The sequence below is a fragment of the Clytia hemisphaerica genome, unplaced genomic scaffold (genome assembly GCF_902728285.1).
Source record: "Clytia hemisphaerica strain Z4C2 unplaced genomic scaffold, Clytia hemisphaerica genome assembly, whole genome shotgun sequence".
Classification (NCBI taxonomy): Eukaryota; Metazoa; Cnidaria; class Hydrozoa; order Leptothecata; family Clytiidae; genus Clytia; species Clytia hemisphaerica.
This window is the reverse complement of record NW_027104563.1, coordinates 59,723-131,811: the sequence shown is the minus strand read 5'-3', so window position 1 is coordinate 131,811 and position 72,089 is coordinate 59,723. Positions and strand designations below refer to the sequence as shown.

Sequence of the window (72,089 nt, the reverse complement as noted above, 5' to 3'; positions counted from 1 at the left end):
GATTTTCCTTTCTTTTTAAATGATATTTGTGTATGATGTTATTATGCTTGTTTTCTCTTGTGTGATTAGTTTAAAGCAAAAAAGATTCTTTTTTGAGCATATATTCATCCATTAAAGAACCTTGTCTGTGAAATACAATAATGTTTTGCATGTTTCTTTTCCAAAAAAGTTCTGAATTTGCTTTGAGAGAACTTGGAACTTGACATATCTCCCAAGCTAAAGGTTGTCGGCCATGACACCCTTCCCTGTCGACATTGCACTGGGACCTGTTCCTCTTAAATAAAATTCTACGCGGTCTGCGTACAGGCGCGCGACCATATTCTTCAGATTGTATATTTTCGCCCACGTCTTTAGAGCTTCAGCGTACTGGGCCAGAAAATACACAATCTGTTATCAGGTTAGTTACCGGCCACCGAGTTCATAGACTAAAGTCTACTTTTGGCTGAACTTTGCTTTTTGATATTTTTTTATGACGCTGAGTCCAGTGAAGTAGACTAGGAGCATTTGGCGAGGTCGCCATTTTGAAAAAAAATGCTAAAAATCCAAATAACAATAAAACTACTTGGAGTTGAAAGATATAATCAAAAACGAGAAAAAAAAACAGGATTAACAGATTTGCAATCCCTTATTCTCAAATAAAAACATTGCTTCATACTGTTTTTACCTTCCAAAAACAACTTAAATCTGGCGGACTGTTTTACAGTCCGCCTAGGCAAAAGGCTATTACCATATACTACCGGGCCACTTAATCGCGCCATCCAGTCTATAAAAAAAGCTTTAAGTGGACCCCGGGCTACCGAGTTACATATCCGTGAGTGAACCAGCTCTGGAGCGGAAAGGGTAGCGAGGTTATGATATTAAATACCCGGCTATTCCACAAAAGGTAACAATTTATGTAGTCATCATTATGTATATTATTACGTCTTTGATGACTGCAAAACGACTCAAATCTAAAGCTGGTGTAGTTATCTTGAGATATTCTCTTCATTTGGGTATCTCTGATATCAAAACCACACAAAATTAACTCAAATTTTTAAGTTTATAATTATAGGACTATTTTTGAGAAGTTTGAAAATATTTTCCTGTAAAGTCTATCTTTTAATTCTGTATTTAGAACTGCAAATTTTAGATTTTCAGTTCTTCATAATGAATTGAATGATAGATTATACGTGATGATACATATTTTTTATAAGCAACACCATTTTCACTAATCCTAATTTCTGGAAAATATGTCTAGGTGCCCTCACAATTATTATACCTTAAAATGCATTTCGGGGCGAGTGGTACCATAAAGAGCAGCCGCCAGCAGATTTTTTTTAAATATCTGTTCTTTTTTTCCAGGGGAGTAAATTGTATGGATAAATCTAGGAGAGACTTTCCTCAAAACACCCAGGTAAAATCCAGGGATAGCCTTAAAAACATCTGTTCTTAAAATCCAGTAGCACATTTTAAAGAAAAACACATACAATTTTCCAGCGGATAATATGTTGAAAAATTCAAGAGCTAAATTGTGAAAAACACAACCAGATGCCAGATTTTTTTTCATAGCTTTCTTAGCTTCATACTTTTCTTAAAAGGTCTCATTTTCTGGGAGTATTTTACCTTTCTTAAGAATAGCTGTTATATTTTTCCAGGAGCATAATATTTTTAGAGAACAGATAATTTGTTGAAGCAATGCTTTCATCCATCAAAAGAGTGCTTAACCAACCGAAGTTAGAAGCGTTATATCGTAGTTAAAGTAATGAAAATTATTTTTTCAATACTGGCAGTTTCATGTTTTTACAAACAATCCTCAGTTGAAAATAATTTTTTAAAAAACTAGAGTTCCGTTGCTCTTACAAAAAATAACATTGCAGGGTCTTCGTCAAAAATTGACGTCATTTTAGTCCTTGGTGTCGTGAACTTTTAAAGTGAACTTCAAGCTTCTCCGCGAGACAAAGTGAGCATTTCAGCGACGAACGTTAAAACGAAAAAACCTATCGCCAAAAATCGCATGGAAAACCATCCGACAGTGCCCAACGTTCAACCGTTCGTCGCTGAAATGCTCACTTTGTCTCGCGGAGAAGCTTGAAATCGCTACATTTCCGAACCCGGACAAGCTTTTGAATTCCAGGAATGAACTGATTTCAAAATGCCGTCACGTGAACAAGTTCACTTTAAAAGTTCACGACACCAAGGACTAAAATGACGTCAATTTTTGACGAAGACCCTGCAATGTTATTTTTTGTAAGAGCAACGGAACTCTAGTTTTTTTAAAAATTATTTTCAACTGAGGATTGTTTGTAAAAACATGAAACTGCCAGTATTGAAAAAATAATTTTCATTACTTTAACTACGATAGAGAACAGATATACATTTCGAGGGGGCCCATTTTTTCCCAGAACAGATGATTTAATCCAGGAGTGCCCAGATTCAGAACAGATAGTTTTTCCAGGAAAAAGGGTCCTCAAGAACAGATATTTAATACTTTCTAGCCGGTGGCTGCTCATTTCCATCTGATAGAATTTGTAAATATATTTTACTCCAAGCCAGGTTGCTTATAAAAAAGTGTGTACTTAAAATTTTGACGGTTTGATTTCTTAAATTTAATTAATTGAAAGCTTTTTTTTTATTTTTAGATTAATTTTTCTTCTCTTGCAAGTAAATACCGGGTGGCCACCCGGTATGGTATTGTTGGTGAGCGAGGTAGCAGTGTTGTTATAGAGTTCCTAAACAATAGGAATGTAGACTATTCAAGACTGCATAATCCTTATATGAACAAAAATAAGACAAGAAGAGCAGCATTAAAAATGCCAGATATTTGTCAGTTAAACAAAGTTTAATCTTTATTTTATTCATTATAGAGACTCAGTTAGTGTGGTTATCCCTCAAATTTAGACATCAAATACTTACATACAATTTAATTTTATTGATAATTTTGTTCTATGTATACATTATACAACTGATTAGTTAGACAAACGAAGAGCTAGAGAGATTGATAGAAGTCAAACCGAGGGATTACATATTAGTTTTCTTTCGGGTGTAAAATTATTTAGATTTAATGTACTAAATTTTATGGTCTCCTTTTAGTTTCTCTTGGTTACAGAAATAGTTCATAACTATATTTAAGATAATGGGATTAGAATGAAACAGTGGAGTCATATAGGTGTTAGTTAATTCTTAAAATTATTTAGCATAAATTATCACCACTTTTCATTTTATTGTTTATATAACACCTTGAAATTTTAGGTGGATCATCGATACCCAAACCGCCTCCGTTCAAACATTTGAAAGAGGAAATGTACAAGAAAGTTAAAAGTGGTGAATATAAACTTGGGGATTCGGTCGAGGGAAAGACCTACACAAAACTTGTTTTGGTTGATGGAGTGATTGAAAGGAAAACCTTTACGATAGAAGCTAGGCATATTCCACTTGAAGAAATCCGATCAAGAATCTACAAAGAACACTTGGAACTAGGTTTGACTTTCACGGGTTTGGTTTTTTTATTGGATATTAAGATACCATTAGACACTATTCTTATTTAAAAAAAGCGCGAATGGCATCTTAATATTCAATACTTCATTCATTATTGACAAGCCTAAATTAACTTCCTAGGTTTTACTTTTTTAATTTTTTTTTAAAGATCTCTTGTGTTTATCGATTTCAAAAAAGAAAAAAGAAAGTTCCTTACTGTTTCTTAGATTTGAAATTAGCCTCAAGTTCCCTCTAAAGGTGTTTTTTTTCAGCAGAAATATGTGAAAAATATTATGTGAATAATAACGTGTGTTTTGATCAAGTGAATCATCTATTTAGGAATCTTGCGATCATTGGATGTGATGAAGAGATTTTTGATGGAGACCACACTTCAATATTGGCGAATGGTGTCCTATTATACACAGTTAAAGTTATCTACTCGACCAACATCTTTTACACGGATGAGGAAATGTTTACCAATTTTGGGATAACAATGAATATACAAAGTGTTGTCGAGCAGCCACAAATATATATCTTTGCTCATTGCGCTGACAGTATTGCTGAGAAACTAACTTTCATTGCACTTAGAAGAGAAGACATCTTGAAGCTAAGACTTCCAATGTTCTTTGGAACGGTAGAAGTTCATGACGTCATGAGATTTTTTATAGGTGCAGACCTCCCTAAGCTATTTTCCTCTATTTATCTCGAACCTTTTACATCTCGAAACATTCTTGTTTAATAAAGGACAAAATGAAAAATAAGAACTTTTTTAGGCTTTAACATCTGAATTTTTTATGTTCTTATAAAAAACGTTGTTGTATAAAGGAAATGTGTATCGTCTTGTTTTCCTTTTTGTTTTTACACACACTTAGCTATTTATGTTTCCTTCATTAGCATATTAAAGAAGGAAAGAAAAAGGTTATCAATCAATTTTGTTTATAAAATATTTCTTTTTGCCCCCGCAGGAGCGCAGCGACGAGGAGGCACTCATAGTTTCACGCATAGATATTGGACTGGAATCTCGAAATTTTGTTGTTTTTTTGTTTTGTCGCGCAAGCATCCCCGTAGTTAGTCTCTTCCGTAAATGTTCGGTTTTTAGTAGTATGCGTATTTTCATATTACGTTATATGCTATTACCATTATTACGTATTACAATTTATTAGTTTTGAAAAGCTGAAGCGAGTGTTATAAATGCAAATTATTTATAACATTGTATGATATAACACGAATTACAATATATTACTATTACTATTACTATTACTTGTGCAAATCAAAACAAACAAAATGGCAGACTGGTTATGATGATGAGCTGATTGACTGGAAAAAGTGTTTTGTATGTCAAGTTTTGTTTCTTGTCTTTGAAATTGAATACTAAATACTGTAATTTAGTCAGAAGTTCATTTTAGCAATGATTTCAATTCTTTTTCTGGAATCTTTAAAGAAATTTGCTCAAGTTTTTTAATGTACGTACATTTGATATTTGATATTTTTTGTTCAAACTGTAATTTATCTTTGTCTGTTATTATATTAATAACTAGCTTTATTGTTTATAGAGCTTCTTGAGCTTTAAATACCATAATATGGTCGTAACTCGAGAAAGTCCTTCTTAACTTAGTAAAACAAGATACCGGCAAAGTTCAAAAAATGTTGAATGTATGCATATGGCCATATGTAAAGTTGAATCCAAAAGTGGTTGAATGAATGTTGAATGTTGAATTTCTTTTGGATTTACCTCACTTAGAGTGTATTCACTGTTTTAACATTCGTTCTACTTAACATGCGCATATTCAACTTTTTCTAAATATATAACCTATGCTCCAGTGGTTTGGTGAAATAGCTCCAATTCTGGCTTTCCAAGTTAGGAGGGACCTTCCCGAAGGCATTTAACGGTGGTTAGACTAGATACACAGACAGTCATACGGAAACACAATAAAGTGAAAGTATATAGCTATAAACTCAAAAAGTCTAGCTTCCCGGAGACACGTCTCTTCATTGTTTGCGCTGCGATCATCTTAATGGCTTCGATCCTTTCAGCTTGGAGAAAAGATTGCATCACATCATGAAAAAGTACTATGCACTTGAAAAAAAATTAAAGCGCATTTCAACTTTTCTCGACTGTAAGTCTGAATAGACCACAATGGCATTCCTTTATTTTTCTTTTGACCAACAACATAGAAGATTTTGCTTGAGAAGTGCAATCACAGCGTACACAAGAGGAGCCCGGGCCTTAACTAGGATTGGTTTCTATTTCACCCAATTTAAGATGGCGCAGAACTTTTTGCTAAATTTTATACGTAGTATTTTCTTGACTATTGTTTATTAGGCAAAGTAGCAATAGAGAATTGTTGAAATATAGCAGCCAATGAAAAAAGCAAGCTATTTCTGATTGGTTGCCTTGTTGATTTATAGACCTTTTTTTAAAGAGGCAGCCATGTTGAATAATTATGTACTCCAGCATAAAAACAGTGACACAGCCATGCATAATTACTGTATTATGTATATTTTAAAAATTATGCATGGCTGTATCATTGTTTTTATGCTGGAGTACATAATTATTCAAAATGGCTGCCTCTTGTTAAAAAAAGGTCTATTCACCGCTATATATTTTGCCTACAATCTAAGATGTCTGCGGCATTATCAAAAAAGGTCTATTGTGAACAATAATCATGACATATATTGTTGTAAGAAAGAAACTGGGAGAAAAAAACAAACAGGAGATGTGAAAACCAGTAAACTAATGATACCATAATTTTTGAAATAAATTTTTGAGAAGCTTTTCCTTAAATTTTATCAAATTATCAAGCTGCATGAATTCTTCAAGTATTGTGTTAATGGAATATAATTTTTTTTTCAAGCATATGCAGTAATCAATCATTCAATAATTAAATCAATCAATTATTCCTGATTATTTTTAATGCTTTAATCTTTAAGGCATTAAAAGCTTTATAAGTGTATGACATGATCTTCTGCGTGGGCATTTAGTGAAAGCTATGACTAGTCTAATTTGTATCCAGGTGATCATCCGGAGTTACAATTTGAATCGGGAAATTCGATTGGTGGATCATATCCCTGCACCTGTGGATGTCATGTTAACAAGTTTGGTGAATTCTCGGCTATGTGTGCATGTCAATCGATATCATTAGAAGAACGTCGGAAGAAGGTATCTTTCTCTATATTGGATCTCAAAATATTTTGGATTAATTGTTAAAGATACTCCTGGAAAATGTAGGTAGTACACAGATACCTGTCACTGGAACGGACTTAAGTCATCTTTCAAACGACAACAGCTACCACAACACCTACCCATGGTTATGATATTTCTCTTGATTTTTTACAACTTTATCAAATATGTTCTGAAAAAGTCGATCTTGCCTACCACTACAAAGCCTTAATTATATGATCATATAAAAAATAAAATAATCTAATATCTCTGTACCTTTGAGCTTGAATTCAATTTTTTTTTTTTCTAAGATCAAAAATCTTCATTTACAGGTTGTTAGTGGTCCTGCTGGTAGGAGAGAAAATGTGATAAGCCCTTTTGACAATCTACCAGCACAAACAGTTTTTGATGAGGTCATGGCAAGAGGGTTGATTGATAAAAACTTTACAGCCAGACTCATAAAAAAAACCTAGAACCACTCTTAAAAAATTCTTTGCGTGGAGTTGTGAGACCACCCGCACTATGTCATGGAGATGTGATAGAGAGCATGGAATCGTTGAATCTTTCGATGTACGAGGTTAGCCAAGTCGAGCCACTCCACGACTTGAAAGGTGAATAGGCTGAATAATTCCAAGTTTCTTATTATTATCTTTTGCTATCTTTGTTCTCTATCTCGACTACTTATAATCTCAGATTTTTCTCTGTTTCAAAAAAGGAGATCGTATCTTAGTCCTTTATTACCTTTTGTACTCTCCTTAAGCTAGTTGATATCGTTTTATTTATATTTCCCTACAAGGTCATATACGAAACGTGTGGGATCTTCTACCCAGCCATCTTCCTGGTGAATTGAAGAAAACTTTCGAAGAAGAACTGGCATTCGCTCTTGGTGAACATAAGGACAAGTACCGTGGTTGTGATTACCGGCTCTCCGTGATTTCTGTCTACTCTAGAGTGAGGAGCAAATTCTCCACCGAAACTGAAGAACTCCTATATACCCTGAAAGAGATATGCCGCCTATCATATCTTCAATCCACAGACCGTTCCTCGGAAACTATTCTGAGGTTATACATGACGTTTTTACACAATTTACGATGCCTGGAGATATTTGGTGAAATGCCCAGAATTGGAAAAGTATATGGGAGCTATTATGATTCATTAGTCATCCATCTTCCCGAACACTACAGAATCATTGCATTGTCATCTTTGTACACAGAAAGTGAGGAAAGGATTTTCAATGGTCTTCGCGGTATAGGCAGAGACACTACAAACCGTCACAAGGAATCTGTCCGAGATATGGGTATTGTTAGGTACGCAATTTAAAAACTACACCATAATCATTAAACCTTTTCAACTTATGATAGATTGATTCGTTTTAGATTAAAAAAATACTCAGGGAATCAGATTAACTCGACTTACAATTTTACCCACTTTAATTTTTCTCAGTAGTAGGTTTGAATTATAATCATCAACTGTCATTCTATTCACCTTTGTTTTAGATACCAAGCAGAGAAGAACTTCCAGCAGAAGTATTGTCACTCGAAATCCCATGTAGATTCAAAGATTTCCAAATTCAACAAAGTTTTGCGTAAGTTTTTTTAAATTTCTATAAATCTTTTACACCCCTGTCTCTCATTAAGATAGATCGCCTTATTTCTTAGTTTTTTAGGGGGTTTGTGCAAAAATATATGTCATAAAGGTCTTAAGTATCATACTTCATACTTTTCGTTTTTTAGACCTACACGGAGGTCCTATAAATCGACCTGTGTCATATTTTGGCCTAAATTGGCCCGAAAATAGGGTTTTTGGAGAGGGTTGTAGTAGGATAAAATCGATTGAAATGGATTTTCCCGGAAAAATCTTGTTTGGGTTTAAATTGACGTTTTTACTTTAAAAACTTTTTTACAAGCATACGGTGTTACTTTTAATAAACGCACTTCTAAAGGAAAAATTATTCAATAAACGCCCCTCACCCCTCATATACAAATTATATTGAATTATATTATATCGCCCGGGGGACGGGGGACATTTAAAAGAATTAGATATAATTTGCATATGAGGGGTGGGGGCGTTAATTTCCCCTTCGAATAAACGCCATTCACAAAATTTTCAAATATTTCCACGTAGGTCAACTTGTTATAAAGGTATTTTAAGAAGACAATCCATTTTTAAACAACTAAAATGTGTTTTTCAGCTTCTAATGAAAATACGAAGATTCATCTGTCCGAATCCTTTTTCGAGCTTCATTTGAAGCGAGTTGCTGATTATGTTGAGCTCGGTGAAAGTTCGTGGTGGAAGAGAGAGGCGGATTGGCTCATCTTTAACGACGGCGACCAACAGCCTGATTTTCGAACTGAAGGCCCAGCATTGATGACATTCGAGAATCACACCATCTCAGATGTTCACAAAATGCTTCCATCATGTTGGGAGAGGTGCAAGTTTCGCAACATTGATGTCCATCTTAAATTGTTTCCAGGTATTTTTTTTTTCTCCATTTTATTCAAACATTTTAGTCAAACTGGATTACCACTGCTCTGCTTTCTTTGTATTTTCAAATATAATGAATTACAGCTGAGCCTTTTACTGATCAAATTCCAAGGGAATTTTTTTTCTATTTATCAGTACCCTTAGAGATACCACCAGATGCTGAAATTGAACCATCAAAGATGACGCGCCGTCTTCGTCAATATCAACGAAGTCAATTTCTCAACAAGGTAAACATTCACTTGACTTTCAAATCTTCTAATTCTTTTCGTAGAGTTTTAATAAACTGTTTGATGATCTTTGTTATTGTAAAAGCAAAGTAGACAAAGGTGTAAGGTTGCTGTCTATTTATTATAAAATTTATTATTGTGCTAAAAAAGCTAAGGGTGACCTACAATTCAAACTACGATTCATGAACTTATTATTGGTGTTATTTTTTGTTTCAGATGATGAACCAGAGCAAGAAATGAACTGGCAATGGAGGAAGTTGTCCAACCACCACCTAAACGTAAGTAAAAATTTAATACTAATCTAATCAAAAAGTTCGAACCAAAAATTTGAAAATTGGTAAAAATGAAGATCCGAGCGGACAAAAATGTCTATAAAATGAAATCCTGGAAAAAGAAAATTAAAAAGACTTGGGTTTAACTGGGACAAAAGCAAATTAAACGATATGCATCCCCTATAGCGAATAAAATCAGCCTAACTTCGTCCCTAAACAGGCCTCCTCAAGAACAAGTAAAATTATTGCAAATTTCAATACTAATGATTGTTTTTCAATATTTTAGCCGTGGGCAGAGGACATGGGTGACGATGAAAAGAAATTGAAAAATCGCTATACCCATTCATCTAATCTTTTAAAACTTTGGACAAGTAAATTATGAAACATAGGAAAAATCATTTTAAAATAAATTTTATACTGCTAGGTAAGTTTTACTTTTTCTCTCAAAAATACATAATTTACTTTTGAATTAAAAACATTTCATGCTTAAAATTTAACCATCAATTGACCGTGATAATTCAAGAATCCTTTGAAAATTATCTTTAATTTATATTTTTGTTTGGATTTTATCAGATATATTTTTAAGTTCCAAATACTATATTAGTGATAAAAATTTGCAACCAATCTGGTATTATTAAATTGTAGTTCAAAATAATTTAAAGTTAAGTATTTTGTTTCCGTAGTAATAGCTGAATGATTTAGTGTAATAATGAATCATTTATGAAAAATGTTCCAATATTTCATATATCATTTATGAAAAATGTTCCAATATTTCATATATATTTTTTTAAAGCTAGGATTTTATTTTCTTACTAACTTTATTTATCAAATTAGCTAAATTATTTATTGAAATGTTCTAATCTGACTAATTATTTTGTAAACTATATTACTAATTTTTTACTTACGATGTGTTCGCAAATCGTATTTTTTTCGTATTTTAATCGTATTAAATATGCTCTCAGCCTAATATACCCATGTGTCGCAGACCCACTGGGACCCCAGCCCCACTTGAAAATTAAGCAAAAATTCAGCCCCACTGGGATTTCATCCCTAATTGAAATTCCTTCCCAGCTGGCACACAACGTTGTTTCAACGTTTATCTAACGTTTACAACGTCCATATAACGTTAGATGAACGTTCATATAACGTTAGATGAACGTTGAACCAACGTTGCGTGCCAGCTGGGTTGTTTAAAAAGTTCCACCGGGGCTGTGAGACAGGGTTGTCCTAATCCTAGTTGGTTTGAGAAATCGCCTACAATTCATCAAACTAAGAGAAATTGAATAAATAAATTAAAAGACAGAACGAGAAAAGCTCTATCTCTACTTAATTATGTTCGATCTAAGCGAATGAATATAAATATATGCATAGGTTTTTTATTAAAATCTTCTTAAGTATAGATAGATTCTATCCTCCCGGAGGGAACCATTGCCACTGGAGAAATTATCGTCCCCTGTGGAAAGGTTATACTCTGATTTTTGTCCACGCTGAAACACAAAAACGCTATTTTTCCATCCTCTCTGAATTTTCTGACATGAAATCAACGGATTAAAGGATTATGATTCGATCGATGTAGTATGTAGTACTAGGCTAATATTAAATTTCCAACCTTTTTTACAACGTGTATTATTTATTATAGTGTATTTATTAGACATTTTCAGGTCCCAAGAACTTCAATTACTTCAACATGCTATAAGCTTCGTAAATTTTATTCCCCTGTACAGAATTGGTTGCACTTCAATTAAGGCAGAATTCAGTTTTTCAAGCTCAAATCTAATTGCTCCCGAAGGGAGCCTATGTTGCTTCACGAGGCCGTGCTGGGGATCGAGCTGGCGAAAAATTGTTCAAGAAAAAAAAACGGGACGATGTAACCTAGTGACCGCATCTACTAAAAGATTGCCGTGTGGTGAGCTTTTAAGCTAGCTCGACCGCGCGAACAAATATTTTACATTTATGGCGCTCCAAAGTCATAGCTTGGAATACAACAACGCCGCGTGAACAGAAATTTAGCGTCTTTAGCGCTCCAAAGTCATAGCTTGGAATACAACAACAAAAAGCAACGAAGCAACTTGGGACCAGTTGGTTTCAGAAAGTAGAAGGTATAATCCTAATCCCATATACTGTATATAAGTTCCCGCGAAATTTTACAAAATCGTCAATCCGCGAAAATAAATTCCCGCGAAATTTAATTTATTTCACGCTTTCCCCCAAACTCGTACTATTTCAAGCCTAAAACAGGTTTTTTTGCTTATTTCATAACAATTTTGGCCAAAAATATCCTGCAACCGCGAAATTAAATTCCCGCGAATTTTTCAAAAATCGCTGAACCGCGAAATTAAATTCCCGCGAAAAAAAATGATTTGACCAACCGCGAAATTAAGTTCCCGCGAAAATTTCTTCCCTTAAGGTACTGTTCTGCAACTTTGATAGTAAGTATAATACTATTTTGTTAAAAGTAATGTTTCAGATAGGAAAAGTAATGTTTCAGATAGGATGTATGATTGAAAATTATTTTAAAGAATTTTCTTTTTGCTTTGTATCCTTGTTGTATAATCAGGCATCAGTTTAATACTTTACTGTTACTTTTGGGTAATTATTATCAGAAATTGGAAAAAACTTTGCATACCACCATTAACGAACCTTCTGTTTATCTCCAGGCGATGTCAATTAAATTCAATTGATCCAAATTTTCGTAATTGAACTATCAAATTTTGATCAAACAGAATCAAACTATTAGGTGTTTGGTTACTGAACCTGATCGAAGACAACCCTGTCGAACGAAAGAAATATTTCTATCCCCAGACAAACAAATTGCGCTGCCAGATAAGTGAACCACGCGGCTGGAAAAGTGAACGTGTTGTCACGAGTTAACGCACGGTCGACTAAGTTCGCATGAAAGCGGGCAGAATAGGGATGGTGAAATTGACGCCCATGTGTGTGATCGCCCAATTGTTTAAGTACGTCTCGCAGACCACGCGTTCAGTCCGGGGTAAGTCTTAAAAAGTAATGTTAAAATCCTCGGACACGCAACAAAAAAATCCCTGGAGTCCGGCGGGGAATCGGCATGGTTGTTCGAACATAATTCAACTTTACCAGCCTTCGTTGTTCGTTCATTCACCATGACAAATACCATATTAACCATTAAAGTAGTTTTACACGTTGGATGTACCGTCAACTGCTTTAAAGCCAGATTGTCATTATATGTTTTTACAAGGTCTGAATCGCTGCTTCAAATACGCTGAGTTTGCACAAAGATAGCAGTTGTTCAACCAATCATCAAACTTCATTTTAACATAACATTTTAATGACAAGAGAGTTTTGACTTCAAAATGTTGAACAAGTATTGGAATGAATTTAATGGAGCTGTGCAATTTTTGTGCAATGGGACACCAAAACAGCAACCATTTTAACCGAACCTCCACAGAATCATCTTTTTTGTACTGTCCAAGAAACATGGATCTGTTTGTTGTTGAAGAGGATGTGACGATAGAGAGAAAAAGCCGGCCAGAAAGCAGTATGTCCCATGTTATCTCAAGTAATCCCATTTTAGAGCAGTTGACGGTATATATACAAACTTGACATTAACACTCCTTTTGTTGGAGAAATTCCTGAAGGATATTTCATGTTATGTTCCTGTTGTTTGGTTGTATTTTGAATCATTTTGGTTTTGGAATGCTTCTGTATGTTCTGTATCCACTGTATTCTTTACAAAACAATATTACATTACGATATAGACAACAACTTAGCTGAAAATTATATCATTGTCAAAATATAGTCTTGGAAATTATAAATTCATGTTTTGTTATTTTTATTTTTGTTATTGTTGTTTCAAAGAAAATGCTTTTGAGAAGAAAGATATTCTAAATATTTCCTGAAGATTATTCCAAGACCCTGCCTATAAAACATGAAAAGCTTTTTAATTCAAGTTTTATAAGGTATCTATTAAAGAGAGCATGTTTAGTGCAGGCTATGGCTGAGAAAAATTGAATACTTTGCAATATCACTGTATTTCTGACAAAAATAAACACGGCATTTCGCCTTTTCTGAATTTCAATCAATCACTGTCAAATGCCTGTCATCGGGAGCATCATAGCGAAAGCTACTTGCTAGTTTTATTTATGCCAGGATCAAATTTCAAAAACGTTCAACTGATACTTAGAATATAACCCCTCCAAAAAACCCAGTGACATAAAGTAGAAGGGCTGAAATTGCCACCCGAATGTGAAATTTTGAAAAGAACGTTTTTTTTGTCAAAATTAAGAGCAATAAACAGACCGTAACCTTAAGGCTTGGGGACACGAGAAGTTTTTTTTTACGCGTTGGTGCAATGCAACATGCTCTATCCCACCAACACAAGAAAAAAGTGTCTGTGTAGTTTCTTTCTTTGTTTCGTGGGGCAAAGAGTGAGGGAAATACCCAAAAGACACGCTGGTTTTATCCCTGGGACAAAAGAGAGATTTCGCTTTTATTGATAGAAAGACAAAATGGGGTGTAGACACGAAAAAGCGTTTCACGTTAGTGGGATAGTGCATTGCACCAAGCCCACCAACGCGAAAAAAACCTTTGTATCCCCAAGCCTTTTTAGTCACAAAATTTTTGTGTTCTGAATGATTGTTTAATGGTTACGCTCATGTAGATATCAATTATATATAATTCTGTCAAAATTGTAAAGAGTAATAAACCAGTGAACTGTTATCAGATAGAATAATATCTCACTTTGGCTACTTCATCATCTATTCAGATTCCCTTTGTTAAAAGTGATTATTGGTCGTAAAAACAGTTTCTCAAAATCTGATGCGTGGATAGAAATCTCTTTATAAGGGTACGTTTGCACGGTATTTTTTCTCAGTTACGAGACTTTTAGTTTTGGAAAACGATTGATATTTACAAATCTATTTTAGCTTACAATCTGGAATCTTAGGAGCTGAAATTTAGTGATTCCATCGATTTAAACTCCTAAAATTAAAAAATAAATTCTAGTCTATACGGAAAGAATAACTAATTTAGGTGAAAACTTGACACCCAAATTTCTTTTCTTAGAAGTGCCTTTTCAAATAGTTTTCAACACTGGTGAATCTATAAAATGAGCTGATTTCAAATATGTAACTCTTATTTGTATTGAGGGGACCGAAGTGCCCGAAATTTCCAGTTGAAAATAATCAAATTATGTGCATAATTTTTGAGAATTCAAAAGGATCCAATCAAGCATGAGAAAATATGCAATTAAAATACGATAAGTGGTGAGTCCAGTCAAAACACAGATTCGATCTGTAGCGTCACGCTTCACCTTGTCTTAATATATAAATTGAAAACCAAGACTAATTATTATAGCATAGGCTTATAATAGAAATCCCATGATATAAGCCCATTATAGTATTATTTCTGAAATTAAGTGGTCCCCTGCATGATGTTTCTCTGGTGTATAAAGCTAATTAATCAGGCTCATTTTTATAGCATGGGCTTATAATGGAAATTCCATGATATAAGCCCATTACAGTATTATTTCTGAAATTCAGTGGTCCCCCCAGCTTGTTTCTCTGGTATAGAAAGCTATTTTTAATCAGACTCATTATTATAGCATGGGCTTATAATGGAAATCCCATGATGTAAACCCATATAGTATCATTTCTGAACTTAAGTGGTTGGTCCCCTGCATGATGTTTCTGTGGTGTAGAAAGCTATTAATCAGGCTCATTATTATAGCATGGGATTATAATTATAAGGGAAATCTCATGATGTATATAAGCCCCGAAAGCATCCAATGAGGACCTTTTTTTAAATATCTGTTTCCCAGACATAGCCTTCCTGGAAAATTTGATCCGTTGGCCGAATATTCCAAAAATCTTTTTCCTAGAAATGAAGATCTGTTTCTCTGCAAAACCTAAATTTTTAATCTCAAAGTATCTTTCCTAGAAAATTTGATCTGTTTCCACAATTTTCAGAATTAAAATTTTGATCTGTTTTCCCAAATAGGATATCTGTTCCCCTCTCCTGGGAATTTTCATCTGTCTCCCTTTCTTTTTGTTATTGATATCTGTTTCCCCCATAAAGTCCAATCTGTTTCCAATGCAATATCATCTTTTTTGGAAACAGATATCTGTTTCCCAATTTATTATGTCATCTCCTAGAAATATTGATCTGTTTCTCTCTGATGAAGACATCAGCTGGAGCGGGGAAACAGATAGTTTTAAGGAAAAGGTCTCTCCTAGAAAATCGGATCTGTTTCCCCATTTTTCAAAAAAAAGCTCTCTCCTGGAAAAGGGAAACAGATAATTCGGGGAAATGGGCTCGTTGGCTGCTTCTGAAGCCCATTATAGTATTATTTCTGAAATTAAGTGGTTGGTCCCCTGCATGTTTCTCTGGTGTAGAAAGCTATTAATCTGACTCATTTTTCTAACATGGGCTTATAATGGAAATTCCATGATATAAACGGCACCTATCTGAGATGGAAGTATGATATATACAGTAAAGGAAAGTATTTTACAATAAACCAATGGAAATTTCATTACTTCAAAAAATCCTTTCTATAGTTTAAAGTGCAGAAATATTAGCAACTTTTGATGAGAACATCAATTTTAAACTTTGAATTTCAACTATAATACAATAATGACCGGTTAGATGCTAATAAAAAATTAACCCCCGTTTTTTATGACATTTTTTATGTCATCCACTATTTTGCTCATAGAATGAGGCCATCATGTGGCTTACATGTCAAAATACATCCATGGTTAAGCTGAATAATTTATCTACCTGTTGCAAAAAGAACGAAATTTTGTGGCTTACTCAACTTAAATATATTAAAGCATGAACTGCGAGTAAAATATGTGGCTGACAAAAAAGCCACAAAAAGTACATAGTAGGGGGAAATTTGTTCGTTTTTTTGAGGTCGCTCGATTTTTTTAGTCAAAGCACTTGTTATACATTTTTGGAAAGCTAAGGGGTAGGGGAATCAAAATAACTTGGGTGCCAATTTTGTTTTGGACACTTTGGTGTGATTTTCGGACAAATACGACGGTCTCGGGCAAAAATCATAGGGTGAAAAATTAATGAAAATTTCAGCTTGAGAAAACGGAGACCTGTTATATATTTTTGGAAAGCTCTCAAAAAATTAAGATTAGTGATATATTGCGAGTATAGGTGATTTCTTTACCTAACTCGAGATATTAATCCTTAAAAACAGTGTTTTTCAGTGTTTTTCAGCCAGAAACAGCTATTTTGTCCAGTTTTTGCGCTTTCGGAAGCTCAATATCTCGAGTTAGGTACTGAAATCACCTATACTCGCAATATATCACTAATCTTAATTTTTTGAGAGCTTTCCAAAAATATACAACAGGTCTCCGTTTTCTCAAGCTAAAACTTTCACTAATTTTTCACCCTATGATTTTGGGTTTCGGTGAACATTACAAAGCTGCAATCTGATTGGCTGTTAGAAAACCAATAAAAATCTAACCCAAATACCAATTAGGAATAATTCAGGATAGGAGTAATAGCTCTCAAGGATTTACACCCCTTCCCTTTCAGTTTTACGAGTGCCCCCACACACACACCCACATACCCTATACACAGACACCCTATACACAGACACCCCCACACACAGTGTGTTCAGATCTCGTGCTCGCCGTGCTAAGCGTGCTCGTTGAAATAGTTAAAATTTTACACCCCTTTCCTTTCTGTTTTACGAGTGCCCCCACACACACACCCATATACACCCTATACACAGACACCCCCACACACAGTGTGTTTAGATCTCGTGCTCGCCGTGCTAAGCGTGCTCGTTGAAATAGTTAAAATTTTACACCCCTTTCCTTTCAGTTTTACGAGTCCCCCCACACACACACCCACATACCCTATACACAGACACCCTATACACAGACACCCCCACACACAGTTTTTTCAGATCTCGTGCTCGCCGTGCTAAGCGTGCTCGTTGAATTAGTTAAAATTTTACACCCCTTTCCTTTCTGTTTTACGAGTGCCCCCACACACACACCCACATACCCTATACACAGACACCCTATACACAGACACCCCCACACACAGTGTGTTCAGATCTCGTGCTCGCCGTGCTAAGCGTGCTCGTTGAATGAATTAAAATTTTACACCCCTTTCCTTTCAGTTTTACGAGTGCCCCCACACACACACCCACCCACATACCCTATACATAGACACCCTATACACAGACACCCCCACACACAGTGTGTTCAGATCTCGTGCTCGCCGTGCTAAGCGTGCTCGTTGAATTAATTAAAATTTTACACCCCTTTCCTTTAAGTTTTACGAGTGCCCCCACACACACACACACACACCCACATACCCTATACACAGACACCCTATACACAGACACCCCCACACACAGTGTGTTCAGATCTCGTGCTTGCCGTGCTAAGCGTGCTCGTTGAATTAGTTAAAATTTTACACCCCTTTCCTTTCTGTTTTACGAGTGCCCCCCCACACACTCCACATACCCTATACACAGACACCCTATACACAGACACCCCCACACACAGTGTGTTCAGATCTCGTGCTCGCCGTGCTAAGCGTGCTCGTTGAGTTAGTTAAAATTTTACACCCCTTTCCTTTCTGTTTTACAAGTGCCCCCACACACACACCCACATACCCTATACACAGACACCCCCACACACAGTGTTTTCAGATCTCGTGCTCGCCGTGCTAAGCGTGCTCGTTGAATTAATTAAAATTTTACACCCCTTTCCTTTAAGTTTTACGAGTGTCCCCACACACACACCCACATACACCCTATACATAGACACCCTTTACACAGACACCCCCACACACAGTGTGTTCAGATCTCGTGCTCGCCGTGCTAAGCGTGCTCGTTGAATTAGTTAAAATTTTACACCCCTTTCCTTTCTGTTTTACGAGTGCCCCCACACACACACCCACATACCCTATACACAGACACCCAATACACAGACACCCCCACACACAGTGTGTTCAGATCTCGTGCTTGCCGTACTAAGCGTGCTCGATTTTGAAAAGTCTACAGCAACATTTTGTCCGTGATTGTATGTATCTAATGATTGTAAAGGGCTACGTGCATCAAGTTTTGACCAGTGATAGATAATGGATATTTAAATTTAAGTTTTATCGTTTTGATCCAGTTAATTTTAATATATATTACTAAAGTCTATTCACGATAAGTGTGCACTCTTTTTTCTTTCACCTATAACTTTTGAAGGAATTCTTCATTCTTTATAAATTTGGTATCGTCGGAGAGATATTTGCGAGTGGAACAACTTGAAATAAAACAATCTTCAAAAGAACTCTAAAAATGAAGATGAAAATGAAGAAGAAAAAAATGAAGATCTTGTAGAAAAGTGCTATAACTTTCATTTTTACTGGAGAGATTCTTTGATCTTTGGAGGTCATCACTGTGAAGAAATTTCACTAAAATATTTATTCAATACAAAGTTATGATACAAAGTTAATATGTGATTGACCCCAAAAAACAGCAGAAAACAGCAGAAAACAGCGTCTTTAGACGTCAATTAGCTTATAACTTTGTTTGATATCTTTTGACTGAATGATTATTTTTGAGAAATATTTTCACAGTGATGACGTTCGATAATCAAGGTTTCACTTCAGTGAAAATGATAGTTATAGCACTTTTCTACAAGATCTTCATTTTTTTCTTCTTCATTTTCATCTTCATTTTTAGAATTATTTTAAAGATTTTTTTATTTCAAATTGTTACACTAACTAATATCTCTCCAATGATACCAGATTTATAAAGATTGAAGAATTCCTTCAAAAGTTATAAGTAAATGAAAAAAGAGTGCACACTTATCGTGAATAGACTTCGTCGCAGACGTCGGTTAACGGTTTTGCTTGCACATCAAAAGCCTTTAAAATACTATAATGTGGGTTAATTCCTGACATTGTTTCGGCTTAAAATGCCGAATACAATAATAAAAATTATACTTCTAAACTTTCTACATTAGTCAAAAATTTGTGTCCGTAAGCCTCGATGATATGTCTTTTTAAGATAACGGAAGTCTGTGTTCAATGAAATGCCATAGTGACCCTGTCAAAATTATCGAGGGTACCCGTCGTTGCAGACGTCCAAAGGTGTCTGAGGTGGTGAGAGGGTTGCTTCTAGGAAAGAAAAAGCCTTAGTTGTGAAGGAGAGGCTCGCGCTTTGCGATTGAGAACTGAAGGTTTACCCGTTTGTTGGCTTCACATGCGGACAGATTAAGACCGGCGCATATGCAATGCTACCAACATTGAAACCTTTTTAAATAATGTTAGACGAAGTTCAATCATCAAACAACAATGTTGGATTTTGTTGCGTGTGTTGATATAAAATAGTTCGAAATCATGCAAATTCGTCGTGACAGTCTTGAAACCGAATAGCGCGAGACTTTTTGTATCGAAGGAGGATAGGTTTTCCAGCCAAATTTTAGAAACCTTAATATGTTACTGGGCTAGCGTTATAGAAATTTTTCATAAACTCAATTAGTATAGAAGATTCTACGGACCATATAGACATTTTCAATTTCAGTTGAGCTAGAATATGACGATGTTTTCTGTCCGAAAACTTTAGGCCAGACTCCAGGCTGGACACTTAAAAAATAGTTGTCAGATTTGGCTGAAATTTGGCACACTTTTTCATTGAGTCAATATCATGGGGTGCTTTTTTCAATGCACGATGGAGTTCGATTATTCGATTGGTTCGACAAGTTCGATTGACCGGGTCTGGCTTAATGTCATGTCTCTTTAATTGTAAGATTCCTATCATTTTATTGGTGCATTTACTAACTACACATAAAAGAAATAAAAACCTTCGTAAATACTCTAACAAACACAAAAAACATGACAGAAAAACAAACAACCAGCTGACAGCATGCTGAAAACTGCCATTTCTTTAAAAACAAGCGATGTTTAAAAATGCTTGGTTACGTCTACCTGGACTTGCGGACTGACAAAACGTTAGATTTTATCTTACCTTAGCGAGTGAGTCCATCTTTAGACTATTCGAGAATGTTCTAGAAGTTTCCAAAGCACTTTCGTTTTCTAATTTTTGTTCATCACCGCCACCGCCACCACGAAAGCCTATCGTAATACTTTCGCTATGCAAAATTAATCTTGTTTTGATCCAGTCACCTGATTTACTTCTATTTTACAGGGCAGTATCTATTAGAGGATTTCGTTTTATGCTTGATAACAAAATTAATTTTTTTCTCTCTCTATTTCATTTAGACTAGTCGAAAAGTTAACAAACAATTCCAATACTGTATAGCAGACATACCTATGATGAAGGGAGTGAAAATCAAGCGTTTTTAAGTCATTTAGATTTATGAAGTACTCGAAAGACTAAAGGTCGTATAAGTGATTCAAAGGAATCCAGATTTAACTGTATGAAACATAAACAAACCAAAGACACGAACCTAGCAGAAAAAAAAATTAATTTCACCCATCGTGGGGGGGGGGGGTGTATGTGCCAAGTGTGTGTGAAGGGTGTATATGAGTAGGGTATAAAGGGTGTATATGAGTAGGGTGTGAAGTAAAGGTAGGGTGTAAGAATTTTCTTCGACAATTCAGACACGCTGAGCACGGCAAGTACGGACTTCAAGGGTATATGACTAAACATATTGTGTCGGACACGCTGAGCACGGCAAGCACGGACTGCGAGGGTGTATTACTAAACATCGTTTGATGAGCACGCCGAGCACGGCAGACACGGGATATGAAGACACTGTGTGTGTGGGGGGGGTGTATTTGCCAAGTGTGTGTGAAGGGTGTATATGAGTAGGGTGTAAAGTAAAGGTAGGGTATAAGAATTTTCTTCGACAATTCAGACACGCTGAGCACGGCAAACACGGACTTCAAGGGTATATGACTAAACATATTGTGTCGGACACGCTGAGCACGGCAAGCACGGACTGCGAGGGTGTATTACTAAACTTCGTTTGATGAGCAAGCTGAGCACGGCAAACACGGGATATGAAGACACTGTGTGTGTGTGTGGAGGGGGGTGTATGTGCCAAGTGTGTGTGGGGGTGTATATGAGTAGGGTGTAAAGTAAAGGTAGGGTGTAAGAATTTTCTTTGACAATTCAGACACGCTGAGCACGGCAAGCACGGACTTCAAGGGTATATGACTAAACATATTGTGTCGGACACGCTGAGCACGGCAAGCACGGACTGCGAGGGTGTATTACTAAACATCGTTTGATGAGCACGCCGAGCAAGGCAAACACGGGATATGAAGACACTGTGTGTGTGGGGGGTGTATGTGCCAAGTGTGTGTGAAGGGTGTATATGAGTAGGGTGTAAAGTAAAGGTAGGGTATAAGAATTTTCTTCGACAATTCAGACACGCTGAGCACGGCAAGCACGGACTTCAAGGGTATATGACTAAACATATTGTGTCGGACACGCTGAGCACGGCAAGCACGGACTGCGAGGGTGTATTACTAAATATCGTTTGATGAGCACGCTGAGCACGGCAAACACGGGATATGAAGACACTGTGTGTGTGGGGGGGGGTGTATGTGCCAAGTGTGTGTGTGGGGGGGGGGTGTATATGAGTATGGTGTAAAGGGTGTGTATGAGTAGGGTGTAAAGTAAAGGTAGGGTGTAAGAATTTTCTTTGACAATTCAGACACGCTGAGCACAGCAAGCACGGACTTCAAGGGTATATGACTAAACATATTTTGTCGACACGCTGAGCACGGCAAGCACGGACTGCGAGGGTATACGAGTAAACATATTTTGACGGACACGCTGAGCACGGCAAACACGGACTTCGAGGGTATATGACTAAACATTGTTTAGTGGGAATGTCAGACAACCACGTTTCTACGTCTGTTTCAAGGAGAGTATGATAGTAATGGTTTGATGTATAGAGAACGCTAAGTACGACAAGCACGCATTTTTAAGGTGTCTTTAATCTATATCGTATATATTGATATCATCCAATCAGATTTCAGCTTTATAATGTTCACCACTACTCATGATTTTTGCCCGAGACCGTCGTATTTGTCCGAAAATCACACCAAAGTGTCCGAAACAAAATTGGCACCCATGTTATTTTGATTCCCCTACCCCTTAGCTTTCCAAAAATGTATAACAAGTGCTTTGACTAAAAAAATCGAGCGATTTTACAAATTTCCCCCTACTAAACGCAAAAGTATGTACATTTAACACTTTTTGGAAAATTCAGCCTTTCTTCTTTCAAGTCTAGAAGGTCCCATTCAGAGATCACTTTTCAATATCGTGTGGCTTACAGTTAAAAGAAAACTAGAATTTTTTAACTGCAGCCACAATTTTGACTCAAATAACAAATTTTTTTTTAATCTCCACGTTGAGGTCTATTACCCTGTGAAATCTCTATGGCTGACTCAAAACATATGAAGAGTTATTCCAAAAAGTTGATTTTGAGCATTTTTTACAATGTCACACTATTTTTGATTAGCATCGTTAGTGAGGGCTGTACTGAGAAATATTGCCCAAGGCCAAGTCACGACCGAGGTTGCGGGGTTGTTGCGTTGACCGAGGGCAATATTTTCATTGCAGCATGAAAAAAACAGTCATTATTGTATTTGTTAACCGTTTCCTTCAGCTTCGATAGATTTTTAGTGCTTTATTCAGGAAAATTAACCCCCCCTAAAGAATTACCTAAAGTGTCACATATTTAGCATTAAAAGCAGATATGTACACATTGTTTTAGAGTCTCTCTGCTTAATGTTGATTATTATTATTATTATTATTATTATTAGCAGGACAACAATTCACTCTTTTCTCTTTCACACGATTTTACACAAAAAATATGCTGAATTTTTTTGAAATTTTTTCGTTTGACCCTCCCCTCCCCTCCCCCTACGCTTTTGATATCCTCTCCCCCCTTAGTGCGTACTTACTATGTGGACAGTCCACAAGGCAATAAGTTAAATTATGCTAAAACCAAGCAAAGCAAAGCAAACTTGCGTTAGGGAAAGTTGCTTTTTTGAGCTTTCCTTAAGTTCTGTCGATCAAAATCCCCTCAAATTTTAGTATGTTCAATCTATTCATGATATTATACCACCCTAAAAAATGTTTGCCAAAAGAAGATTGCTATCAAAAGTTAGAAGCTGAACTGGTTTGCTGGATGACTGACTGAGCCAAATTTTTGAAAAGGTTTTGGGTCGAAAATTGGAGGGAAAAAGCCAAAAATTCGAAACTCCCCCCCTCGCTGAAATTCAGCTTTTTGATCGAAACTCATTAAAAAATTTATGACCTGGAATCTCAAAGATCCAAAAAAGCACCCTTGGGCAGCACATATCCATACTATATCCTCCGCTCCATGTAGGGGTATAAATCGTATAAACTACAACTACAAAAGAAACTTATCATGAAGCGCCCTATGTTGCAAAACCATGAAAATCTCGCAAACAGAATAAGAATAAATCGCTATCGAAAAACGTATTTTCGCTCCTTAAAAACGTCAAAATTCGTTATTGAAAAGGTGATTTTTTCGCTATCAAAAAGATCGATTTTTCGCTATTAGACCAGCGGCCGAGGTTGTAAATTGTGTCACTTCGTAGGCACCCCTTAGATCAGGGCAAATTTTTGATGTTATGCCCTAATAGCATTGAAAAAAAAATTGCCCTTCTAATCTCCTGCAGTTTTCAAGTGAATCGATTTTTAGTTAATCGATAGAACTTATCAAGGGTCCCCCCTTTACTAACGGTTTTTTCGAAGTCTGAAAATCAAATATCCGAGGTTTGCAACGGATTCAGCGTGAAAATTAGTTAAAGAAAATGGGGTTATTTGTTAAATTTCGATCACCAAGAAATAGCATCTTTAAGGCGAAAAAATCAACGTTTCGGGCGTTTCCCGATGACGTCAGCATTTTCCTAGAGGGATTTTCTGAAACAATTATATGGTTGATTACATTTAGCTTAGATTTGTAAAGGACGCTTTTTTGTAATCGCCCTAATGTAAACAAAAATTTTTATTGGTTGAAAGAAAAATATCGTACAATATTTTGATTGGTTAACAAAATATCGTACGAAATCTTTAAACCAATCAAAATAAGAGTGTCAGTCGAATGTTTTTTTATAGTTTCGAATGTTTTTATATAAGTTTCGAAAAAAAAAAAAAAACAAAAAAAAAAACGATTGATTGTTCTTCAATTCTTTTTTTGACCATATAATTAACGCGGAATAACATGGTATTCTCGGGTGATTTTGGATTATGTAATAACCCCTCACTACGTTCGGGCTATTTTGAAATGTTTTCAATGAACCTCGGGGTTATTAATCCCAAATCACCCTCTAAACCATGTTATTACTAATACTAGTACAAATCATTCTCACGGCTAGATAGCCTTGAATTAGTAGTATCCAAAAATGGTATGGTTTGTCAGCTTTTGATGTCTAGATCTGGAGATATTTTGGGTTTTCAGCATATTTACTCACCTTAAAATGAAATATCTCAAAATCGAAAATTAACAAATAGATAGCGGAAAATCAACATTTTCGATAGCAAAAAATCTACCTTTTTTGATAGCGAAAAATCTACCTTTTCGATAGCGAATTTTGAAGTTTTTATGGAGCGAAAATACGTTTTTCGATAGCGATTTATTCTTATTCTGATTGCGAGACTATCATGATTTTGCAACATAGGGCGCGTCATAATCATGTTCATCATCATGAAAATGTATTGTACATAAAAAATTATTGCCGTAAATTTCTCCCATAAATTTATTATAAAATACCAATTAAGAAAGTTAGAAAAAATCACCTGGAACTACCTTATTACTCCTTAATAAGTCTTTTTCTTGATTTTTTAAAAACATATTTTGAGTAGAAAGCATTACCTTAAAAGGGAACTTATTTTGGCGGGAACTAATTTTGGCGAATTTGGCAAATTTAGGCAAAATTCGCCAAAATTAGTTCCCGCCAAAATTAAATATGTTGCTCACTCGCCGAAATAAGTTCCCGCCAAAATTAAATTTTTTGTTTCCTTGTTTAAATAACCCCTGAAATTCATCAAAATTGCTCAAAATAAGGCAGAATAGAACAGATTTACGCTGTCATTCGCCAAAATTAGTTCCCGCCAAAATTAAAAAAATTCACTATTCGCCAAAATAAGTTCCCGCCAAAATTAAATTTTTTAAAGATTTTTGCCGCTCGCCAAAATTACTTCCCGCCAAAATAAGTTCTCTTAAGGTACTACAACCAGGTTCTCGGAAAGAACATCCTCTAAGCATATGTCTTGTATGAAATTCTAAAAACATCTCTAAACTTACAAAAAATAACATGAAAAATATGCCCTTTTATATGGATTGTATTTTATCCAAACATATTCTTTTGCTTGGTCTTCGGTCTAAAAAAAGAAAGAATTTTTTAACATAAAAAAACGGAGAGCAAAAAAAAAATAAAATGAAAACCTCCATATTGGTTAACCCTTTAACGACCAATTGTCGTCATCACGTTCCTTTCCAAAAAGACTAAAGACGATAAAAGTTCTAATAGAGCTTTCATTCTAGATTTTTTATAACAATTTCTTTTATGACGAAAAAAAAACAACAAGTTGAATGTGTATAGTTCAAAAGTAGTTTCGTTTTTCAGTTATGGTCGCTACATAACCCCAATGACTTTTCTGACGACATATTTCGTCATTCAGTCGCCAACCCTCAAACAAGATTGTGATTTGAGTCTTTTTGGCACGGCTCATGAACAGAGGTAAAAGGCTAGGAAATCAACTGAAGGAAACGAACCGGACGAAAGCATTTGAATCAGATATCTCAAAAAGCGCCTACAGTATATGGCCCCCAAAACAGAGACGGCCCCCAAAACGGAGGTTTTCATTAAAATGAAGATTCTGACTTGTAGATTTATCAGAATTAAACGATTTTTGTTTATTTTGAAAGAATGATAATTATACTTAAAAATGAGCATGTTTTTGCTGGTTTGAGACAGATTCAAAATAACATATTTGCGTCTAAAGGAAATATCTTAACACCAAAATTAGATAAAAATTGCATATAACTCACTCTAGCTCCTTGGATATTGAAAATAAGTTATGAAAACGGGGTATAAGAAACTTTCTAAACCTAATGGCGTTCAGAAAATGCAAATACATCCGTGACTTTAGAGGCTGCGTAAAAGATATAGCATCTTGAAGGTATTTTGGAGCCCTAGAATCAGCATTGACAAAACCGAAAATTCTAAATATGAGAACAAGAAAAAATCTTAGAATTCTATTCCTATCACCTTGAGTTAATAGTTTATATCTTTAAAGCTTAATATTTTCAGTTTCAGTTAAGCTTTTTTTCTAAAATTTTCACAGCTTATTCCATACACGAATGGAACTGTTTTCAAAAGAGATTTGTTTTCAAAAACTTGATTAAGACGTTATTAAATCAAAATTGTCATTTTGAAAACTTTTAAATTTTCAGTTTGGACTTTGCAATATCGAAAGTATTGTAATATTTCATAAAAATGATAAATTTCACATCCATCGGGTCGTAAATTTAAGGGAAAGCACAAATATGTTCATAGTTTTTCCCCCTATTACCACTGGGCTTAATAATTTGATTTTAACTACACCTCCGTTTTGGGGGCCCCAGACCTGCATTTTGACAACCAGGGGTATACTGTAAAAATTTTATCAAATAAATTTATGCCCAAAACCCTCTAAATCATATTTCAAAACTATGGTCAAAATTTTGTATCCATATCTTAAAGATATCTCGAGAAATCGCTAAAATTTCAAACCTCCGTTTTGGGGGCCATTAGAAAAAAGCTACCTATCTTTAAACGATTGAAAAATATTGTTGAAATTGAAAATTTTGAAAAAGAACTTCCAGGAAATAAAGTAGAGATGTTAAAGGTTTTCATGCAGCAAAGATTTTTGTAAAATCTCTTTTCCTCTAGATTTGAGAGAAATTTCAAATTTGATCACCGTTTTGGGGGCCACATACTGTTAAATACAAAGCCATATTGAGTTGGAACCATGGCGTTCTGAATTTAGCCATGGGTAGAACAAAATTGTTTATTAAACTTGTAACTCTTGTTGACGTGGGAGTGGTCAGGGGGGGGGGGTGGAGGATTCTAGGGGGGGGATGTCAAATTTGTCTCAGTCTTAGGGGGGTTTAAAAAAAAATTCATGTCTTTAGGAGGGGGGGGGGGGAGTTCCAATTTTCGTTCATTAATATACCTGATAAATGTTCCTTGTCTACCTTTAACTTTTTAAGGTCTCCTTTTTCAAGCTATTTGACTTTTTTTAGGCCAAAATTATGAAGAAAAATTTCTGTGACATAAAATTTCATGCTTTCTGCACTTGCGAGCTTATTGGTCAGCCTAAGCTGAGCATTCAAATAGGTAAAATTTTCTTCTACTACTTCTTCCATCATCATATAACGGCAAAAAAAAAAATCCGATCTCCCGATCTCACTTTGATTTCTAAACTTTCTTCCGATATCGGGTTAACTTTTTGGGTACTTTTAGCGTGCGTTGTTTTTACAGATCATAATGTGGTGTTTCAAGATGGCGGCTCAAGCGATAAGTCAAATGTGATAAGTCAGTGTTGTGCCAAAGTATTTCCAGTGTAAATCTGTTGCAAGCTTCAATTTCTGTCATTTATTTTTTTAACTCGGCAAATCAAATACATGATTTTCATCAAGGGGATTCTTTTTCTACATCTTTTGAAGGTTTGAAGCCTTTTGCTCAAGTTTTTGTTTATGTTGAATTTTCTGATACTTTTTATTGCTGCTTCTTATTAGTTTTTGCAATAAAAACATATTTTTCTTGTTTGCCTCTAGGTGGGATTGATGGTGTTATAATGTTATTGGAATTTGATAAAGTTTACAAAAGTACAGCCACTGTCTAAATTTGATAAAGACTGGATGCAATCGTGCTTTTTTGGACTTAGTTTGAACGTGTTTGATAAGGCGAATCGCAAAAAATTGTTTGGTTCCCGTCATTTCTACTTTAAAAAGTGGGTGTCATTCGGTCGGTCGGTCGGTCGAAAATATTTTTCTTTTAATAAGCAGCTACATCTTGTTGAAAGGGAATCCGTGTGAACTGATCCGAATTAAGAAATTGAGAAACCGTGGATAAACTGGTTTTCGGTTTACTCCATTAGCATGCGGTTCGCTATTTCGATTTGAAAACTTGTAAACACAGAGCGTGCAGAGGTCGACAGTGGAAATCCAGCAAAGCAGCCGAAAAGTTTTCCGACTCTCCAACTCTACCTGCTGACCGTAAATCAGGGTCGGTCAGATGACGGGAACCAAATGATGACATCACATATCCTATTATTGGACTTGCAAAATTATGACAAAATGGTCTTTGGAATTTGATCAATTATATTAATATTAATATAAACAGTTCTTGTTGAAATTGATCAAACTATTCATGCAGTTCCGGACGCAGATTGTGTTTTTCTAACCTTTTCTAACCTTGGCGCACGTTTTGACTGAATGATTATACATATCTCTTATCAGACTTGCAGAAAGCGGACTGCAGAAAGTTATGAAAAATGGTTTCTAGAATTTAATGAACTATACCGTCAAGTTACACAACATGCACACTCTCGTCACAACTTGCACAGTCATAACAAACAGATCCATCTGGTCTTCATTTAACATTGTTTTAAAGTTTAAAAAACACTGCCAGTGCTTGGCACAGAAGAGAGGACTCCCAGTTGAAATTAATTCTTGATATGCGTAAGTCATTTTTCTAGCGGAAACACCCTAAAAAAGCCGGGATTTGACCTCTCTCTGTTACTAAAAATAGAAACACAGAGGTCAAAAACCGGCTTTTTTGGGTGCTTCCGTTAAAAAATATGACGTCATCTTGACTTACGCATATCAAGAATTGCTACTCCGCTGCCCTGTTGAATTTATTTATTATGGTCGTGTATTAATTCCGCCAAGGCGGCAAAGCGATCGCCCGAATTCATAGACCAATCAAAAGGGAGTTTAAAGCAAAATGGGGGAAAATGGGCTTCCCTGCATAGTTATGAATTTTAAGTTTTGCTTTCGATTATCATTTGCGACCAGCAAAGTCTTCAAGATGGTTGTGTGTGCATGTTGTGTAACTTGACGGTACTATACAAAATTTATTTACGAAGACTGGATGTAAATTATGTTTTTCTGACCTTGCCAAATTTTGGCTTTGACTGAATACCGTGAGAGTGGATAACTTGCATCAGTGGAGGCTAACATGCATAGACCTAAAATGAATGACCTGGCTGGTCATTTAAATAAACTATATTAAGCTGTAGCTCTTTATTTTAAAGTGTTATTGTAGTTTTATCAAGTAAAACAAAAAGTACAGTTTCTATGTATATTTGATGGATATCTTTATTTTGGTTCTGACGTTTTGGCAATTTTCTTATTTATTTCTAGATAACACTTTGGTCAGATATGGATATTGTCTACATCCAACAGAAAAAATGCATCATAACTGACTGGAATAAAATTAACAATTAACATTTATTTTACAGTAATGAACTATAGCTTAATTGTTTGATGTCATAGAAACAGTGCTACAATGCTAAAGAGAAGTTTACTTTGATCTTCTCGTGGGGGGTGGGGGCTTGGAGGAGCTCTCAGGCTTGTTTTAAATAATTTTAAATCGAGTTATGAAATGTTTCACATTTTGTACATTATTCAACATTTTTAGTTTACTCTGTTTCAGTACATCTCTTACATCTGGTAACCCACTTATTAAAGCTATCTAGCTAAGCTCTATTGGCTGACCTTCCAGCCTCGGCTGGTTTATTCTCGCTAACTTTGACCTTTTCAAGGCTTTTTTGCCCACTTTTGCTCCCAATCCGCTTAGATTGGGTAATCTGATCTAGGCGGTAAGTTACTGGGAGCTGAGAGTAGGTGTGGCGCTCCACCTCAGCATTCGATCTCCCAGGTCTAGCGCAAATAGAAAAGGGGAGAGACTCCCTCACTCCCGGCTCCGCCGACAGCCACCAGATGAATATACTTACTTACTTGCTCCCATAACGAACGAAGTGAGTGAGGAGGCACTCATTGCTTCATGCATTGATATTGGACTTAGACTCGCGTCGTAATTTGATTTCCAGTTAATTTAGTGCTCCAAAAAAAGGTAATAATATGGCGGTAAATTATACAGCGGTAAATGTTACATACATCTTCATATTCCGTCATATACTATTACTTATTACATTATTACATTTTATTGGTCGCCCCACGCTAAGTGAAGGAGACCTTTAATCTCGGTGTTTTCTTCATACGACTTAAGGGCTCTGACCATAGTGAATTTTTAATATTTGCCTCTTGCAAAATATAAATTTCATACAAAACTATGTTCTGTTAGGCCAATTATCCGTGAGTCTGAAAATTTAAGAATCGCAATGAGAAAATTTGATGGATAAGAAAATGAAGACTTTTGCGAAGAAGAGTATTTCAACTTTGAAGAGCTTAGTTTCGGCGATGAAAAAACATTTTGAAAATTTTTTTGCGGTAAATCAAGTAAATGGTGTATCTTTTATCGAACTAAAATTTTTTTTTCGGAAAATTTTTCTAAAAGCTTATTTGTTTCAAAATCTTGAAAATAGTGCTTTTTGACCAATTTTCAATCCCAATTTTCCATAGAAAAACAGCCATAACTTTTGATGCATTAATTTAGAAAATTTTTCCGAAAAATCTAAAACAGTTCAATTCTTTGCGGACAGTTTGAAAAATATTCGAAACAAAAAGTTTAATTACCCATTAAAACTTAGCACTTTTTATAAAAGAAGGTGATGCCACATATTATTAACGTCTTTTTAAAGTTCGTAACGTCATTTTTGCAATTAAATTCTTAATTAGGGTCAAGCTGGAGACTCTGTTGGTCGTTAAATGTTGAGACAAAAGATTTTATTACTTTTTCTAAAGAACGCGTCATCCCTATCGTTTAAAATAACCAATCAGTTAAGCCTCTTGTAAAAACTCCAGCTCATCCCCTTAATTACTCTTAAGGGATTTGATTAAAAAGCAATTTATAAAGGCAATTCTTTGTTAAAAGTGTTAAAAAACTTAAAACATAACTTTTATGTTCAAATACTAAAATCAATTTCCTGACTATGATCAGAGCCCTTAAAAAGTTAAAGTTTGATCGCCCGATCGGAATTAAAGTTCGGGAAATTGGGAAATTATTTCCCGCGTAGTAAATTGTTGCATCAGCCGTTTTATCTCCTTTATATTACGCCACAACAGCAAGTTTACTTGGCCTAAAATCTTGTCAGCTCCGTACCTATAAGCGCACTTGTTTCAGGATTTTTTTTTAAAAGTAATGGAGATAATTGGAAGCCTTGTGAAAATGATTGGAAAGTTGGAAATGGTTGGAAAGTTGGAAATGCAGCTTGCAGTTTGTATCTGCTACTTTTGCTTTAGGGTTTAGTTGAGTGTCTGATCCCTGTTTTACAGTATATATTTTATTGCTTTTGATTGTTTTATAAATAGACAGCAGCAAGTGTAATTTCTGGTACCTCACTTGCTAGTTGTCTTAACAAGATAGCATAAGCTTGTTTGTGTTATACATTAAACGTGTTATACATTAAAGTAGCTACACCAGAGGGTGCATGTGAGCTCCTTGCATCCTCTTTCTTAACCTACTTAACCTGCTTAACCTACTTCCTTGCACCCTCTTACTTAACCTACTTAACATACTTAACCTGCTTGACATACACAACCTACAAAACTCACTCAACCTATCAAACCAATTTAACCGATATAACCAGTCTTGCTTATCACACCTATCTACTGTGCGTATTATAGTCATTTGTTTCTACGCGAGACTCAATTATTTTCCCAGAGAATGTCAAGCATGCTAAATTATCAAATTTCAAAAGCCATTTTGGGTTCGTTTAATCAAGCAAATGAAGAGCTGTTTGGCCAAACTGCTGGAACTCAATAATGCAGCGTCATAAAGAAGCGTCATGTAGAAAATAAGAAGCAAAAACAAAAACAAACACGACAAAAATTAAACATTATGTATACAAACGCAGACCAGCTTACGAAAAAGAAGAAACGAGAACTAGACCAGCTAGTTTTAAATGAAAAGCCCCATATTATAGCAATATGCGAAGTAAAACCAAAAAAATGGAAAAAGAGCGCTTGATTCAGGACTATGTCGTCAAAGATTACTCTGAGCCTTATGAAACGAATTCCTTGAATAAAGTCGGTCGTGGAATTGTCATCCTTATACACAAGTCAATAAAAAACCTTGTTCTTGAAGTGAGACCTACCCATGATTTTCAAGAAGTATGCATGCTAGAGATCAAGTTAGAAGGATCAAACTGTTTACTCTTTGCATGTATGTATAGGAGTCCTACTAATACGAACACATCAGCCAGGAATAACATTACATTGAACCTTCTCTTAAAGGAAATTGCGTTCAACAACAAATATACTCACAAATGTATCGTCGGTGATTTCAACTTCAAAGACATCAACTGGAAAAACTGGTCCACTCCTCACGACGAAACAAAGGAAGATGAAAAATTCCTGGACGCTCTAAGAGACGCCTTTTTCTACCAACACGTTGATGAACCCACCCGAGCTAGAGGGACGGACACACCTTCCCTTATCGATCTAATCCTGACAAACGAAGAACACCAGGTCAATAATCCCACCTATCTAGCCCCCCTTGACAAAAGCGATCATAGTGTTCTCTCATTCACATTTGAATGTTATTTTGAAACCGAGCCTGTAGGTGCGAAATACAATTACAATAAAGCAGACTACGAAGCGATGAAAGGAGATCTTGAAAATTCTGAATGGGTTACTGGTTTCATTAGCAGGGCAGACGTCACACATGTTAATGAATGCTGGAATATGTTACGAGATAAACTTCTTGACCTTAGGAACCAATACGTACCATGCACAAAAGAAGAAAACTCTTATAAAAGAAAGAGGAAATTTGCGATTTCTACAGAACTCCGAAAAACCATCAAAGAAAAGCGTCGTCTCCACCGCAAATGGATAAGGTCGATTGGCACATCAACAGAACAGAGAAGTAGAGCTGAATACGTGACAACAAGAAACCTTGTAAGTAGAAAAATAGCACAGATAAGAAGGAGGCTAGAAGAACAAATCTGTGATCAAGCGAAGAAAAGTCCAAAGAAATTCTGGAAACATATTCGCAGCTCCATGAAAACAAAACCGGGAATCACTCCTCTCCTTCTTGACCCGAAGGATAACTCATCACTCTGTTATAGGGATGAAGATAAGGCAGACGTACTACAGGATCAATTTTGTAGTGTTTTTACACAAGAGCCTGCTGGACCACTACCAGAGTTTGCATCACGTACAGACTCATGTGTAACTTTCGATCTCACCATTGAAATGGTCCGAAAAGAACTGAAAGGCTTGAACCCTAACAAGTCACTGGGACCAGATGAGATACATCCTGCTATGTTGAAGGCGTTAGCTTTCTATATTGCTGTCCCCCTATACATTGTTATGTCCAAATCCTTCGCAGAAAGCTCTGATATGTACCTCTTTGCAGACGACACTAAGCTTGTTGAGGAGATAAATAGTGCTGAAGATGCCATTCGCTTGCAACATGATATCGATGCAATGGAAAGATGGTCAAAGGACTGGCTACTCAGATTCCACCCAGATAAATGCCACGTGCTAACACTAGGAAAATTTTGGAACATCAAACATGCCCATCCATACAACATAGACGGGTTAATCCTGGAGCATGTGGATCAAGAAAAAGATCTCGGAGTGATTATCGTTGGGGAACTGAATTTTGAAGAACACATCTTTGGTAAAATCAAGAAAGCTAACTCAATCGTTGGTCTGATCAGCAGAAGTTTTGACTTTTCTTTCACCAGAAATGCTCCGCACTCTTTTTATAGCGTTCGTCCGACCTCATCTTGAGTACGCTCAAGCCGTTTGGTCTCCACGACTCATCAAACACATCGATGCCATCGAGAGTGTTCAGCGAAGGGCCACGAGACTGGTTAGCGGGTACAAGAACAAATCTTACGAATACCGTCTCCGTAAGATTAACCTTCCGACGCTGAAATCAGACGTAAAATGGCGATATGGTTGAAGTATATAAACATCTTCACGTTTATGATAAATCATCGGCCTGTCAAAAGTTTGTCCTTCGCGAACGCCCGAAACGTCAGCACGATTACGAACTACAAAGAAACTTTGCAAATGATGGTGTCAGAGGGTATCAAACAAATTCGTTGTTCTACTGAAGTATTGACATATGGAATGGTCTTGGAGTTGATGTTGTAGCTGCAACATCTATCGCCAACTTCAAAGAAAAATTGCTCGCAGAATGGGAAAAAGATCTCCATAAATTGTAAAATGTTAAGCATGATTATTTCATAGAGGTCGATAGACCTGGGAAATATATTACTGTAAATAAATAAAATAATGTATTGCCTCTATGCGATATTCTGGTCAAGTTTTCGACGTCTTTCTATTTGGAAGCCCACTGACTTAGACAATATTCTGATTGAAGGAGATAAGTTATACAAACAGCTTGGTGTAAACTGCTACCTATCTGTTGATGAAATGCCGCGCTTTATTAAAACAAATGGTTTCATAACTAATATTAATTTTCTGAATTTTACAAATGGTAATGCTTTTTGGCAATATTATTTAAGTATTGTCAGAAAACACGTCAAGAAATAGATCCGTCAAAATGTTCTAATCTCTATATCTTTATTCATGCATGCAACGAGATTTAGAGGGCTCAGAATCTGTGTAGCCTGTCTTCAAGACTTCGAGAGGTGCTTAGAACTTACTTAGTCGAACTTACAAACACCTAGTTTTTCGGCCTATTTTTAAAACTCTCAAAGCAAACTCAGGCAAAATCTAGCGCCAATGCAACGACTTCTTCGACTTTTAAAAAATTTGTAAACTGTTTACAGTTTTTGGACGAGTTTTGCTTGAATTTCGTTAGATAGTTTGAAGTTTTTGTGACAGCTGAAAAAGTGACGTGTGTAAAGCCGGCTTTACCCGCTAAGCCTATACTATTGTTATGAAAGTTTGTGGGCGGAGCTACATTTGAGAAACCACTCTGGACTATGCTTGTTATTGTTGCAATTAAGGGTGAATAAGGGCCCGATGCATGTTTTATATCCGTTTCATCATGAACATATAAACGACGGACATCCATCTCCTTTGTATTTTTGTATAAGGTATAAGGCTCACGATTTATGTTGAGATGCAATGAGAGAATTTTTCAGCAATTGTTTGGAAATTTGACCGTTCTCGGGACCATGTCTCACCAAAAATCATAAAATACTTATAAAATACTGACCGGACACATTTAGCCCTTATTTTGTTGCTAAATACCCCTCTGAGTAAGATTACGAAGAATTCAGTGACTTTAAACCTTATTAAGAATCATTTCACTCATTCATTTCAGAGAAAAATGCCAATTTTGAGAAAAGAATCTTTTTTTGACGGTAAAACAAGTTGTACTCTGGTTTGTAAAATACACATTTTTAGTATAAACTTATTGAAAATTTGGGCAAACAATTTTAATGCGTTTTCTAGGAAAGTTTTGATATGTTTAAATATGCATATTTCTTAAAAAAAGAATTGCCTTACTCCATGAAAACCCGCCTAGGACTGCAGCCAAACCTGAGAAGCTTAAAATGTTCTTATATTACTATAAGGAACAAGAAAAACCCCCAAAAAGTTAAAGGAACAAATGGAAAAGATACTTTCTGGCTCGTACCAGTCTATGAAGAAAGAATTAAACTTGAAAAACTTTAACGCCTTGAAGTCAATACGTGCTGTATAATCATGAAAAGTTTGGTTGTTTTGACGAATCATAAAAAAAAGTTATGCAACATACTGTAATTGAAAACAATTAGGATATGTACTCACCGACGAAATCTTTCGGGAAAAATGCCGGCATCAGGGTATTGTAGATGGAAAAATTTTGTGGATCCTTCAAGCAAAATATCACGCGATCGACCTGAATAAAAGATTAAGTTAAAAATCATTATTTTTATTTTCAGTATTTTAAGTGATTTTAGTAATAAACAAGCTAGATGCTGAATGGACTTACCTGATGATGAAATTTAGATAGCAATGCTAGGAAAAAAATGAAAAAAAATCAGTCAAAAAATATAGCGTTTAGCGAAAATGCATAAAGCAATAAAATTCATCATTGATTGTTGATGAGGGGAGAGAGAAGGGTTGTAGGGGTTGTAGGGAAAAAATAAATAGAAAGTTCTGGTCGCAAAAATCAGTTTTATTGACAATCGAATCATGCTTGATTTGAGCATTGCGAATATGCATCTCTCTGCAAAAAAATCAGAAAAAACTAATGATGAAAATTCGAGAAAATGTCAAAAACCGGGTTTTCCGGCAAAAAATGCTTTTCGAAAATCGGGCTCCGATAAAATTCAAGAAATACTGTCTTTCCGGCGAAAATAGGTTGTTCCGGCAATTTTTAAATAGTTCCGGCTTCAAAAATCAATTTTTCAAAATTCAAACATGCTTGATGGTGGGCATTGCTAATATAGTAGGGGGCCAAGCCTTGGGTTCCGTGACATCTTTTCTACGACCTAGCCATTTTTAGTCTATTCAAAAGAACAGTATATTACAAGATATTTTTGAGATGGAGGACGCGGATTAGGCCCGGGAAAACTTTTTATGACCAAAATAGTGACGCCATAGGCAAAACTGCAAGGTAGGGTAGCCCAGATTTTAGGTCCCAGGAAAGCTAAAGACATTTTTCCATTCATTTCACTTTCAACTACTCTACTACAAAAGGAATTCTTTTTTCTCGTTTTGATCTTACATTGGTTTTTGAGAAAGATTTTACATTCTGATTCATCGAGTTTTTATTTAAATAGCTCTGTGGATAAGGATTGAATTGCTCGTTGATGGAAGGTGGAACCATTGTCAAGTTTCAACAGATCTTCGAATGATGAGTTGTAGTCTAAGTAAACGATTCTCAAGCATCTTTTATGTAGATTTTATCCTCTGGATCCCTGCTATGAAACATCCATATGAAAAGACAGTAATTGAAGTGGCATTTAATGAAAGCATTCATTAAGCGTTTCTTTTTTTCTAAACTGAGATTGCTCATTCTGGCTAAGGCGGTTATTTTCAAACTAGCTTTCTTGCAAAGATTTTTTATATGCGATTCAAACGTCAAGAGATTATTGAAGGTATTGAAAACAGTTTTTTTTTAAATATTCAAATAGAGCAAATCGTCAATGATTAACTGACATTTGTCAGCATTACCAACCATTTGATTAATTGAAAGCCATGTAAAGATTTTTTCTGCTACAGAGCTTAGTTTACCACTTACTCCAATCCAGGTCGGAGCACTAACATAGGGTGTCGTATCGTCCGCATAATTCGCAACCTTAGTATCCTCAATGATGAAAAGGAGGTCAGAGATATAAATATTGAAAAACAGAGGACCAACGATGAATCCCTGGGGGACACTATCCTTGATCTTGATCCAGTTAAGCTCAGTTCGTTGCCCACTTTTGTCCTTTGTTGCCTATTTTCTAGATAACTCTTGACTAACCTAGTGAAAAGCTCATCGAATCCGTATGCACCTATCTTTGCAACAAGTAATTTGTGGCACATGCAATCAAAGGCCTTAGAAAGGTCGATGAGCAGTGCCCCAAAAACATCTTTCTTGTCATTGGCTAGCTTCCAGAGCTCTTCCATTGGGAGAAGAGATGTTTGAGTGGAATATCCTTTCCTATAACGGCATTGTTGTTCATCAAAGTAGTGTTCAAAGTATTCTGATATTTGATAGTGATATACTCTTTCGTAAATTTTGGCTAATGCCGGTAGTATACTTATTGGTCTATAGTTACTTTTATCGTTTTTAGAATTTTTCTTGTAGACTGGGGTGACTGTCGCGAACTTGGGAGTGTTGGGAAAAAAGCCTGAGCTGAAGGAGTCATTTATGCTTTTAGAAAATAAGTGAGAGTACTTTTTAATTATTTTTGCTGGTATATCATTTTCCGCTTGAGACTTATTTGTCTTAAGGTTACTAATTATCTTCTCTACTTCGTATTCGGTGGTGTTTCTGAACTTGAAGGAGTTTTCATTGTTTGATACCTTTTCTTTTATCTTGAGTATACTAGGGTGGTTTTTGAAAAGCATTATTTCATTTTGAAGAATATTATCAGAAAGTGATGTTGTGAAAGTCCGATAGATTATTAGATACAGAGGAAGAGCCCTGAAAACTTCTTTTGTAATTTGTTAGCATCAAATCAATGCATTTCGGATTCTCTGCGTTTTTGAAGCACGTAGGTTTATTTATCAAGCTAGAAAGCACCCTGCTAAAGTCTGTCTCAAAATAATTTGCAGCTGAGACAAAAAGAGCTGTAACTTTTGATAGAATTCGAAACCAAGTTGCGATTTTGTGCTCTTTGAAAAGATATTTGTTAGTGGAATATTATCAAGCAAAAAAATTGGAAAAAATAAAAAATAAAATAAAAAATGAAAATGAAAAATGAAGAAGAAAAAAATTTTTTGTAGAAATGTCGTATAGTTACCATTTCCACAGGACTGATTTTTCAATCTTAGATCATCATCACTGTGAAAAAAAATTTCAGAATTTTTCAAAAAATATTCAGTCAACCAAAAGATATCAAACAAAGTTTATTGCTGGTTGACTTTATCTTTATAAAGTAGTAAAAAACGACAAAAAACAACCTATTGTCAATCAACCAATAACAAATATTGTGTGATATCTTTTGATTGACCTCGATAAATATAGCATAATTTTTGTCTTTCAATATGAGTTTTGTCCGACCTTTGACCTTTTTAAGGCCTCCTTTTTAAAGCTGTTTGACTTTTATTAGACTAAAACTTTCGCCTAGGCGACAAAATTACAAAGAAAGCTTTCGGTGACATGCAATTTCATGCTTTCTGCACTTTTTGTGAGCTTATTCTCGCCAATTTTAACCTTTTCAAGGTATTCTTTAAGCTATTTGAGCTTGCTTAACGCTAAACTTTTCGCCTGTGGCGCGTAAGTTACGAGAAAAATTTTCCCCGAATACTTTCCCTAAAATTTTTTTTCTCTCACCTCCCGAACCTAAAACTCGCAGATACGCCTAGCTGGTGTTATTGTAGCTTCAAATCTTCCGTTTTGAAAGGTCTAAGAACATTTTAAGTGGCCTATGGGGGGGGGGGCGTTTGTACCAACATATATTGACTGGCTAGGGAGTTGGCTTGAAATTTCATTAAGGATGTCAAGGGGGGTGCAAAAATATCCTCCAACCCACCCTAGTAGATACTTTCTGACCAATCCCTTAGATTGACACACGTGGTTGACAAGTTCTTTGAAAACTCGCCCTCTGATACTCAGGGTAGCCGTTTCCATGAAAAGAAAACAGAGAGCTAAAGTTCATTTGCTTTAAGTTTGCACTAATCTTTGTTTTGGATGCTTTAATTCGTTGCTTCAAAATTAAATATCGTTTGAAAGATAATTCCGAGTACTTTTATATTTTTGTGTTAAATAATTTAAAACAATTAGAAAAAGAACATGAAAATAAAGAAAAAGAAGAAATTTTTATCCCTTCGTGTTAACATTTTTTTAATTTTTGCACAGAGGTATTTCGATTCCAGACAAATAGTTATTTTTCCGGTAAAGTTCTTTCATCGAAGATAAAAGCCTCTAGAAGGTAGTTCGTTAAGTCGAAAAAAAAAACCCCGTCTTTTGCTTTAACTAGGGCTATAACTTTCTACACGATATTCAGGTGAAAAATAATTGTATATCTGAGGAGGCCTCAAAGTTTCTCATATTCATTATCTATCTTTGCAACGGTATATCTTATGATAAGGCATTCGTTGAAAAGTAGCAATCAAAACAAAGATTAGTGCAAACTTAATGCAAATTGGCATTGATTCTAAATCCGTGTATCAAGAGAAATAAAAAAATAAAATTCCCTCACTTCACAAGCGTAATCTTCTAACCAATCACGAATGGATTGGAGTGCAACCTCTGCGTCCTCTTTATTCGGTTTTCCTAGAGATATTGAAAAGCAAAAGTTTGTATCAAATATATCAATACCGAGTTTGTGCGTGGACGTATTTTTCTGAGACGGAGACGGTAAGCTTCTAATAAATTTGTCTAAATCGGCCCTTATTGACGTTCCTTATTTTGCTGGCGTTACTGAAGTCGCCGGTATAAAGGATCGGAAATTTATTGGGATCGGGATAAAAATGGAAAAAAAACGAGCTTTGGCATAATGAAGGTCGATAAGAGATAAGAGTATTAGAAGTTTTTCGAAAGAAAGCTGAATTCTTCGTGATTTCGAATTTTTCGTGATTTTAAATTTTTAGAGATTCTCCTAAGCTTACATTAATACGGATTACTTTAATTATATCTTTTCTCCCACAGGAAAAAAGTACAGACTGCCAAATTATTTGGAACATACACTTTAGAAGCTGATAGGCTGAAATGGACGCTGGATATTTTTTTCTAGCATTATTTTGAGATACCTGTTTTCTGCTATCCTATTAGAAATGGGATCGTCTTGTTTAATAGGCGGATATCTTAAATTATATTGTTTCAAAGATCCAGTAAAAAGCAATTTTAAACTAGACTATGCTATAGTCTAAGACGAGTTTTTTAATAGGCGGATATCTTAAATTATATTGTTTCAAAGATCCAGTAAAAAGCAATTTTAAACTAGACTATGCTATAGTCTAAGACGAGTTTCATCTAAGAGGAACAAACGTGAAGTGAAGACGGGAATTTTTTACGGGGGTGGCTGTTGTCTTAAACGAGTATGATTTTGTCGGAGTATTTTTATAACCGGGACGAGTTCTATGCGGATCTTTCTGTGAGTAGACGATTCTATCGGATTTGCGCTCCGGGGGTTTTCTTATATAAAATATGTACGTCTGATAAATATGTATTCTGCCTCCCCACTTTACATATGTAGTTTTTTCCTTACCAAAATCGCCGCTTGAAATGCAAGGGAGTGCCTGTGATAAAAGAAAATTTAGAATATATAATCAACAAACTGCGTAGAAAGTCAGCCAAAGATCCTTAGCACGATTAAGGAGAAATAAAAGTAAAGAAATCCAAAAGTTGTCAGTCTAATGCTAACCTGATAACAGATTGGGTATTTTCTAGCCTTGTGTGCTGAAACTCGAAAGACATGGGAGAAAATATACAATCTGAAGAATAAAGTCACGCGTTTGAACGTGAACAGCGTAGAAACTTTTTCAAGGAGAATGGATCCAAGTGCAATTTCGACAAGGAAAGGCGAAGGTCTGATTATTTCTGATGTAAAGTTCGAGGTTGTGTATGCAATAGTTTATTTCAAGTTGACGAACAGATAGCAACAAAGGCTAATAAAAGTCAACGCTACTTTACAATTTGTAAGCCGACACCGTCAATATAGGTCCGGCAGTTTCTGCACGGGCATGATGTAGGCCTCCACTGCTTAATCTTTTCCTTAAAATTACTAAGATCAACTATATCTCTATACCCATTCGGAATTAATTTCCAAACTTTTGGCCCTAAAAATGAAAGTGACTCTGAACCGTGAAAAACAGAGTTTATTTCTCTTGATCTGAAGTAAGGGGTTTTGTGATTTACTTTGATATTTTCATCATGTTTGAAAATTTCTTTAGTTAGATCTGATATGTTATTTTTACATTTGAAAAGTTCTACTGTTAACAACTGAAGATTCTTATGATGGAATTTGATGGCGCCGTCTTTCTGTAAAAGCTGCTCAAAAGTAGATGTGTGGTCCTCAAGCATCTTTCATGGAGGTGATTTATTTTTTGATTCAGCCTGCGAACAAGAAATATTCAGACAAGCGAACAATATAAGGCTTTAAAGTTTCACGAGCCTTTGCTTTTTCTTTTGATTCATGTATGGTGCTACCCTCCCTCGCATATGCAGCTCCTCACCAACCTGTTCCCAAGAATCAGCCATCACAAAAGGTCTTGTATCGTCTGCATAATTTAGTACATTTCTATTTTCAAGAAAGAACAAATCTCTCATGTAGATGTTAAATAGTAGTGGCCCCTAGAATGGATCCTTGGGGAACACCTACTTTAACATTATGCCAGGTACTGTAATGGTCGCCAATTTTCGTTTTTGCTTTCTATCTGATAGATAGGCTGCTATGAGACCTAAGGCACTCCTTGAAAACCCGTATGCTTCCAGTTTAGCAATCAATAGTTCGTGTGATATGTCGAAAGCTTTTGATAAGTCAATGAGCAGCGCTGCAAACTTTTTCTTCTCATCTTCCAAATGTCAGTTATGAGTAAAAGTGGAGTTTGCGTACTCATTCCCTTTCTATATCCAAATTGTCTATTGCTCGAAGTATTGTTAAAGTAGGTTGAGACTTGGGTATGTATGACTTTTTCATAAATTTTTGACAGAACTGGGAGAATACTCACCGGTCTGAAGTTGCCCTCGTCATTCCGTGAACCTTTTCTCTTATACACAGGTGTTATATCGGCAAGTTTCAATTCTTTTGGAAAAGAGCTTGACTCGAAAGACGTATTTATTTCTGAGCATAAAAACTCGAAAAAACATATCACAATATTCCTTTATGATTTTCGCTGGAATATCTGTACTTAGGAAAATAGGAAAATTTGTTTAAAGATGCTCAGTTTTCTTGATTTCAGTGACACTTGGGTGTTGTCTATATTTCTGAATACAAATTTCAGTATGATTATTTGTTTCTTCACATGCAACAGATGGAGATATAGGCAAGTTTAGTTTTGATATTATTTGGCCATAGTAGTCATTGAATATTTAAGCTATCTGTTTCTTGTCATAAGTTATGATCTTTTCTTTCTCCACTAAAGTTTAACTCTTATTGCTTGAACCTTTGTTTGAAAGCAATGGTTGTACAGTTTTCCAAAACTTTTTGTTATCAGTTATGTTGGAATCCTTGATCGCATCTATGCTAATTTGCAGCTTTTCTAGGTGCTCGTTGATGTTATTTAAATGTGGGTTATAGGAACAACATATCAGCCATTTTTGTTTATTAATTGTTACCTTAACAAACATGCATTCATACGAATTTTCAGATCTTATCAACTTAGATGGTAATCAGATTCTTACATAAAGCAAAATGCCGCCACCTCCATCGTTTTTAGGTCTATCCAAACGATGTGGTTCCTCAAAACGAATATTTTGTACATTCAGATTGGCATTGATCATTGATGTCGTTTCCTTCCGAAAATTTTGAGAGAATTAACAGCAAAATAGAAAAATCAGCCACTCTTAAGGTACTTTTTTGGGGGGAATTTGGGAATTTTTCAAACCTCAATAACTTTTGACAGAATTTGAATTAAGTAGCGACTTTGTGCTCGTTAAAGTCTAAAGACCCGGAAGAAAAAGCTAGGAACCGTACAAACTACGTAGCATCACGGAACAGAGTGAACCGAAAGATAACAGAAGCTCGAAGGTCATACGAAAAAAGTCTCCGACAAGTCGAAAAGTAAACCAAAGATCTTCTGGTCACATGTCCGAAGTAAACTAAAATCTGAAAGTGGGGTTTCATCCCTGCTCGAAACACCAAATGACATTTCATCTTTAAGACATGAAGACCATGAAAAAGCAGACATCCTACAGAAACAATTCTGTAGTGTCTTCACGAAAGAAACCGAAGGAGAACTACCGGAATTCCAGTCCCGCACAGATCGCGTCATCAAAAGAATGTTGAATCTTGTATGCTCATGATGAAGGAATTCCAGGAAACACAGTAAAAGTAAATTTGTAGAAGCGAACTTCAGTTCTAAGAAATCTTCTGTAACTAGCATAAAAAAACGTCTACCATAAGAAAAACGTGGTGTAAGAAAAGACTAAGTCCTAATAAATGACGTAATGTTCAGAAGTAAACAAATATGGCGGCTTTAAATATAAACAAAGCAGCGAGGCGAGCGTTATATAGCTCAACACCCCCACTTGACGCTAAATCCGTTAACGTACGAAAAGTTGTTGGTTGAAAGACTGCAATATGTGCTTCTTTGGAGGCTTGGTGAAGACATCGGTTACGTTTGAATTGGAAGGCACCTAATCGATTGCAATACGATTGTCATTATAACAGTCACGTATGAAATGAAAACGAATATCTATGTGCTTTGATTTTGGTCGGTTGACAGGATTCTTGACGAGAGCGATAGCACCTTGGTTGTCACATTGAATAATTGTTGATTTCTTGATCTCGTCAATAGCTGATTGGTTTGCGCTTTTGATAATGGCAGGATTTGGTTCGTAGATTTCGCGTAGAATCTGTGTCAGGAAAATTGTTTCTTGGCACGTGATCGACATTGCCATGTACTCGACTTCACATGTGGATAATGCCACCGACGGTTGTTTCTTTGATTTCCAGCTTATGATTGGGCCATGTTCATTCAGGCTTGTACAGTAACCTGTGATACTTCGATGATCGTCGGTAGATGAAGGCTAATCAGCATCACTAAAAGCATTTAATCTCAATCCCTTTTTTGCTTTTGTGAAATTTCAGTTTATAGTCAACACTTCCAATCACCAGGAGTTGGATTAGAAAGATGCTGCGATAACTTGGTTATGCAGTAGCTGAGGTCTGGTCGGGTGCACGTCATTGCATAAATAAGGCTGCCTACCATCTGTCGGTATAGTTTGGTATCTTCCTCGTTGGATTCACCTTGGTTGTCGTTGTAGGGAATCCGGGTTGGTTTCACAAGGAGTTTTTCTTGGTTTGCATTTCTCGAAATTAAACTTCTTGAGAATGTTAGTAAGGTATCTTGATTGTGACATTGTGATTGAATCTGGGTTGACTCCAAAATCGATACCAACAAAAGATGAGAGCTCATCCAGGTCCTTCATGTTGAACTTTGCGCTCAGTTGCGATTTGATCGATTTCATTGAGACTGCTGAACTGGAGGCGACGATGATATCGTCAACCCATACTAGTAAAATGACTTTTTCGGATTTCTCTGTTTTGAAGAATAAACATGGGTCAGCAGATGACTGTTTGAAATTAAGCTCACTTAGGAATTCTTGGAGAAGACAGTTCCAGTTCCGTCCGCTTTGTTTCAATCCATAGAGCGATTTGTTAAGTTTCCTCACTAGCTTCTCACCATTTACTTTGAAGCCTTCAGGTTGTTCAGCATAAACATCACATTCGATTGATGCATGCAGATAGGCACCTTTCACATCCATCTGGTGCATCATCCAATCATTCTGAATAGCTAATTGTGTTAAGATTCTAACAGATTCCATCCTTGCTGTTGGTGAGAATGTTTCTGCATAATCAATACCTTTTTTCTGGGTATAGCCTTTTGCTACGTAGCGAGCTTTGAAGATGGGGGTTTCTGGGTCCCCTCTGATCGTGTACACCCATTTACCTCCAACTGTTTGTTTGCCGTCTGGCAACTCTGTAAGGGTGAAGGTTTTGTTCGATTTCAACATTTGGATTTCTGCTTCCATGGCCGATTGCCATTGCTTTGACTGATTTCCGTTGATAGCCTCGTGGAAGGTGGGTGGTCCATTGACATGGTTGATACAATCATAGAGATCTAAGTGTTCAGAGTTCACAGGATCTCCGTAACGCTCAGGTTGTTTTCTCTCACGGGTAGGGTATCGCTTTGGGGCTTCTTAGTTGTCCGTATTGGTTGTTGACTGGTCTTCCGGTTCTGGGTTGTTAAACAAATGGTTTGGTACAGTTGGCGGTTCTGATGTGCTGAACTGATCTGTGAATTTTACCACTCTGTACTTCTTCACAGTTCTGTCATTTGGAAAATATACCAGGTAGGACGGGCTTTCTTTGTCATACCCGATGAAGTGACCCTTTTTCGGGCGAGGGTCTAACTTTTTCTGTTCCGGTTGTAGAAATGCATAGCACACAGTACCGAAGATGTGCATCTTGGAAAGATTTGGCTTCGTTCCAGTGATAAGACCGAATGGGGTATTCTGGATTCGTTTGACGTAACAACGATTACGAATGTGGGTGGCTGTCATTATGGCGTACGCCCAGAGGTACTTGGGAAGATTGGACTCGATAAGCATGGATCTTTTCATTTCGAAGAGTGTGCGCCAATTGCGTTCAGCCGTTCCGTTTTGATGTGGGGAGTGCGGTGCGGATAACTCATGCTTGATGGAGTGGTTAACTAGAATTTCACGAAATTCCTTAATATACTCTCCTCCGTTAGCACTTCTCGTTTTCTTGACATCACCTAAAGGAAATACATCTTCGAAAAAGTTCAAAGTTTTCACCTTACCGAAAGGTGCAATGTCAGCTAGAAATTTCTTAACTACCTTTGGTGCATCTGACTTTGCTTTCAAGAAGTACGTGAAGAGGTTACCGGAAAAATCATCAGTAAATCTCATGACGTATCGATAACCGTCCTTTGCAGCTGGTTCGATGGGGCCAGCAAGGTCTGTGTGGACCAATTCAAACGGTTCGGTTGCACGAATATCAGGTCCACGGTTTCTCTGGTTACATTGCTTGGTAAGGATGCATATTTCACAATCGAAAGTCTCATGATTGCAGATATGCATACCCGACACAACTTTCTCTAACTTTTCGATGTCGTGGGTATTACAATGTCCAAGAATTTTGTGCCACATTTCAAGGCTTTCTCGTCGGTTTCGGGATGAGTAAGATTTGTAGAGGTAATAGAGACGATTCCTCTCTTCGATTTGGAATACGGTACCATCTGGAGTAATGAGTTCTGCATACTGTTCATAGAATCTCACTGATGCTCCGAATTTGGTTGCTGCTTTAACAGAAAATATATTTTGGGGGAATGAAGGTGTGTAGAGAACATCTCTCAGTTGAACATTGACAGTTTCCCCTTCTTTCGTCACAAGTTTCCCGATAACAGCTCTTCTCTTTAATGCAATGTTATTAGCTCGACTTCCATCAGCAAGTTCGATGTGGTGGTTTGCTGGGTTGAAGATGGAATCCTCTTCAATGAAGCGATCATCATGGTTAATAGACTAGTAAACTAGCCGTTGAAAACAGACCCATATACAAAAAATTCAAGCTCCAAATAAAAAGAATCGAAGAGGTGAGGTTGCGTGTCTTTTCTGAATTTCAACGACTAGAAGCTTCTTCCCTCAAAAAAAGTTGTTTAATTTTACAACCTTTTTTAGGTTTTTGAGAATCCATCCAACTTTTTTGACTAAATGATATTTCATAGTAACACTGAACATATAAATATAAATAAATGAGCATTTCCAAAAATGCAATAAACAGAAAGAAAAATAAATACAATCCCGCTCGGGTCAGGCATACAGAAATATGTATGTCTCTCCTTACGATCTTAGGTGAAGAAAAAAAGGCTTTGGAAGAAGCTTCTAGTCGGTTATTTTCCTTTTCTCTCACGCGCGCTGAATATGTAATTAGTGTTTACATTATTTGATTGACAGTTTTATTATAAGTAATAACCGACTAGTTTACTAGTCTACATGGTTAATTATATGGGTAGTGGCTCCACAGTCTACTAAAAATTTCTCACCACTGACATACGTGTTTCGTGCTTCCATAAAAGGCTTCAAAGAAAAGTTGAAAGAAGCATGGAAAAGTCATCCAAAGAAATTCGATATACGAACTTTGTAAATTGAGATCGGTTTAGAGGCCCACTGAGTGCCTACAACCTGTAATATTCATTTTAATAATAACAATAATAATAATAAATAAAAAGATAATGCGGAATGGAATACTTACTTACTTACTGCACGGTTTATCGTCCATTGTTCCCAGCAGCTGGGGTTGGACGCCTTCCTCTCTTGATGGCCGTACGCCATGCAATGCGATCGTTTGTCAGGTCAATGTTGACATTGAGGGACTTCATGTCCGCATTGATATTGTCCGACCATCTCTTTTTTGGTCTGCCAACATATTTCCCTTGCACTACATGAGTGAGCATCTTTTTTGCCAACAGTCGTCGTGCATACGCTGCACATGACCGAACCAACGAAGTCTACCTTGGGAAACTAAGTCTTCAATACATGGAATACCAAGTCTTTCTCTAAGCTGGGTCATCGAAATCCTATCAGCCAGACGAGTTGAACAGATCCAACGAACCATCGCGTTGTCATTTCGAACAAGCCTACTACAGTCATCAACCGTGACTGCCCAGGTCGGGCTTCCATGAAGCAAAACACCCCTTACGGCCGAAGTAAAGACACGACCACGACATTGCAATGGGATGCTCTTATTAGTCAAAATTGGCAACAACTGTCTAAATTTATTCCACGCAGACTTGACCCTTGAGGTAATTGCATCAAAACAGCCTCCATTGTCCCCAATCATATCACCTAGGTAACAGAATGTGGGTACTACCTCAAGATCTGAACCGTCTATAGAAAACACAGGGGAGGGAGGTACAACAACAGGATTTAGACAAGCAGGACAAACATAGTTAAAATCTTCCCTTAAACGCCCTTTTATGCCCGAGCATCGTTTATGAATGTAGTTTTTACATTGGCGGCATAAAATAGAGTTGCTCCCTACTCCTTTGTAGCAGACACCACAAGGCCATTTACTTGTCTTTTGCCTTTCCCTTAGACCATGTTTGCAATGTATTACTTTGGTCTTCCGAGTGTTCACACGTAAACCCTTTGACTCAATGGCCTGTTTCCACTGGGTTAGCTTGAGCAAAAGCTCCTCTTTAGATTCTGCAATAATAACCAAATCATCTGCGTATAGTAATTCCCAAGGACAACCGGTACGAAATGACCGAGAGAGAGCTTCCATGACAATTATAAATAGCAAAGGACTCAGGACTGAGCCTTGATGCACACCAACGTTTACGTCAAACTCGTCGCTGAATTTACCATTGATGCGAACACGAGATCTTGGAGAATTGTACATAGCCTGAACCGTTTTTACAATCCATTCAGAAACACCAAGAGTTCGCATGGCCCACCACAGCACTTTCCGTGGTATACGGTCGAAGGCTTTTTCAAGGTCAACAAAGGCAAAAAATATGTCCTTCTTTTTTCCAAGATATTTTTCTTGAAGTTGTCGTAAGATGAATATGGCATCTGTTGTTCCACGACCAGGCATAAAACCAAACTGCATGGAATCGATTAAGATTTGCTCTCTGACCTGACTTTCCAAGATGCGCTCCAGTACCTTCTGCAGTACTTCTAACAATTTGAGACCGCGATAATTACCACAATCAAGGGAGTCACCTTTTCCCTTATACAAACTAATGATGTACGATTCGTTCCATTCATCAGGTACCTTACCTTCGCGAATAATCAAATTTATAAGGGTTGTGAGTTTCGGGACAACACTATCGCGCGAGACCTTAATATTATCAAAAAAGAAAAAAATTAAAAAAATGGAAAAACGAAGATGAAAAATGAAAAAGAAGAAAATAACTTGTAGAATAATGCTACCCAGCTGGCAAACAACGTCGTTTCAACGTTTTTCACAACGTCCATTTAACGTTAGATGAACGTTGAAACAACGTTGTGTGCCAGATTGGTATGATCTTCATTTTTGTATCAAGAACTCTTCAATTTTAGAACGTCATAAATGCGAAAAAAGATTTAAAAAATATTCATTCAGAGTTTTTTCTTTATGACAATATTCCACTCCTGTTTGTCTTTTCAACAAGCACAAAATCGCTACTTAATTCGAATGCTATCAAAAAGTTATTGAGGTTTGAAAAAAAACATTGCCAGCTAATTTGAAATAGACTTTAAAGGTAGCATAACTATTATGTGCAGTCACTCCTCAGAATTTAGCAAAATGTCTAGGTGAACAGCAACATGACCCTTGGGATGTGTGGTGATTACTGAAACGTTGACGTGATTGGGAAGTGATAAAAAATTATCAATAAACTCTATAGTCCAGAATTAACCTGGCGTTTAGAAGCTTGGTGTGGTTTAGGCTGCGCGCATTTCAAGAATTTATTTTGTTATAGGGGATGCGTATCGTGCATACAATTTCGTTCCAAGAGTTACCCCAATTTTGTTTTCCCCTGTTTCTATTAAATCTCTCGTATACAACTTACTAATCAAGCTAATAAAGTTTTTAAAATAAACAAGCTACATGCTGAATGGACCTATCTGAAGATTGATGTAATAAGACAATTGAAAAATGACGACAATAGTATGAAAATGCAGAATAATACAAGAAAAACTCGAGAAATTCAAGAAATCCGGCGATTCTCGGCTGTTCTGGCGATTTTTAGAATGTTCCTGTACCAAAATCAGTTTCATCGAAAATTGAACCGTGCTTAATCGTGGACATAAAACAAAGACATAAAATGAAAAAATCCAATGAAAATCTGCAAAAACGGAAATTTCCGGCATCTTTGTGCAAAAAATCAGAAAAAACTAATGTTGAAATCTCGAGAAAATGCCAAAAAACCGGTTGTTCCGGCGATTTTTCAATATTCCGGCTTCAATAATAAATTTTTTTGAAAATTGAAACATGATTGATGGTGGGCATTGCCGCGGGCATTGCTATTAATAATGTTTTTCAATGAAAAAACAACCAATTATAAGGAAAGAGTCCAATGAAAATCCAGAAAAACGGCGATTTCGAGCATATTTATTTTTTTTCTTCAAAAATTGGACTCGACCACGTTTCGGGCATTACGTTAATACGCATCTTTGAACAAAAAATCAGAAAAAACTAATGATAAAATCTCGAGAAAATGCCGAAAAACCAGTTTTTCCGGCAGGTTTCCGGAATTTTCGGCCGGAAAATAATGTTTTTCGACGGGCTTCGTCACATTAGGTATTGACATTTTGCATCAGTGTGCAAAATTTCATGAAAACATATAAAGTACAGCTCAAGAAATTCATGAAATACCGTTTTTCCGGCGAAAATCGGCTGTTCCGGCGATTTTTAGAAAGTTCCATCTTCAAAAATCAGTTTTATTGACAACTGAACCATGCTTGATCGTGGAAATTGCTGTTAATAATGTTTGTGAAAAAACAACGAAATATCAGGAAAAAGTCCGATGAAAATCTGCAAAAACGGCGATTTCCGCACTTAGGCACAGAGAGTCCAATATTTCCCGCTGAACCCTGTGGACGGACTTAAAATATGCTATAGCAACTTTTCGAATATTTAGTTATTGGAACCTCGAATCCCGCCGTCGCCCGCGGGTTTCTAAATTTCACTGCGGGTTCCCTGCGGGTAATTTATAAATCTTTAGTTATCGAAACCTTGAATCCCACCGCCGCCTGCGGGTTTCCAAATTTCACTGCGGGTTCCCTGCGGGTAATTTATAAATCTTTAGTTATCAGAACCTCGAATCCCGCCGCCGCCTGCGGGTTTCTAAATTTCACTGCGGGTTCCCTGCAGGTAATTCATCAATCTTTAGTTATCGAAACCTTGAATCCCACCGCCGCCTGCGGGTTTCCAAATTTCACTGCGGGTTCCCTGCGGGTAATTTATAAATCTTTAGTTATCAAAACCTCAGAAATTTATGAATTTCAGTAAACTATTTGGACACTCCAAATATTTTGACTAAGAGTCTATATTATTCAAAATCTCTAATGCATGAATCAAACTTCCAGAACAAAAATATAATACTTCCGAAAATATAAATAAAATTAAAGTCTTTTAATTTTTTTCATAAAATTCCTTAAAATGTAAATAAAATAACATTCTATGATAATATCTACAATCACGTATTAACAACAACCGGCTTTCAGTAAACTACCTTCATATTTATATAATAGTTTAGTCTGTTAGACCAAAATATCATAACAATACTTCAGTTTGTGAAAAAAGCATGAAACTTGGCACAGACATGCACAATTATAATCTGAACAAAAAAATTGACAGAGACACGTCTGAAAACCACGTGACTGCTGACGTCAGCACTTTTTTGCTGACGTCATGAAAATTTTTTTAAGGTGTCCAAACCATCAAGTATTATATACTATTGGAAAGGAAATTGAATTCTGAACAACTTTTTTGCTTATAATTTTTTCTGAAAACGAAGCCAAAAAAAGTTACAAGCTTCTGAAGTTGACTTGTGACGTCATCAAAAATTGTCAAAAAATTTATAGTTACAAATCCCCAAGTATTATATACCGTTGGAAAGCAAATTTCATCCTGAACAACTTTTTTGCTTACAGTTTTTCGTGAAAATAAAGCTAATAAAAGCTATTGACTTTGTTTTGCAGCATGGTTCACAAATCACAAAACTTGGGGTAGAAAACTGATAGATGGCTAGAAGACGAAAGAGGATGCTTAAATGCATAGCATCTTTACTTGCTTCTTTTCTAAAATGTTAGGAAAACATTGCATTGCTGTAGAACAGAACAGATTAGAAAACATTGCATTGCCTCAAAAAGTGTTCGTTGTTTTTGGAAGGAATCAATTTGCACACGTGATATGAAGTATTTTAAAGTATTATAGAATCTTGCTAGTAGCATGTTAAAAAATTACAAGTCAAAAGACTAACGGACCCTTGAGAATAGCATTTTTGTTTCTTTTGTTTCACTTTTTATTGATTATAAGTATATCATATGATCGGGTTCTTACTATCGAGAACAATATTACTAAAACGATATGTAAAAAATATTGCGAGGAAAAGAAAGTACTACCACCATCCTTGCAGCCTGGCGAATTTTTCGTTTCTGCCATCGACAACATGGACAATGGTCCGAAATCAAATATGGCAAAATCATCTTTCATGGAACAACAATATCCATTTTCCAGTTCTTATAATCCAGCACATCCACACGAACAGCGTTCAAATACACGGAAGATCACAGTACAGTAGATATATCTTTGCCTGAGTCGTACACAAACACTCTACAAACCAAGAATTACAAAGCAGAACCATTTGATAGAAAAACTTCAACGAACCCCATCAGCGAGTGCTCTAAACAAACAAAAGTTCAACCTTGGGTGGACAAAATTTCAACAGCTCCAATGGATACAGAAAAGCTAGATGATCGGGTGTCATTATCTGCCTTTTTTGGAAGACAATCGGTGACGTCCATGGCAATAACCATATCATGTCTCCTCCCACTTAAGGACGAATCAATCAACTCGACAGCCATGGTCCGTCATTGCATCGAAATTGTCCAAAGCATCACTTACTCTCTAAACCCTGGTCAAAAGGTTATCATCACAACGGATCAACCAGTTTTTACGCATTGGGGAAGCAGGTGCAGTGGATGTACAACGACAGATACAGTGATGTCATCTGGATGATGGGTCCTCTGCACATCGAAATCTTTCATGAGAGATGGTAAAAACAAAACGGAGCTCTTTGAATTGCTTGCCGACAATTTTCTAACGATCAAACATCCGATAATTGTATCTACTAAAGGGAACGGTGTAACATCAAATTTATTGCAGACTGTCGATCGAATCAGTCCTTCGAACCATGAAGAAGCGGACACGCACATTTTCAAGCATATTTTCGATGGCATGGCTACAAAAATTTCCTGATTGTGATAGTAGACACCGACGTTATTGTGATCGCACTCTACCATTTCTTTTCCATTGGTGCCGAAGGGCTATGGGTTGAGTTTGGTGTTGGAATAAACAAAAGGTACCTCATTTTATATTGATACTGGTTTGTTTTCTTTTTTTTTACTATCCAATGAAATACTTTATTCCTATTGAGGAAATACTGTACGTTCTTTAGAACCTCGAGTTGGTTGTTGTTGCTTATTCTATAAGAGCCTGACTGATTTTTTTAAGGTATTACGCAATTCACGAATACGCTAAAGCTTGTGGTTTACATTCACTGGTTGCGACACCGTTTCAATGTTCGCTGGTCGAGGCAAGATCACCGCATGGAATGTATGGGATGTGTATCCAGATGTGACTGGAGCTTTTGTGAGATATTGCAGATTCGTAATGTACTTAATTCTATAGAGTAGAGAATGATGATAAAATCCGATCTGCCTCTAAGTGTTCGAGAAATCGAGCAACAAGATTTTGATCTGATCCAAAGATACGTTGTGTTGTTGTATGATCGCGCTAGCCCATACACCAACGTCAACTCTTGTAGGCGATTGCTATTTACAGTGAAGGGCAAGGATATTGAACAAATGCCACCGTCGGAGGATGCTTTGATGCAGCATTTACTTAGAGCTATTATTCCTGGTCTGTTTTAATGAAATCTAAAAAAGAATCTTTACTATACAAATTCTGTTAAGCTTTGAAAAATGTAAAGAAATAGCATTTGACCTTTGATCCGTATTTTAAAAGAATGATTTATCGTATTATACTTCCGATTTCCAGAATCTGGTGTAATGCTTGCAGTGCTATGCTACCCGAACTCGACTTCGAAAAGTGGGGGTGGGTACTCACGAATTTGTACTACGAGCCAAGGTGGACAACCCTCCCAGAGGCATCTAAAGCTTGTAAGGAGCTCATCCGCTGCGGGTGTAAAAAAGAGTGGACACGTTTTTTTTTATTAGAACACCTAAAGTTTGAGTGAGCCTGGATGTGCTTATTTTTTTAGCAATTCTCAGCCTAAAATGTTCTTAAATGTGTTCTTAATTTTTAGACTACTCTAAATCAACAATATGATACAAAATAAAGAGCACTTAAATTTGGCAAAATTTGGACAATATTTTGAAGATCCACCCCTAAATTCGGTTAAAACTGCTTAAAAAGAGGAAAAAATTGTTGTTTCTTGTCATTTTTTTCCAAACCGAGGCTGGGCATGTTCTTAAGATGTTCTTAATTTTTCGACGAATTTCAGCCTATATGTTCTTATAAACTAGGTTCTAATAAAAAAAAACGTGTACTGGACGTTGTAAGTGCAAAGAGGCCAACCTTCCTTGCACAGAATTGTGTCATTGCAGTGGTGGTTGTGCAGTATAGCAACTAATTATTCTGTATATTTTATGATCGTGAAAATTTTTTTACCTAGTCTGAAATTATTTATCTCTTTATTTTTCATTGCGTCAGGGTATCTTTAATATCGAGGTTAGTATATCACTAAGCCTATTAGTATTGTTTTCCATCTGTTAGTTTAGTTTTGAAGGAAAAATAATAGCGAAAAAGTAAGGTTTCTTGGCGTAAATATTTTAATTGGTAGAAAGATACTGACTATTTTTGAAATAATGTCGTCTAGTTTTTATTGAATAGTTTTCATAATAAAATATAAGCCAAAAGTTATTCAGCATGAATTTTCCTTTCCAGCTTTATATACTGTAATTCATGAGAGAATCTTTTGTAACTATAAAATTTTTGATGACGTCACAAGTCTTCTTTAACTTATTTTCATGAGAAACTGTAAGCAAAAAAGTTGTTCAGGGTGAAATTTCCTTTCCAACGGTATATAATACTTGGGGGTTTGTAACTATAAATTTTTTGACAATTTTTGATGACGTCACAAGTCAACTTCAGAAGCTTGTAACTTTTTTTGGCTTCGTTTTCAGAAAAAATTATAAGCAAAAAAGTTGTTCAGAATTCAATTTCCTTTCCAATAGTATATAATACTTGATGGTTTGGACACTTTTAAAAAATTTCCATGACGTCAGCAAAAAAGTGCTGACGTCAGCAGTCACGTGGTTTTCAGACGTGTCTCTGTCAATTTTTTTGTTCAGATTATAATTGTGCATGTCTGTGCCAAGTTTCATGCTTTTTTCACAAACTGAAGTATTGTTATGATAAGCCACTGGACTATAACTTCTATATATACTTTATAACCTGAAATACCTCTTATTATTACGAAATTCATTATGATTAATGTTATTTATACTTCCCGTCGAAATAACTATATTTAAATGGAAGCTCTTCGATTTTACAGATATCATGCACACTTTTTGTGTTAGCAAATAATTGAAGAACCTACCTATTTTCTTGAAATACACCGTTTATAATAGAATAAAGAAAAACAAGCTGTATCAACAGCGAAACTTTGCGACGATTTAAATAATCACCCTTGCATTTTACAAAATTTTCGTTTTTGAACGGGGCCAATAATTGCTTAATACAAAAATATCCTCAAATACACAAGAATTAAATTATAATCAAATCAAATCAAATAATAATTGATTTCTGCTTGGATTTTTCCAAACAAATTTTGTTATGAGTGTCATCAATAAATTCAAAAAATAACAACCTCTTGCAGTAGCTCATTTTTCATATACTTAAAACACATAAATCCGAGGGAAATCGAGGGAACCCGCAGGAAAATCTAATAAACTCGCAGGCGGCGGTGGGAGATCTCTGACAAGAGAAACGTAAATCCAAGGGGAATCGAGGGAACCCGCAGGAAAACCTAATAAACCCGCAGGCGGAGGCGGGAGATCTCTGACAAGAGAAACGTTAATCCAAGGGGAATCGAGGGAACCCGCAGGAAAACCTAATAAACCCGCAGGCGGCGGCGGGAGATCTCTCACAAGAGAAACATAAATCCGAGAGGAATCGAGGGAACCCGCAGGAAAACTTAATAAACCCGCAGGCGGCGGCGGGAGATCTCTGACAAGAGAAACGTAAATCCAAGGGGAATCGAGGGAACCCGCAGAAAACTGGGGGAAATAAGCGAAAATCTGTGGTATACTCGATTTCCGGCATATTTTCTGCATTTTCGGCCGAAAAAGAATTTTTCTCAAAAATCGGGCTCCGTCACATTTTGGGCACTACCATTTTGCATCATTGTGCCAAAAATCAGAAAAAACTAATGAGTCAATCTCGAGAAAAGCTGGTAACAGACGGACGGACGGACGGACAGACGGACAAAGGTTAATTTATAGGACCTCCAGGTAGGTCCAAAAATACAAAGACACGATACGTAGCCCCTATATCAAAACATATTAGAAGGGATGCGTACAGCCTAGACAACGGACAACACTTTATTCTTTGATAGGCCAGAACTGTGATCGATTTGTGTCACTAGCAATAAGATGTTGATTTCACCAGAGTTGAACAAAATAAATTACAGTTACTGTCACTAAATAAGTATAACTCATCAGTGGGTAGGGCTACTTTAAAACAAAAAGCTATCCGTGAATAGGGTGAATAGAAACCTTCACCCGTTTCGTATTTTTTATTGTTTTTTGTTTCTTCAATATTTCTGGTATCTTTCTACCTGTAACAACAACGACCCAGCTCTCCCAGGCCTTATACTCAACTGATGTTTAATTATTTGTTTTAATTCGTTTAGAGAACACACTTTACCACCCCCAGAAATTATGTAATGAGAGTAGTGAGAAAAATATCTGATCGGGGCATCACGGTAACTGCTGGGGCCCATATATTTATAAAGCCCGAAGGACTAGATTGAGTGCTTTAATCTCTTCCAAGCAAAAAAAGTGAATATCGCAAAAAATATTGCTGTTATTGTTTTCGAAAACCCGCGAAGCTTCTGATTGGTCTAGCGCTGAAATTCTATTGTAATGTGACGTGACCTAGGTAAGATTTTCTACCTAAAATAGGCACACTTTTCAGCGAAAGCACAATATCTAGCCCATCGGGCTTTATAAATCTATGCTGGGACCTATGGGCTGATTCTTTGCTTGCAATTTGCGAGTGCCCCGTATGGATCGATTCGCAATCTTTATGCATGTTTGATATACAAGACAAGTTTGATAAAAACTTCATCCAAAACAAAAACCTTAAGTGGGTTGATTAAAACATGGACAAAATTTCGCAAATCAGCTTCCTTCTTCTTTCATTTTCCTAGAGATTTTGACCAAAATTTTAATTTCAAATAGGATTAATTCTCGCGAAAATTACATAGTTTTGACTCTTTTTGACGCAAGATAAAAAGTTGACTGAAAATTATTCGTAGAAATATCACCATTTTCTTCAGATGTTTGTCCCATGTTAGTTTTCAGCGATCTTTAGTAAAAGCTTCAGTGCCTCGCGCTAAGAAAAACTCCACATCTGTTATCAGGTTATTCAAATGCTAACTGGATTGAAACCTCAGGCGAAAAAAGGTCCTTCCTTGCTGTGTGTGAGACTGCTGAAATAGTCAAAACATTTTGCGAAGAAGAGAAAAGAAAAACTGGTATCCAAATCATCATAGTCGTTGGATGAAAAAGTCATTGAACCAATTTGAAGAGTAACCGGCGCTTATTAATAAAAATCATGTAGTCATGAGCTCCCCCGACACTCACTAATAATTCATTATAGATTTTAGATTTCTTTTGAGACCAAAGAAACAAAGTCTGTCTCAATATGATCTGCAGCGGAGACAAGGCTTTAACTTTTGATGGAATTTGAATTTCATAGTAGGGGGGATGTTATTTTGCAAAAATGGCATAAATTCTTAGCTCATTTGTCAAAAGATGCCTTTGGGTATAAAAAGAAGAAAAATTCATGTTAAAACCCTGTGGCACTTTTTTCAAGGTTGCCACGGGCAGGGTGCCAACGCTGCTCCGCCAGCAAAATCGAAATTTCAAAAATTTTCAAAGCATAGTGAAGTGACCCCTCATTTGAAAGGTATTATTTCATGCTGATTAAGAAAATCAATATGATGAGGTTGAATAAAAAGTAATTTCAGACAGTTGACGAAATTTTGAGGATTTCGCTAAAAACGCAATTTTTTGACCGTTTTTCTTAAGTTACTTCTTGTAAGAGTGTTTTTCACCCTTACAATATTGATTTTCTTAATCAGCATGAAAATACCTTTCAAATGAGGGGTCACTTCACTATGTTTTGAAAATCTTTGAAATTTTTTTGTAATATTCCACTCCAGGATATCTTTTTAACAAGCTTAAAACCGCTATCTAATTCGAATTCTATCAAAAGATAACCTTTTTTATATTGAGAAAGATATATATTGACTTACGACAGTTTTTATGTTCTTCCTACGAACCAGTTCCAGAATGTTTTTATACGCCCTCTGGAGTACGTTTTTCTGAAGCTTTCTGGGCCCAACTGTATGAATGATATCTAATTTATGAATGATGAATAGATTATACTTTTTTTCAAGAAGATTTGAATTTTACACAGAATAAACCAGCCGCGCTGGAAGGTCAGCCCAAAATTCGGAGTGCTAAGAAAGATTAGAAGATTAATTAGATGACATTAAATTCGCTAGATAGAGTGATGCGTGTTTTCTCATGAAATGATCTTTTAACACCTTGAAACTTGACCATACTAATAAGTCACCGAAATTGTGAAAAATTAGTCCGGAATTTTGCTGAACATTTACCTTACAAGACTTTTCGCTGATGAGTTCAAGACATAAACACGTTATAGTTTTAAAAAATTAATCAATTTAAAGGTTTTGAACGGTTAAACAACTGGTGCTACTGTCTTTTCTTGAAAATATAAGTTTTAAAATTGATCCAAAAGAGTAATTAGAGCTAAGATGGGAGTGAAATAAGAAAAGAAATTCTTATTAATTGTTGCTGAGAGCCTCAGAACATTTAATTTTCACTTTTCCGCCTCATTCATGAAGCGTTTTAAAAAACGAGGCATTGTGGGTATTTATTTATTTTTCAATCGGAATAGGAAAAAATCACACATGTATTCCGATCGAAACAATAACTAATTTTGCTTAGGTAGGGCTAGCCATCAGCAATGTTCGGCTCTGGCAATCCGTTCGGGGATGCTTTTCCGAAAACGTATAAGAATCGGATTTAACTTCGAAGTCATGACCACCGGAAAAAAAATCGTGAAAGAGATTTGAAAGCTCACTAGGGCTGACCAAATAGAATTTGTCCATTTGTTGATGGCGAAAATATGGATTTCAAGAGGGTATTATGCAGAGGAATTTGATAAATTGTTTTGCCGACGGAAGTATAAAAATGTTATGTTGAGGACTAAGGGTCAGGATCCATATTACTGATAAAGAATGAAACTGGTAAAAAACCTTCCAAATAATTCTCCCCGCCTCCCTATTGGTAAAGAATCAACATCTTTGTAAAAAACCCTCCCTCTAACTGGTAAAAAATCAACGACCTTGTAAAGAACTCGAAGAACGGTTTCGAAACTGTTCCCAAGTCCACCCGACCTGGTAAAAAACTCTCCCACCTCCAAATCCACCCAACGCAACAGATCTGAACATATGCATGTTTTGGCGATCTTCTGCTAATTTGCGTATTGAAAAGAAAAGATTTTGACGATTTTCTTGATAACGATGAGAGCAAAAGGTATTATACGAAAGCGTTAATATCGGTGCCTCTTTCAATTATTTTCTAACATTATATCATCATATGTTGATAAAAGCATTCTGAATTCAACTATTGACAAAATGCAAAACGTTGGTTATCCTTATATCAGAAAAGTAGAATCCAATTTGATGGCTCTGATCATAATCAGAAAATTGGTTATGGAGTTTGTCAAGATAAAACCTTTGTTTTACGTTCCTCGACACTCTCAACAAAGAACTGCCGTTGTAAGCAGATAGTGAATTTACGCCTTTATAACTAATTCTTTAATGCTAGGTTATTCCACAATTTTGGACTTACCTTATCGGGGAAAAAATGTCGGGGGAAAGTGACGAAAATTTTCCCCGACGAAAAAAAAACCCGACTAAATAAAACTCCGACATTTTTCCCCCGATAAGGTATCTTTTATTCTATTCTATTATCTATTAAAGAACTGAGATTCAACAACCTATCTTTTTTACAATCGCTTCGTGTTGTTACAATTTTCTTTAGGTAAAGTTTTGTTCTGGGGCTGCCCCTGACTTTAAATTGAATGTTTTTGTCTTTCATTTAAGCATTGAGCTCATTTGCTCTCTTGCGCAATTCTTTGATTGTCAATCGTTCAATAATTGTGAGGTCTCTACCTTGATTTGTCGATACTTCCCTTTCTCCTCTCTTTCTTCCGTGAATATTCCAATCCCCTGTATGTTTACAATTTGCATGTCCTTGACACCCAGTTGTAATCCAAGGATTCTGTACTTGATAAATTTCTCGTCGTAGATTTTCGTTGTATTCTCGGGATCCTCCAGATGTTCTTTGATTCCATGGAAAATTAGGTTACATGCTGTGGATCGTTAATTGCCCACTATTTCACATTGAGTTATTTTCTCCACCTTATTTGATTGTCATCTGTTTGGATACAGCTTCAGCATAACTAACCTCTTTCAGCTCTTGCTTCTTTTCGATTTCGACATTCTCTATCTTTGTTTCTATGTTCTTCTCGAGTATGCTCATCTCAGTTTCCAGGCTTTCCATGATTTCTTCTGTAATCGCACGATCTGTTATTTTTTCTTATTTGGCACACCCTCAAAGAGAGCAATTAATCGTTAATTGCATCCTGTAGAGAGCAATTAATCGTTAATCACACTCTCCAATGCCGCGCCAATGTTTACAATATTGATTTTAATGTTTTTTCTTACATTTTTTTTGCATCGAACGTTTTAATTGCATTGGAAATTTATTTTGCGAGAAAGAAATCAATAAACAACAATAAAAGAAAGACATAAAGAGAAGAGAAAAATATAAAACTCTGAGTGTAATTTCTGTAATTAACTTTCCTAATTGGGAAAAAGTAGTGAAAGCCATTGTGCGATTAGCTCGTAATCACATAATAACTCGTACAATTCGAAAATTGCACTCGTGATTTTTTTGTTTCGAATTTTCCTCGTCCTTTCGGACAAAAAAAATCACTCGTGCAATTATATTCGAATTGCACTCGTTATCATGTGATTACATATACTAATCGTCAGCCGTGCAAAATTACTCGAATCTGATTGGTTTAGAGGAGTGCGATTAATCGTTAATTGCACTATTACCACTCGTAACAAAAGAGAAAATACCGTAATTTGCACTCGTCCTTCGGACTCGTGCAAATTACTATTTTCTCCTTTGTTACTCGTGATTAATCGTTAATTGCACTCCAAACCATACGATTACTAGTACTAAGAACATTGACATCATTTGATTTCAGTTGGGAAATTTCTTCATTTTGTACTTTCATGATGTTTTCACATGCTTTGATTTCCTTTTGAAGTCCTTCGATTTTGGTGTTTCTGCATGTTTCAACTCGTTCAATCAGCTCTGGCAAGATCTTAACGCAACCAGCACGCAACTTTGGCATTGAAAACTTCGAGATTTAAACGTTAAGCAAATTTGTATTTGGTAGATTGGTAGCTAGGAACAATCATAATGAACATCTCGGTGCCAGAGTGTCTTTTGGTGTTGTTTCTTCTCTAATAATGCATTTTGTTGGGGTGCAAACCCCATTTTCAAGCGGAATTCGTGGTCATTTTCATCGATTGACCCGTTTTGCCCTAGTACCCCCGGATGATAGATTATTAAACGATTGCAAATTCAACCAATTGTTTAAGTGGGGGGAGTCTGATGATATAAAACAGTCTTAGGTTTGGCGTACGCACACCGAACCTAAAAGTAAACATACAAGCATTGGGTTACAAAACCCAAAATTGTGGAATAACCAAGCATTTGTGAATGTAATTGGCGCGCAGAAAACTGCATAACAAAATCAATATAAATAAAAATTAAACGCGTCGAAGATGATCTATGCTTTTTCTTCTTCGTCTGACGTCAACGAGATCAGACGTCAATTTTTTTTGGATAAGAGCCTTGAACAAAATACTGCAAGATTCACAATCTCTCAAAAAACTTTAAAAAATACTAAAAAATCGGGTATCTTCCCCTAAAAACAAGACTCTCTACAAAAAATGAAAGAATTACACACCGTCCAAATCAACACCGATGGATGACGACATAACCGAACAGCGAAGATTTCGTCGATTGACATATCCACAGTCGAAAACTAAGCGAAAACAATAAAACCATGAAGAGGCTCATGAGAGAAAGAGCACTTGAGAAACATTTACTTGATAACTTAAACAAAAGGATCGAATCGCAGATCAGTGAACTCGGGGAGACCATCAAATCATCTATCTTAGAAGAAATTCAATCTTCCCTAACGAAGGTTGAGACCCAAGTTGAGAAATCGTATGCCAATGTAACAAAAGCTTCAAACACTCCGATGTTAACGAGTGGCTTAAAATCCATCGTCAAGGAAGCAAGATATGAGGAGATCAAAGAAAAAAAAGACCATGACCAACGTCAAAAAAGTATTGTAATCCATGGTGTAGACGAGCAGGAGGACGAAGGAACCAGTGATGGAGACAAAAGATTCTTAGACGCACTTGTCAAAACGATCAAGATTCAAACACCAAGTATTAAGAGTGTTTCAAGGATTGGAAGAAAGACCGAAGATAAGAAAAGACCAATAAAAGTTGTCCTTGGATCGGAAAAAGAAAAGATGACTTTCCATCGTAATTTGGCTCCTTTAAAAGATAACCAAAAATACAGATCTTACACAAACAGAGAGGCTATTGCTCAAATAATGGGCAGATAAAGCAAAAGAACTCAACTTGGATGATCATGAGTGGGTTAGGCGCGTTAGAGGGGATTCAAAAACGGGTATTACCTGAAGAAGTTCCCACGAAATCAAAACCACTAAATCCCGTAATCACAAACAAAAAAAACACAAAAAAATATTAAAAATACGGAAGAACCTAAAAAGAAGTTACAGAACGTTCGAAAAAAACTAGACATCATATACACGAACGCTGATCAGCTCACGAAGAAAAAGAAGAAAGAACTTGTTTAGATAGTTACCAAATCAAAACCACACATCATAGCAATATGCGAAGTAAAACCGAAAAATTAGAAGAGAGAACGTCTCATTGAGGAGTTTTCCATTCAGGGATATTCAGCACCTTTCGAAACGAATGCACTAAATAAAGTTGGCCGTGGGATCGTCATTCTAACACATGAATCGATAAAAGATCTTTTTGTCGAAATAAGATTCGAGACTGAATTCCAAGAAGCTTGCATGGCCGAAATTAAGTTACAAGGTAATGATTCTTTGTTATTTGGGTGCATGTAAAGAAGTCCTACCAACACAGAGACATCTGCCAAAAATAATGCTTCACTCAACCTACAACTTAGGGAAATTGGCATGAATAATAAGTATACTCATAAATGCATTGTTGGAGATTTCAATTACAAAGACATCAACTGGGAGTATTGGTCGACACCCCACGACAAAACAAAGGAAGATGAACAGTTTCTCGATGCCTTGAGGGACACATTCTTTTTACAGCACGTTGATAAGCCGACTAGAGCCAGAGGAACAGATGAGCCATCGTTAATCGATTTGATACTCACTAATGAAGAAACCAAGTCAATAAAATCAACTACTTAGCTCCTCTTTGCAAAAGTGACCATAGCGTACTCTCATTTTCATTTGAATGCTATCTCGTCCCAGAAGTGTTAACGAAGAGGTTTAATTATAATAAAGCAGATTTTGCGGCGATGAAAAGACATCTGGAGTCTTCAGGATGGGTGGGTAGACGATTTCAAGGTCCGAGCTGAAAACCATCAAGTGAATGGTTGCTGGAAGATGTTTCAAGAAAAACTACTTGAACTAAGGGCCGAATTTGTCCCACTTTCAGCAACGAAACGAGTCTACGGGAAAAGAGGAAGATTTGCAATAAATCAGCAAATCCAACAATATCTAATAGAAAAGCGGCGCCTTCATCGAAAGTGGATACGATCGATCGGTACAAGTAGAGAGGAACTGTCTAGAGTTGAGTATGTGATTGCACGGAACAACGCTACCAGAAAGATAACACAAGTAGAAAGGGAACTTGAAAAACGGATATGTGGGCAAGCAAAGAGGAGCCCAAAAAGATTTTGGAGACATGTTCGTAACTACATGAAAACGAAATCTGGGATCTCGCCTCTCCTGCGCAACCTAAAGGATAAATCTTCTCTTCACTATACGGACGAAGACAAAGCTGATATACTACAAGACAGTTTTGTAGTGTATTCACGAAAGAGCCCGATGATAGTCTTCCGGAGTTTCAATCACGTACCGATTTAGTAGAGGCCACTATGTCTTCCCGTGTGCAGCAGCTTGTGCAAAGGGATTTTATGATTGAATATTGTTCCTTGAATGTAGGAGATCAAAATTTGAGAGGTGGGGCCGGGTGTGACTACCCGTTGCCATGGAAACTGACGTAATTGGTTACTAAATAAAAAGTCGACAAAATTGAAAATCTTTTGTTTCAGTCGAAAGAGCATGAAAAACTGATAAAGAAAAAGGTCACAACCTATATCTGAAAATGAATATATCAGGAGATATTAAAGAAATAAGGCAAAATGACGTCATAAAACGATGACGTCATCGAAAAATAAAAATTTGCCAAAATTCGAAAATTTTTGGTTTTTTGGAAAAAAGACCCTCCAGGGAACATAAAATATTATTACGAAAACATTAACATCCGTTAAAAAAAGTCTATTGGCCAAAATTGACAATTTCATTTTTTGCCAGTCGAAGGTTGGAGCTTGCCCAAACACATTACAGGCAAAATTTAAAAATATCAATTTTGGCTCATAGACTTCTTATAAAGGATTTTCAGACTTTTTCGTAATAATATTTTTTGTTCACTGGAAGGTATTCTTTCCAAAAAACCAAAAGTTTTTGAATTTTGGCAAATTTAGTAGAGTTTAATCTCACTTTGGAAATGGTCAAAAAAGAACTTAAAGGTCTCAACCCAAATAAGTCAATTGGTCCGGACGAAATTCATCCAATTATGTTTAAGGAGCTAGCGGACTACTCGGACTACTTAGCTGTCCCGCTCCACACAATCATGACTAAATCATTTGACGAAAGTACTCTGCCAGACAGATGGAAGGTTGTACATGTGTCACCAATATATAAACAAGCTAGATGCTGAATGGACCTACCTGATGATGAAAGCTAGATAGCAATGCGATGAGAAAAAATGAAAAAAAATCAGTCAGAAAATATAGCGTTTAGCGAAAATGCATAACGCGCAAGAAATTCATCATTGATTGATGATGGGGGGAGAGGGAAGGGTTGTAGGGAAAAAATAAATAGAAAGTTCTGGTCGCAAAAATCAGTTTTATTGATATTTGAATCATGCTTGATGGTGAGCATTGTCATCAATAATGTTTTTGTGAGAAAAACGGAAATATAAGGAAAAAATCCAATAAAAATCAGCAAAAACAGCGATTTCCGGCATTTTCAACCGGAAAAAATGTTTTCTCAAAAATCGAAATCGGCCATGTTTTGAGCATTGCGAATACGCATCTTTCTGCAAAAAAATCAGAAAAACCGAAAGATGAAAATTCGAGAAAATGTCGAAAAACCGGTTTTTCCGGCATATTTCCGGCATTTTCGGCCGGAAAAGTACGTTAATTGAAAATCAGGCTCTGTCATATTTTAGGTATTGCCATTTTGCATCAGTGTGCAAAATTTCATGAAAAAATATAAAGTACATCTCGAGAAATTCAAGAAATACCGTTTTTCCGGCGAAAATAGGCTGTTCCGGCGATTTTTAGAAAGTTCCGGCTTCAAAAATCACTTTATTGACAATTAAAACCATGCTTGATGGGGGCATTGCTACAAATAATGTTTTTGTGTGAAAAAACAACGAAATATAAGGAAAAAGTTCAATGAAAATCTGCAAAAACGGCGATTTCCGGGATATTTCAGGCATTTTCAGCCGGAATAGAATTTTTCTCAAAAATCGGACTAATCCATGTTTTAGGCATTGCTAATACGCATCTTTGTGCAAAAAATCAGAAAAAACTAATGGTGAAATCTCGAGAAAATGCCAAAAAAAACGGTTTTTCCGGCATATTTCCGGCATTTTCGGCCGGAAATGAATTTTTTTCGAAAATCGGGCTCCGTCACATTTTGGGCATTACCATTTTGCATCTTTGTGCCAAAAATTAGGAAAAACTAATGAGCCAATCCCGAGAAAAGCTAGTAACGAACGAACGAACGAACGAACGAACGAACGAACGAACGAACGAACGAACGAACGAACGAACGAACGAACGAACGAACGAACGAACGAACGAACGAACGAACGAACGAACGAACGAACGAACGAACGAACGAACGAACGAACGAACGAACGAACACGGGTTAATTTATAGGACCTCCAAAGGTAGGTCCAAAAAAGGAGCAAAAATCTAGCTGAAAATTACAGACTAGTCAGTCTTACGCCCCTCGCTTGCAGACTGATGGAAAGAGAGCTAAGGGACCAAATCATGAAACATCTGGTAGATGAAAAACTATTATCTAGTAAACAACATGGGTTCATGCCAAAGAGATCAACGGTAAAACAATTACTTACATACCTTGATAAATGTGCGGATTCGATATCAAATAATAAAGTAGTTGATGTGATTTATTTTGACTTCCTTTGACACCGTACCACACCGCAGACTGCTGAAAAAACTGAATGCTTATGGAGTCAGAGGATCGGAGCTCAACTGGATACAGTCCTTCCTCGTTGACCGTTATCAATATGTAAAGGTAAACGGAACATTGTCGAGAAGATGTAAAGTTATGAGTGGAGTTCCACAAGGAAGTGTACTTGATCCACTACTTTTTGTTTTGTACATCAATGATTTACCAGAGGCTACGAAAGCAGAAATGTTCCTTTTTGCTGACGATACAAAACTGGTGGAAGAAATAAACAACGCCGAAGATGCGTTCAGGCTACAGGAAGACATTGATGCCATGGAGAAATGGTCAAAGGACTGGCTTTTAAAATTTCATCCGAACAAGTGTCATGTTTTAACACTGGGTAAATTTTGGAGCATCAAATATCCCCATCCCTATACCATAGCAGGATCTGTTCTAGAACATGTTGACCAAGAAAAAGATCTAGGAGTGATAATCGATAGTGACCTGACCTTTGAAGCCCATATATTCAGTAAAATCAAGAAAGCTAACTCTATCGTTGGCTTGATTAGCAGGAACTTCGAATTTCTCTCACCAGATATGTTTCGAACGCTTTTCATTGCATTTGTCAGACCCCATTTGGAATATGCACATGTAGTATGGTCTCCAAATCAAACATATCAATGCAACCGAGGGCGTCCAACGAAGAGCTACAAGGCTAGTTAGTTTCTATAGAAACTACTCATACGAAGATCGGCCTACGACTCATCAATCTACCTAGCCTAAAGACCAGGCGGCAAGTTGGTGATGGTGGAAGTTTAGACCTGCGAAATATATTGCTATAAAATAAACAAGTGATACTTTTATGGACCTACCTGGTTACCAAAACTAATCAATGAACATTGAAACAATGAAACACCAGGGCCAGCGAATCGGTTTTAAAAGTGAGGGGGCTAAAAGATATAGTAACTAAGGAGGCCCCACCATGGTTAGGGCGGACGGCCCGGAAAATTTTTGAAATTATGGTACTCTGCATTGGCCCAAAAGTGGTGTAAATTTAATTTTTGTGAAGTTATTGGAATGAAAAAATCAAAGAAGTTAGGCGTTTTTTTATACTGATAATCACCAAACAATATACTGCTGAAATGAATAATGAAAGCATATCTATTGGGAGAAACTATCAACACTATTGAAAAAGACTTGTGAAAAAAAGTTATTAAACAATTTTCTTTAAGGCCTGTTTCCATCGATCGCGCGAGCGTGTACGCTAGGGCAAAAAAACGCACAGCTTAATAAAGAAAGTTTCTAAAAAACTCAAATCATTGCGCTCTACCGTGGCATTTTCTTCTTTTAGAAAAATTATAATATTGATCTATGCTTATATATAGTGATTCTTATAGATAAAGATTCGTTTTTCAACCTACCTGATGATGAAAATTAGATAGCAATAAGGAGAAAAACGGAAACAATCCGTTAGAAAATATAATTTTTAGCGAAAAGGCAAAACGCGTTAAGTTTCATCATTGATTCTTGATGGCGAGAGGGAAGGGGGGAAGGGAAAAAAGAAATCAGTTTTATTGACAATCGAATCACGATTGATGGTGGGAATGTCAATGATGTTTTTTTTCGGCATTTTCGGCCGGAAAAAAAATTTTCTCAAAAAATCGTACTCTGTCATGTTTTGAGCATTGCGAATACGCATCTTTCTGCAAAAAATCAGAAAAAACTAAGGATGAAAATTCGAGAAAATGTCAAAAAACCGGTTTTTCCGGCATATTTCCGGCATTTTCGGCCGGAAAAAAATATTTGTCGAAAATCGGGCTCGGTCACATTTTGGGTATTTTCATTTTGCATCAGTGTGCAAATTTTCATAAAAAACATAAAGTACAGCTCGACAAATTCAAGAAATACTGTCTTTCCGGCGAAAATAGGTTGTTCCGGCAATTTTTCAATAGTTCCGGCTTCAAAAATCAATTTTATTGAAAGTTGAAACATGCTTGATGGTGGGCATTGCTATAAATAATGTTTTTGAATGAAAAATCAACCAATTATAAGGAAAAAGTCTAATGAAAATTCAGAAAAACGGTGATTTCCGGCATATTTCCGGCATTTTCGGCCGGAAAAATTTTTTTCTCAAAAATCAGACCCGGTCATGTTTTGAGCATTGCTAATACGCATCTTTGAGCAAAAAATTAGAAAAAACTAATGATGAAATCTCGAGAAAATGTCAAAAAACCGGTTTTTCCGGCATATTTCCGGCATTTTCGGCCGGAAAATTGTTTTTCTCGAAAATCGGGCTCCGTCACATTTTGAGCATTGCCATTTTGCATCTTTGTGCCAAAAATTAGAAAAAAACTAATGAGCAAATCTCGAGAAAAGCTGGTAACAGACGGACAAACAAGACGGACGGACGAACAAAGGTTAATTTACAGGACCTCCAGGTAGGTCCAAAAAATAAATAAATATTGTGGCGCTATTTTTTTGGAGCCTATACGTAATATTTTCACCGCTAATTATTTGAGCAAAAAATGGAGAGTTCTTGACAAGGTTAGGTAAATTCTTGACCAGTTGGAGAAAGGTTCTTTACCAGGTCGGGCGGATTATTTACTATACTAGACGAGGGAGGGTTTTTTACCAGGTCGGGTGGATACTTAACCGTTTGGGGTCCATTGAAATGTGTAATGAAATTTTAACAAGTTCTTTTTTTTTTTGGGGGGGGGGGGCAGTTCTTTAAGAGGTTGGCTTGAAAACTTTACCTGCGGGGGGGGGGATAGTAATTATAATTTTTATCAATATATTTATAAAGTTCTTTCTCGACCACATTTTCACAAGTCACTTTGTGTTTGTGGACATCAGCTATATAAATAAAATAATTTATTGTTTTTATTTTTCATTTTAATGTACACACAGCTTTTAATCATCATTTTATAGGCGGAAAACCATATTTCGTTTTACGGAAAAAGAAAATCAAATCCAATCGTATATTTTATTTTATTTTCAACAAAACAAATGAACGGTACTTACAACGAGCTGGTAGCATATGACCTCCGGTGAAAACGGCTTCTCCAGGGGCGCATCCAGAGAACTGACTCAGCTCTTTGAAAAGTGTTGGTCCTGCAACTCTTCTGATTGCTCCGTCGACTGAAAAGCACGAAGAAGACATTATTGTCGCTTATCCTATGGTTTATTTGAACGGGCAAAAATCAAACCTAAAAGCTGCGCTAGTATGTGACCGACTTTAATTGAATTGAGTAGAAAAAAGAAAGTCATCCATGTATTTGTTTATAGTCAAAGAGATCATAAAAGGTATCGATCTTCGATGAAATTTTTCACATTTATCAAAATTGTATTGTATATTCATTCAAAGTTTCATAAAACGTGCGCAGTTATATTGGGTCCCCCATATATCTCCCTATTTTTAAAGTGTCACGATCCCGCAATATTTACAGTCGTGGGTTAGCAGTTGTTTTTAGACGCAAAAACTTAATATTTCCATAGTTGCTTGGTCTAAATAATGCCGTCGGCAAAAAAATTACTATTTACGTTTACATTTGGCACACTCCCTTCTCACAGACCCGATAGGACCCTTTTATTGAAATCCGAGCAGCTTGAAAGAGCGCATCTACTGTAATTGCTTAACAGTTTCAGACGTAAAAGAATTGACGCTTAGTAGCATCCGTCCAAAGCAGGAGTCGGTGGGGGCGTACATGACGTAATACAGGGGCGTAATAACGCGGTATACAGATCACTTTTTCTCTCAATTAAAAATATACCGTTACTTTTTTCGTTTAAATACTGATCAATTTTTCCCCATTTTTCAGGTACTCGTCCCTCGCAAGGGGCACTAAGGCAAAAATGGGTACTGGGGTATGTGCAGACAATAGGATCGGTTTTTTTACCTTAAAAAGTCTTTCTAACGATTACAAAAATCTGAAAATTTTAAAGTGGTCGGAAAATTCATCATATTTAGAAATTGTGTTTAATTTTGAGAGAAAAAAATGCAAAAAAACCTCTCTAAAGGCAGAAAAGTTTTCGAAAATCGAAGAAAACTTTTCAAAAAGTTCTCTCCAAGGGTTTTTCACTAAAATTGGCTCTAAAATTGGGTTTTAGACAAAAGTATTGGGCCGAAAATGCAGTGGTTCTGAGCTATTGCCAGCTGGCGGAGGGCCGGTAAACTGGCCCTTTTTCGAACGAATATCTACCTACTTATTCTGACGACTAAAGGTTAAGGAAATTTGACAATAAATTCCAATTGAATCAAAACATTGGCATTGTGGGAAAATCTTTCTGGAGGGGCTAAGTCAAAATTTCTAAAAATGACACTCCTAACTTTTCAAATCGGCGCCCCTTCCCTCGGAGCGTTCCTTAAGTTACGTATGATACTACCAGGGACGGATTATTATCTTTGAATATATCAATATATGAAAGGAGGTCCACCGTGGTTGGAGCCGACCAGAAAAATTAAAAAAATTATTGAC

The 72,089-nt window shown here is 36.3% G+C and overlaps 1 protein-coding gene across 1 annotated transcript; it reads right to left on the bottom strand.

Moving 5' to 3' along the window:
- Window positions 1–25,798: 25,798 nt before the first annotated feature.
- LOC136823341 (macro domain-containing protein RSc0334-like) lies at window positions 25,799–70,752 on the bottom strand (the record flags this gene model as incomplete). The annotated part of the gene is given in 6 exon segments (XM_067079520.1): window positions 25,799–25,926; window positions 36,431–36,521; window positions 40,480–40,553; window positions 41,488–41,518; window positions 59,240–59,343; window positions 70,636–70,752. Coding segments are annotated over 6 exon segments (467 nt in total), but the record flags the coding sequence as incomplete, so codon positions are not given.
- Window positions 70,753–72,089: the final 1,337 nt, after the last annotated feature.